This window comes from Dasypus novemcinctus, chromosome 6 (assembly GCF_030445035.2).
Source record: "Dasypus novemcinctus isolate mDasNov1 chromosome 6, mDasNov1.1.hap2, whole genome shotgun sequence".
NCBI classification, from domain to species: domain Eukaryota; kingdom Metazoa; phylum Chordata; class Mammalia; order Cingulata; family Dasypodidae; genus Dasypus; species Dasypus novemcinctus.
In genome coordinates this window covers 108842476-108913436 of record NC_080678.1, presented here as the reverse complement: position 1 = coordinate 108913436, position 70961 = coordinate 108842476, and the positions used below count along the sequence as shown (strand labels likewise).

General features: G+C 52.4%; 2 protein-coding genes across 2 annotated transcripts; both read left to right on the top strand.

The window, feature by feature from the left end:
* The first annotated feature begins 26443 nt into the window (after nt 1-26443).
* Nucleotides 26444-39272, top strand: LOC101440884 (growth/differentiation factor 10). The gene is given in 6 exon segments (XM_004462731.4): nt 26444-26763; nt 26765-26936; nt 35659-36145; nt 36147-36240; nt 36242-36562; nt 38295-39272. Coding segments are annotated over 6 exon segments (1389 nt in total). The 5' UTR covers nt 26444-26640; the 3' UTR covers nt 38487-39272.
* A 3831-nt stretch (nt 39273-43103) lies between these two features.
* LOC131278925 (growth/differentiation factor 2-like) lies at nt 43104-46968 on the top strand. The gene is made up of 2 exons (XM_058299562.1): nt 43104-43128; nt 46043-46968. The coding sequence occupies exons 1-2, from the start codon at nt 43104-43106 to the stop codon at nt 46966-46968; spliced, it is 951 nt and encodes a 316-aa protein (XP_058155545.1).
* Nucleotides 46969-70961: the final 23993 nt, after the last annotated feature.

Below are 70961 nucleotides of genomic sequence, written 5' to 3'. Positions count from 1 at the left end.
TTCCGTTCTTTGTTAGGATAACTCCTGGGTCCCTCATTATGAATGGTATCTTATTTGCTACTACATTTTCTAGTTAGATACTGGTTCAGTAGAGACTACTGGTTTTTGTGACATGATTGCTTATCCAACCACATTTACAGAACCCTCATGAATTTTAATAGTTTTTGTTTTGTTTTGGGGTTTTCAGTGACCAGTTCTTCAATTTGAATGAATGGCCAAGGATCAGCAGGCATTTGAGGAAATCCTCCTGCATAAAAGGCAGACACCAAATAGAGGTAATGTAGGGGGAAGCTGTTTGACCTAATGTAAGGGGGAAATGGAAAGGAGAAATGAGATTATAAGGCTGTGAGTCTCTAAAAAAGAGTCTGGAGGTTGTCAGAAGGAATACCCCTATGTGCAACTGAACAGAGTCTAAGAGACAGATAAGGTAGATACAACCCCAGGTATTGGTTCTTTTGAGGGATAAAGAGACCCACGGGTTCTATGGTCATGGCAGAAGGGGTTCACTGCCATGACAGATAGCCCTTCTTTGGACCTGGTGTTTCTGTGTGATGGAATTGGACTCAGAGGGGATCTCTTTTCACAAGACTTGCATGCTACTTTATTGGAATTGTAGTCGGTGCTGGGTTTAAGATATATGTAGGGGATTTGAATCTCTGGACTGATAATATGACACCCAGGCCCAGAGCCTCAACAGACTTCAGCTCCTACACTTTGATTTATTGGACTTACTCCACTCAGCTAACATGGAGTTGAAGAAGGTCAACCACCACAACATGGAGCCTAGAGTGTCTACAACTGGAAGCGGGAGGAGTGCATCCAGTACCCATATGGAATCTAAGCCATCACTTGACATAGATGTGCAATGGACACAACCAATCCAATGTCCACAGAGAAAATGTGGAATGGGTGTGGGAACGGTAGCCATGGTGGCTGCTGGGTGTGGGGAACGGGAGGAAGAGATGAGATGTGGAGGCGTTTTCAGGACATGGAGTTGTCCTGGATAGTGCTTCACGGACAATTACGGGACATTATAGATCCTCCCAGGGCCCACTGGATGGAACGTGAGAGAGTCTGGGCTATGATGTGGACCATTGACTATGGGGTGCAGTGATGCTCAGAGATGAACTTACCAGGTGCAATGGATGTGTCATGATGATGGGAGAGAGTGTTGCTGTGGGGGGAGTGGGGGGCGGGGGCGGTGGGGTTGAATGGGACCTCATATTTTTCATAATGTAATTTAAAAAAATAAATAAATAATTAAAAAAAAAAAAAAAAGAAAACTTCCAAAAGGCAATCAATCATTAAGATTCTCAGAGAGGTTGAAGAAAACAACATGTACAAAAAAATAAAATAATAAAATACAACAGGGTGGTATAAGAATGAAACAGAGAACAACAACAAAAAAACTATTAAAAACAAAATATATAACAACTAAAATTTAAAAAACAATTGCACAAGATGTTGGAAGTTAAAGATGAAGAAATTTCTTTGAAAGTAGGACAAACAAACCAAAAAAAAAAAAAAAAGGAAAATAGGAGAGAAATTTATTTAAAAAAATACAAAACCATGAGGGAAAAATCCAGAAGGTTTAAAATTCAACTTGCAGATGTTCCATAAAGATTGAAAAGAGAAAATAGAGAGTAGGAACTTTTGAACATAGAGAACAGGAATGTTCCCTGGATCTGAAAGATACGGCCCATGCAATGTCCTTCTCAATGAATAGAGAAAAGGCTCACACCAGAGCACAAAAGTCTGAAGATTCAGAACACAAGGACTCAAAAGAAGATCCTACAATTGCCAGAGCGAGCAAATGAAACTACAAAGCCAGGTTACGTAGAAAGGAAGGGAAATCCAAATGGCATTGAACTTCTCAGCAGGCATTCTGGAAACTAGGCAAGTTTCAGAGTGTGAAATTTTTGGAATCAGAACTCTGAGGGAAGGCAGAGAAGAGACAAGACACAAAGTGTAGCCTGGCAGGACAACAGTGGTTTGAGCCCAGGCTGGGTAGATTTTGCTGTGATGGAAGATGATGGGAGGGTAACATTTAGGTGGAATAATTCCACTAGGAGAACAGGGCTGGATGAGACACACCACACCATTTGCATCCCAGAAGAACAGAGTTTACTGAATTCACATCTGTCTTTAAATAGAATTTCTGTGGACAAAAATCAACAGCATCACATTAGCAAAAAAGAAAAAAGAATAGGAAAGACATTTCCTAGTCCCGATAAACTGTTGACAGCCAACATGGGGGGAGAAAAATAAAGTTAAGAAGCAAGTTATATTCTTTTTTTCTCTCTCTCTATTTTTTTTGAATGTTATATTCAAAACACATAAGAGGTCCCCACATACCCCCACCCCCCTAACCCTACTCTTCCCAAATCAACAACCTTTTTCATCATCATTGGACATTCATTGCTTTTGGTGAATACATTTTGGAACACTGCTGCACCACATGGATAATGGTTTACATTGTAGTTTATACTCTCCCCCAGTCCACCCAGTGGGCCATGGCAGGACATATGATGTCCAGCATCTGTCCCTGCAGTACCACCCAGGACAACTCCAAGTCCTTGAAAATGCCCCCACATCATATCTCTTCTTCCCTCTCCCTACCCTCAGCAGCTACCATGGCCACTCTCTCCACATCAATGTTACAGTTCCTTCCATTACTAATCACAAGAGTTCCATAGTAGAACATCAGTAAGTCCACTCTAACCCATACTCTATTCCTCCATCCTGTGGACCCTGGGAAGGTGATGTCCATTCCACCTCTATATTGAGAGGAGGCTTAGATTCCATATTGATGATTGATGCAATTTCCCTACTTGCAGTTGTAGGCACTCTTGGCTCCCTGGTGTGGTAGTTGACCTTCTTCACCTCCCTGTTCACTGGCCAGGGTAAGTCCAATAAACCAGAGGGTAGGAGTTGCAAGTCTGCTGAGGCTCAGGGCCTGGTTGTCACATGGGCAGTCCAGAGATTAAGGTCTCCTGAGTACACACCAACCTCAGCGCCAATCACAGGTCCAGTAAAAGTGACAGAAGAGGCATGTGTAGAAAGGTCACATCTGAGTCCAACTCCATCTCACTCAGGAACACAAACTCCAAAGATGGCCAACTGACATGGCACTGAACTCCAGAGCCATCTGCCATGACCATAGAACCTGTGGGTTTCTGTAGCCCTCAGGAGAACCAGTACCCGAAGTTGTATCTACTTTGGCTGTCTCTGGGACCCCACTGAGGCATGCATAAGCATGACCCCTCTTATGCCCTCCCGACTCTTTTTTGGTGACTCATAGCCATATAAACTCTTTTTTGTCCTTTCCATTTCCCCCTTTTATTCAAGGTCAAAAAACAGTTTTTAACACCAGAATTACATGAAGGCTGAGATATTCTGCTGGTCTGAGTTGACATTTTTATTCAAGGTCTTTTTCTAGTTACAACATCAGCTGGTGCTTGGTAGTAATCCCTTGGCACTAGGGAGACTCTTCCCCAGGAGTCATGTCCCACACTGAGGGGAAGGTAATGCATTTACATGCTGAGTTTTACTTAGCGAGTGGCCACATTTGAGCAACATGGAGGCTCTCAGGAGGTAACTCTTAGGCACACTGCAGGTCTAGGCCTAGTTCATATTTTAGGTGCACAGGCTCATAAGCAAAGTCATCAGTTTCAAGATTCACCTGAGCCTGCCTGTAAAATGTAGGGGAGCCACAGATGAAATTACAACCTTAGAGATACAACTCACTGATGCAGAAAACCTGTGGTTGGAGAAAAAAATATTTCATTCTCTCTAAAGCTGCAGAGGTTTCCCAAGGCACAGAACATTCAAAAGCAAAGGAAAAACACAAGTTCTAGAAAAGAGCACATGAAGAGAAATTGCCCCAAACCAGTCGTGAAAAATATAAATAGTGACTTCAGAAATCTGCTGAAAGAGATACTCCAGTGAAAACTAATGTGGGATCTGGGGTGAAATGCCCCAGAGGAGTTGACAATTCCAGATCAAGAGGCATTTGGTGAACCCAGCTCCCTTTGGACATTGCTCAGCTGTAGAAAATCAGAGATGAGAGTGGAAAGTGGGGCTGAGGCAAATGCAAGCTTCAAATGGATCCTGGTAATGAGCCTTCTAAAAAATAGGGGTATGCTGCTGTCACCAGGATGACCCCAAAAGAAATTTGCCTTAAATTCAGCCCTGGAGGCCCAAAACATTGGACCCAGAGAAGAAATGAAAATAGGGATATTTAAAGAAAACACTGGTGACTGGGGCGTCTCCACAGTTATGAAGCCCTGGAGATGGTAGGAGTGCTTCAAATGCCTGCTTGAGTTATGGGCACTGAACAGAGGTGAGTGTTTCCCCCAGGGAAATGCAGCCCTAAAGTTAATCTCTAACAGCAGGTTAGAGTTCAAGTTTGTAGCTGATATACCTCAGACAACTGGCACAAAACAACTACCGATCAGGTCAAGCTGTAAACAACACATTCTCGGTCTACACTCAATCCCTCCAATATGACTGAGTTCCTGCTTTTGATTTGAAAACTTTGACAGAAATGGGAGTTTCATGATACACAGAGGCCCAGGAATACTGTTTTCCCTAGCAGAACTGCTCTCACTGCTGAGGATTTGCTTCTGTTTTCTAAATTTTTAAAATGGAATGGGTGGGGGGCTGGTGCTGTGATGAAAAGTCTAGGGTTTAGTTGAGCTTTGGTGTTAAGCTGGAGTTAACTTCCATTCTGACCCATTCTGGCGTCTTTTGGGACAAAACCTAAACTGCCCATTGTGATCCCAGAAGGATGCATCAAGGGACAGTGGTGGTCACTGGAGCTGGACCCCCCATGATCAGTGGTTCCTCTCCCAGGCCTCTTGCCCCAGATGGTCCACTGACCTCTTGGCTAAGCCAGATGGATTAAGAGATCAGATGAACAAACAAGACCTCCTGCTGTCTTAGCTTGTTGGACTTGTTATGATGAACACGAAAAAGTGGGTTGGCTTAAACAGCAGGAATGTATCATCTCTTGGTTTTAGAGGCTAGAAGTCCAACATCAAGGCCATGGCAAGGCTTGTTTTCTCCTGGAGTAGGCAGCATTCTGGAAATCCTCTATCACATAGCAATCTCTCTCCCTCTCTTTTGGTCCTTGTCTCTGTCTTCTGGTTTCTTCTGTGTTCAATTTCCTTTTGTGTGTAAGGACCTCTGCCATGCTGGATTAAGGCCTGCCCTCATTCGGTTTGGCCTCACCTTAACTAATTACATCTTCAAAAGTCCTATGTACAAACAGTCCTATTCACACTCGCTGGGGCTTAGGACTGGAACATGCCTTTTGTGGGGGATGTGATTCGATCCCCAACTCCCTCCCTTCCAGAAGTGCTGGAAAGAGCAGCTTTGGCCCTTGGTCTCCTCACACGCCTTCCCCAGGATGAAGACTACGCCATCTACTGAGGATACCTGCTCAGCCTCCTCCCTCTCTGTGGATTAGCCTGCACTCAAGACCGATCCTCTTCCACCCCGCTGTCCTCTGTGAGAGCAAGCAGCCTGCAGGACCCGCAGCAGCTCTTATGTTAGTCAGGATGGGAAAGATGCTGCCTCAGTAACAAGTAAACTGCCCATGAGTCAGGGCTTCACTCACCAAGGTCCATTCCTCACTCTCATTACAGGCCCATGTAGGTCAGGCAGCTCTCCCTGGCCACTCTCCTCACATGGGGACTCAGGATGGAGCTGCTTCTGTCTAATTCTTCAGGCCCCTTGGAGTCTCTGGAGGTGGGAAATGGGGGCAACCTCCCCAGCCATTAGCACTTTGGACTGGAAATGACATTGCTTCCCTCTGCTTTTATCCCCATCGGCTCAGCTCCACTTGTGGAAAACTGGGAAACACAGGAGGTGGCAGACATGAGCAGAGCATCCAGTACTTGCACCACCCTCTTCTTCTCCATGGGATATGCTCTGCTGGCCTCACCTGGCTTTCCCCAGAGCCTGTGGTTTCCACCCTGGGCCACCTCCCAGGCACCCCTACCTCACCTGCACCTCCTCCCAGAGCCTTCCTCCTTATCCCTTTGTTCATCCTCCAGATGCCCGGGATCCTGCTGTATTTGGACCATCTCTTGCCTGGGACACCACAGTGACCCCCTCCTCCCCTCTTCTTCCCTCCTTTTCTTCTCTGGCCACTGCATGTGAACTCCAGCCAGCTCTCTAAATGGGAGCCTGACCGTGACACCCCCACACCTCATATCCTCTGGTGAGTCAATGCTGGGGGCTATGAGTTTGGATCCGAACTCCCGAGTGGCCCCTGGGGGCCTGCTGCACCTCCAGCTCCTGCTTCTCCTGACTTCCAGCCTGCACCCCACCCCGACAGAGTACCTCACAAGCCCCAGAGCAGGACAGGAATTGCATATCCCCAAGCTTCAGAATGCTCTTGTTGCTGCCTGCTGGGCGAGCATCCAGTGCCTCCAGGAGCCAGAACGCAGCCTTCTTTCTTGAGGGGTCTGTACCTAAGGAGACCATATCACTGGTGGTCCACCCAGGGGTCAGCAGGCCCCGGCAACGACAGGCTGGACACCCCCAGTTCGCGCCGCCCCTGTGCTCCCCTGTGCGCGCCTCCACCACGGTGCTTCTCGCTCCTTTTGGCCCCCTCCTGTTCAGCACTGGCTGCTGCCCATGGGGCATGAGTGGCACGGCCTCCAGGACCCCCACTGCCAAAGCAACTGCAGGATGCGGAGTCCTCCAAGGCTCCAAGGACAATCTTGGGATCTGACCATTTGCCTCCCTGTCCCATCTGGCCTGCAGCCCGCCCAGTGCTTCCTCAGCCCCCATGCCCCCCTCTTCACCCACTGCCCCCTTGCTCTGAACACAGCTAGTGTCTACGCTTCTGCAGGATGCACCCAGCTTCCCTCTGCAGAGAACCCGCTGTGGTGCCTGCCCCTGGCTACCTCACCCTGGGTCACTCCTACCAGGCTGGTCTTTGCTAGCCTGTGATTTATGGTCTGCCTTGCCCACGGCCTCCAAGCCCCATGGGGCAGGACCCACTGCTAGTCCAGCTCCCAGGGCCTAGGATGGTGGCTAACCAGAGCGAGGCCAGGAGGCTGGCTGAATGGACCGAGGAGATGTAGGGACCCAGGGGGCTGCACTCTGGGTGCCCAAAGAGAGGATGGGAGCACAGCAGCCAGGGTCTGCCCACTCCACTTCTGCCAGCCCTCAGCCTGGTTCAACAGACAAATGGAAACAGAATCTCCCTCAATGGACAAATGGAAACAGAATCTCCCTCAAGGAAATGCTTAGCTGGGCCCAAGAGGTGCTCCCACCCAGGCCGAGTCCCACTTCTGATCACAGGCAGCACAGAAACCCTGCAGCTGCCCCCAGGCTTGTCAGAAACAGATCAGACAGCCTGCACCATAAAATGCTACCCAGGCACAGGAAAGCCACCTGCCAGCTAGCAGGTGCCTCTGCAGGCTCTGGAGAGGCAGAGAGCCCCCCAAGGCAGTGCAATTCCTGCAAGGCACAGGTCCCTGTAGGTCAGGCTCCCTGGGTGCACAGCGGGCCTGCCAGAGGCAGGGCCAACTGGGTCTCCCTATGTCCCTGTTCACAGAACCGGGCAGAAGGAACCGTGCACTGGGGTGCCCTCTGCCACTGAGAGAGGAGGGCCTGGCACCACCGAGAGCGATTTAGGAATGACCTTTGACCCTCAGGTGAAGCAGCCACATCCAAGTCATAGCCTGTGCCATGCGTGCAGGTGCTGCACTCGTGGAGGTGAAGGTCAAGGCCACGTGCTGGAGACCACGGCCGGGGCTCGTCCTCTGCCCCTCACTGTCCGATGGGGCTGTCCACTGTCACACCAGCTCCCCTCCCTGCACCAGCCCTCAGGCACCCTCCACCAGGTCCTCGGGGGCCAGATCCCTCCCTGCCACAGAGCTCTGCCAGGATCCCAACCAGACCCAGCAGGCAGGGGTAGCTACATCTACTTAGGAAAACAAAACCAAAGCAAATGAATGCAGGAGGAAACCATAACTAAACATTTAACCTCTAGAGATGATGGAAGTATCAGTGAAACCGGAGGAAAAGGCACAAATGAAATTTCATAAAAAATATTAAACTTGACACAACAACAAAAATAAGATTAGGAATATCACTCTTTTTCTGGATAGCAGTTTGAAAATGTATCAAAAGTTCTGCAAAGAGTCACACTCACTGACCAAATAATTGCACTTCTGAAAAATGTATCATCAGGTATTCTTTAGTAAAGTACTTGCCAAAGCCTAAATGACTCTAAATATGGAAAGAAAAATGTTTCTTGCACAAAGACGTTCCTCTTGGTATGTTCTATAATAGGAAAAAACTTAAATGATTTTTGGGGATTGAGTCACATCCCTCACCAAAAGTCTGCTCAGCTCCCAATCCTGGTTTTTGTGGGTGTGAACCCAAGTGTACCTCACACCTCTGAGGACGGTATCAGGTAAGGTGCCCTAACTGAAGGACGGTGGACCTCAAACCAATACGGCTGAAGTCCTTGGAAGCAAAGGAAATTGAACATGGAACAGATAAGGCACTGGGCAGCCAGAAGCTGGAAATCAATGGAACGCATAAGAGAAAGGAGAAGATGACACCGTGTGCATTGCCATGTGACAGAAAAGCCAAGGAACCCCAAAGACTGCTGGTCAGCCAGAATATACCAACCCTGGGAGGAAGCCAGCCTCCAGCCTCTGAACCCCTGAGCCAATAAACTCCTGGTGTGAAGCCAGCCCATGCTATGGCATCTGTTTGAGCAGCGAGGAAACTTGAAAAATCGACCAATAAGCGAAGATGGATTAACTGAATCACAGCAAAGCTTACCAACAAATTTTATACAGCCAATTACAATATATTTTGAAAAATTTTTGTGACATGAGGAATTGCTTATGTTCTAATGTTTAGTGACAAAAGGAAAATCCAAATATGTGAATACGGAACAGTTTCTACTGTGAAAAAACAATTAAAAGACATTCACAGGGAAAAACTGGGAGGGAGTTGAATAACTTGTTAAGGTATTAAGCTACCCAAAGACTGTTTGGGTGGTACAAAACTGGGGAACCCACTTTTTTTTCCCTCTGCTTTTGACATTTTCCATGTGGTCTTCAATGTGCTTTAAGCACATTCATAACCAATAATCAAGCATATGTTTTAAGGGAAGCCCCATGATGCCACCAGTATTTCAGGGGCCCTGGCTCTGCCGCCGTGTGGACTCGGGCACACAGGAGCTGATACCACATCCAGGCTTCTGGTCGCTCAGGGTCCTGCCCACAGATGGTACCCCAAAAGCAGGGATGGGAGCTAAAATTGGCATCACCTGCACCACATGCAAAAGTAGGTGAAAGGAATCATCCCAGGGCACAGAGGAACGAGAAGCCTGGCGTCTGGTGAACTTTCCCCAGGGTAGACAAATCTAGAAATGCTAGAATTCCAGACTGGGTAAAAACAAATGCTCAAAAAGAAGAAAGGGAGAGAGACCCCCCAGCAGAATGCAAACTGCCCCCTAGGAGGTGGAGACATGACCATCCCATGCAAAACTTGAATTTGATTCCTTTGAATTTGGAGGCCACGGGTGCTGGGGCAAACTGAACTAGAAGAGTGGATGGTGAGGCTGATCTGCTCTGGGGGGAGCGGCTTTAGCTCTGCCAGTCAACTGTGCCTGGTGATGCAGAAGTTGGCAGAGGCCTGGGCTGCAGGGCTCATGTGTGTTCAGTGTCATGGGTGCAGTGGTGCCTGAAGCAGGTGCAGGGATGGAGGAGAACGGAAGCTCTGAGATGGAGAGGGAGCAGGAGGGGGCAGCAGGCCTTGCCTTCCTCCCATCTGGACAGCCCCTCCTGGGCTCCCCAGGCAATCCACCAACCTGCATCTTCCAAGCCCCTCCTATCTTCCCTCCCTCCTGGCCCCGGCTCCCTGTCCCTAGATGACACCAGCCCCACAGCCTGGCAGGCTTGTTTCCTCCTCAGTCCACCCCTCCTGCCCTGTTCCACCCAGTGCTCCCCAGGTCCCGGCCAGCTGGCCCCCTGAAAAGAGCCCCATGGTGGGGAAGAGGCCAGGTGGATGTGTGATGGATTTTACTGTCACCCCCAAAAGCTATGCTGAAGTCCTGACCCCCAGGACCTGATTTGGAAATAGGGTCATTTACAACCAACAGGTTAGGATGAAGTTGTGTTGGAGAAGGGTGAGCTCTGAATTTGCTGTGACTGGTGTCCTTGCAAGAAGGGGATGGAGCCACAGAGAGGAGACCACGTGAAGACAGAGAAGCTGGAGCCTTCAGAGGGAGAGCGGCCCTGCTGGCACCTTCATTTTGGGGGACTACCAGCCTCCTGGACAGTGAGAGAATACAGTTCTGCTGTTTTGAGGCTCCCTATTTGTGACCAATTTTTATGGCAGCCCTAGGAGTCTAAGATGGGTGATATCACAAACACAGGGTGGCTCCAAGGGCAGCACCTGGCTCTCCAGGGAGAGGTGGGAGGGTGGCTGGGGCTTGGTCTGCAGGCTGGACCACCACGCACCGAGCATGGTCCCTGGCCATGAAGGGGAAAGCCAGGGCTGGGTCGGGCACACCCAGGATTCACAGAGCAAGGGGACTGGCCTTGGGGGCCTGAGCCCAACAAGCCAAGGAGCCATTCACCGTGATGGCCCTGGGGAGTCTCACAGCTGGAGGTGGAGGTGTGCAGGGAACATTAGTCCCTGTGAAAGGGCCACGGCAGGAGAGGAGGGACCAGTGGTCATGGCACCATAGCGTCCTGGTTGGCCCTGGACTGAGGGGCATCCTGGAACAGGACTTTCAGTGCTAACACCTGGAAAATTCTGGGCAAATCAAGGTGGCTGGCCCCCTAGACCTGTAACTACAGGAGCAGTACCTGGTGCCTCGATGGTGTTTATTCTTTATGACTCCTGAGAGATCAGCTCACTATAATCTGTATTTTACAGGACACATGATGGAGCTCACCAAGGTCTCAGAGCTGCTCCGTGACAAAGCCAGGACCAACCCCCGGTCCGGCTGACTCCAATGCTGAGCTCTTCCCACAGTGCTTCCCAGGGCCAGGGAGCTAAGTAACACTTGCTGAGCTCTGAGCAGAAGCAGGACATGAACAGAGGCACAGAACAGGCAAGCAGCCCCTTGGGACTCCATCACAGGCAGGCAGAGCAGAAAGGAAACTGCTAGCAGACTGGCCTACAATAGAGGTGAGCAGGCCTGGGCAACCAGCAGCCAGGGAGGGAGGCAGCGGGCAGGACCCAGGGCAGGGTGCTCAACCCCCACCCTGAATCCACGGCACTCCTGGGATCGATTAACCACGTCCCCCAATGTAGATATGTTCTTCCTTTTAATCTGCCAGGTGCCAGCAGGACCCCTTGAAGATGCTGGTTTTAGTTAAGGTGCGGCCCACCTGAAGGAGGGTGGATGTTAAGCCCTACCACCCAAGGCCTTGTAAAGAGAAAAACCGGAAGCCAGAGGTTGGAGAAGAACACCCAGGAAGAAGCCAGAAGTCAGTGGAAACCGAAGACCCAAACCAAAAAGAGTGAAAGCACCCTGTGGCAGAGGCCAAGGGAGCCCATGGACTGTAGCCTGCTGGAAGAGAACAGTACAGATTTCAGGCATGTAGCAAGCCCCACCAAAACCTCAGTTCTGGAACTCTAGCCTTCCAAACCGCAAGCCAATAATTTCCTGTCATTAAGCTACCCCAGACTGGGGTATTTGTCATAGCAGCTCTAGCAAACTAAGACAGCTCCTTACCTGAACCAGGAGAGACCCCCTAGTCTGGGCCAAGCAGGAGCCCCAGGTGGGGCTCAAGTGGGCTCCCCCATCAGACTCAGAGCCTGCAGGGTCACGCTGCAACTTTGGCTGCAACAGAACCGGAGCAGACATGAGCCTACGAATACCACTCTGAGTCCTGCCTGGGATGTGGCCATTTCCATTAGAGGAGAGAAGGGGAATCTGGGGGAGACCTGCAGGGGAGGGGAAACATCAGCAAGACACTGCATAGGGCCCAGGCCCAGGCCCACGGGAGGAGCCAGTAGCTCGGACCCATTCAGTGGCAAATTCCGCTTTTGTTTGTAATCATGCCAAGTCAAAATCGAGACTGATTTCACAAAAGCTGGCCCACAGATCAAGAGATATGGAGTGTACAGATTAAATTATAACCCCCAGCATGGACATGCTCTGCACCTAAGCCACATCCTGCGGGTGTTGACCCACTGGAAATAGGACCTCTGGAAGGCGTGGCCCAAATGAATGACGGTGAGTGGAGATGCATCCTACTGGAGGCTTGATAAAGAGAAGAAACTCAGAGGATCACAGAGAGGACCCAGAAGTCAAAAGAAACCAGAAGAGCCCAAGAGAGGAGAGGACAGGGCCCTGTGATGGGGCTGCAGCTTCCCCCACAAGGCTGCAGATGCCAGGAGAAAGCAGGGCTTGCCAATACCAGGATTTGGGACTTCTAGCCTCAAAACCGCCTGCCAAGAACTCCCAGCCCTGCTTGTGTCAGCTGTGCAGACAGATGAAGATAGCACTAGATGGGCGGTTCTGTGCACCACAGACAGCTCTGCCTCTGCCTGAGAAACAGCACTGCCCTCGGCCACCAGGAGCAGGCGGATAGCACCCTCAGGGCACAGCCACCTAGCCAGGAGTGGGCGTTGGCTCAAGCCAGGCCCGTCGGCCCCCAGGGGGTTTCACACTGTGCCTCTGCTCTCTGGTCTAACTGTGGACCCCTGGCCCCTCCACAGGAGAGAATGAAGCTGATCCTGGAGGCTGAAATAAAACCTCTCTACCAAGAGCCGGCAAGCTGCAGCCCATGGGCCATATCTGGCCCGCCACTGGTTTTGTGAACAAAGTTTTCTCAGGCACAGCCACGTCCACTAGTTGGCATGTTGTCTCTGGTTGCTTTCAAGGGCAGGGTTGAGACTCTATGGCCCACAAAGCCTAAAATTTTAACTATCTGGACCCTACAGAGAAACTTTACACCGCCCCCCACCCCAGTCCCATGTGGTACAAAAATGTTAACAGGGTCATGTTAGACGTTACTCAAACATTTTACAATAACCCAGTAACTATCATGAAATCAGCATTAAGGCTGTTTCCATTTTGAAAAGAAGGAGGGGGAGGGAGGGAAGATTCTGATGACATTCAGATCCTTAGGTTGAGTCCCCAAGGGCAGAACTGTGATTATCTGAGCCAAGCAAATCCCTCTTTCTCAACTGCACGGCATCACTTGGGTTTCTATCACCCAGAGACGCCTGTAAAATCATGGACGTTTAGCAAGTCCTTCTAGAACCAAAGGAAATTATGACTGTGCTCTGAGCTGGTCTTTCCCTGCCTCAGGATGAAGGGCTCAGGGAGGGGCAGATGAAGGAAAGGGGCAGGGGAGCCGCACACCAGCGGAGGCACATCACCTTTGGGCATCAGGGCCCTCTCCTGCCTTCCCCCGTCCCGGGGCTGGTCGCCAGTCACTGCTCAGAGCCCCGTCCAAGGGACAGCCTCTCATAGCCCTGTGTCCCCAGGGGCTCTCGGCCTACCATGCAGGGGTGCCCAGGACATGCCATGCCCACGGTGGAAAGAAAGGGCTTTGGAGGTGTGGGACACTCTGGGAGGGAGGAGGGCCATGCCCCTGCGACGTGAAGGGGAGGGGGTGGAGGGGGGTCCGGGGTGGGAGGCCCTCTCAGGCCCAGTGAATGGCTGAGGAAGCCTGTGGGCAGGAGGATGGAGGACGCAGGCTGGAAATGAGAAGCAAGACCAGGGTGCCCCGGAGACAGGCAGTGGAAGCGAGGTGGGCAGGGGCAGCAGGGCTAATCCGTGAGGTCTTGCACAGATGTCACGTCACGGGCGAGGGCAATAGGGGTGCCTTCCATGCAGGCATGCACCAGGGCGGGCTCCATCACTGGGAAGGTCACTCTGTTGTCTATGAGGAGAAGAAACTGGAGGACGGCGTTGGGGCTAAGTATCAAGTTGACAAAGGGGCAGATAGGCACACACCTGGGCCGCTGCAGGGAGGGGAATTAGTTAGGAAACGGGCATCACAGGTCAGGCGACTGGTCAGGCCCGTGGCTAAGAGGGCCTGGAGCAGGCAAGTTCATGGGCAAACTCCCTTCACCTTCACCCCAGAGCATGGGCCAATCACGGGGAGGCAGCCCGTCATATTCAAGGGTCCTGCCCATGTGGAAAAGGGGATTGCACAGGGCGTGCATTTTGGGGAGTGGGAGCCCCGGGGAATCTCTTAAAATTCTGCCCTCCACGCCTTGCCCCAGGCCGGGTGCAGGGGTGACAATGGTGAGGTAAGCAGACACCCTCGGGACCCTGTTGGCCAGCTGCAGCATCAGATACGGAACAGGTCGTTCCCGCACTGACACATGCCTCATGGGAAGGGGTGACTCTGCTCGAGGCAGGACCAGCAACCTCCACAAAGAAAGAAGTCCTGGGGCCAGTTCTTACAGGGCACATGAGAACCCCCCAAAACTGGGGGCAGGGCATTGCATGCAGGGGAAGCAGCGTGGGCAGGTGCACCCCAAATTATCCTTCTGCACTGACCGCCTTCACAGCTATCGTTTACGTAGTCTTTTCACCTTCAACCAATCACTCTTTCTTAAATGCACTCATTTTAACAGGCATATGATCGCTCAGGGCCAGGTGGGAAACCAGCATTCCTCGGTGTACATGGAAGAGAACCGCAAACTTAAATAAAAGAAAAGCAGGCTTACGAGACTCCAGACCCGAACCCGCAGCCAGGTCTTCTTTGTGAAAAGGGGGGATTAGTAAATCCAAGAGAAGGGTTAGAGAAATACCAGAAGAAAAACGATGTTTTATTCAGAATGGCTGAGCAAGAAGTGAAAACGTGAGCAATGGTTGCTTGGGGACACGAGGTGCTGGCCAGGGAAGCCAGGGATCCCTGACTAAGGTCCCACCAGTGAGGAAACAGGCTCTGACATGCAGACTCCGTGCAGCAGGTTTATGGGCAGAAAGCACACCTGTGAGGGGTGGGGCAGGCAGGACCCAGAGACGGTGCTGGTGAGTCATGATGCAGTTACCGCTTCAGCTGCCCTCGCATGGAGCTCTGGAGCTGGGGTGGCCCCTTAGAGGTGCCCCACATTGAAGCAAGGGGCCTTGGTCCTTGTTCTCATGGACTGGTCCTAGGATGCAGGTGGCCCTGGAGAAGACAAGGCATCGCTGTGGGCAGGGCAGCTCCTTTGGGCAGGCAGCCAAGGGCACTTCTTAGGGAGGGCCTCATCTGTGAAGCAGCAGTCAGCAACATCCCTGGTTCTCGCAGAGCCCTCAGTGCAGAAGGAAGGATCTGGCAGAGCACCCCAGCCCCCTACAGTATCATCTAAGCTTGGGTCCTTTGGCTTCATCAATGATTCTACCCAGTCTGGGAACAGCTTGGGTTCTTTTCCTGGAAACTTTTGCAAAAGGGCAGGTAGAGGGAGGAACCTGATATGCATCTCCCTCCTCTACATTCTAGATGCTTCTCCATCCCGCTATCACCTCTGCTGGCCTTATGTCCTCACCCGGTGGCATGTGACAGTTTGAGGTCTTTTGTGAATCCCCAAAAGAAAAAGATTGTGTTTTTGAACTAATCCATTCTTGTGGGTGTGAGGCCCTTTTGAGTCTCTGCCCCTCTTGCTGGGTCTGATATAAATGGAGACATACGGAGAAAGGCAGCTGCTATGTGGGATGTGAGAATATCACCTCCCATGAGAGAGAAAGGGCTCAGTAGAGCCCCGAGAGGCCCAAGGAGCTGAGGCCCAGGGAGAGACAACTGATAGGCGACAGCTGAGTTCCAGGAGAGAGACCGGCAGACCCACCATATGCCTGATGGTCACATGGCAGGACACTGGCTCGCCACTAGCCGGCCTTGGTGAGAAAGCAGCTGTGATGGTGCCTTGATGTGGACATTTCCTGGCCTCAGAAATGGAAGCTCTTGCCCTAATAAATTGCCCATGAGAGAAGCCAGCCCACTTCTGGTACTTTGCATCAGCAGCCCTGTGGCAGACTAAGACGTGGGGGTAATCCAGACTCTCATCCCAGGGGGTCATCTTGCTCTTCTCAAGCTGCAGCTCTTGCTTTGGTCTATTTGCCTTCAGGATTGAGGAGGGAGGTACCACAATATGCCCCAGTGGCTTACCCGGGTGCTATCTATATCTTCCCAGGCTCAGTATGTGACAGCAGCCCTACCTCCTCCTGAAGATGAGGTTCAATTACCCACACAGGGTGGTCACTCCTTTCCTTGGTTGCTGGGAGTGACTGGGTAGCACCCAGCTTATATTATAATGGGAATCCTGCTATGCCTGTGGTGGAAGCATTCCTCCTCTGGCTACCAGCACCTTAAGACCCAGGGTGGCTTGAATCACAGGTTCAGGGAGCAGAGAGTGCGGTCACCCCTCGGGCTGAAGTGTGGTTTGCTGGCCTGGCAGGGGAGCAGCCGCGGTAGGCCTAATTCCGCTGCCCCCATAATAGGGTGGCTGGTCGGACTCACTGCCACCCCTGAAGGGAGCTCGGCATGGGAGCAGAGTGCCCTCGGGTCTCCCCTTCTCGGCAGCCAAGCTTCTGCGGCTGCCCCTCCTCCCAGATAGCGCCACACAATGCCTTTTTTCTCCCTGCGCAGGCACAGGGCAGAAAAATCCAGTCTGCCATTTTCCCTCCCCCCGACAGCAGCAACAGCCAGGTGTGGGCGGGAAACTCAAGTCTGCCCTCCACCCCAGCAACAGCAGCCACTAATCCCTAAACCCTGCCACTTCCCCCAGCAACAGCAACAGCCAATCCCTAATCACCACCCCTCCCCCGTCCAGTACCGCCCACTGACCTTTAGCCGGCAACCAATCAGAACAGAGCGTGGCTTCGACCAATCAGCCTTCCCCAGCCCCTATAAAACTGTTGCCTCTCCCTCAATAAAGTGGACTTGCGTGTTTACCTTGTCTCCGCGGTAGTTCTTCTGCCGTGTGCCCTCCAGTCCTGAGAGCCCCGACAAGGGCCTGGCCTTCCTTGTCCCCAGTTCATCGCCTGCTTCTCCGGGCGACCCCTTTGTTGCCGGCTTCGCCGGGCGACCCCGTCAGCCGAACCGCGCAACCCCTGTGAGACCGACCCCTCATCTGCTGCCGGACCGACCGCTCGTCCCAAGTGGGACCGACCCCTCGTCCCAAGTGGGACCGACCCCTCGTCCTAAGCTGGACCGACCCCTCATCCGCAGCCAGACCCCACCTCTACCAGCCGAGCAAGCCGCCACAAGAGAGTCCCCTAAGGGACCACTCAGAGTGCTGGTGAGTTGTGCCTTGGTTCCAGGACCATGTATTCTAGCAACTATGGGCACGACATCATATATTGGTCATCACTGATTTAGAGGATACACCATCTTCTGGAGGGTCATCTCCAAGATGGTGCTTCTGCTGCACTTTCTGATGGTCTATCAGCTGGCAGCTTATGGGTGGCATGATGTGTGTGGGACCAGTGGCTCGGGTCCACTGCTATTCCTCCTTTGATGTAAAATTGTTTCCTCGGTCCAATGCTATGTTATGTAGGATCCTGTGTCAGTGTACCAAGCACACTGGTAGTCTGATGGTGGCAGCTGAGGTTCTAGAAGGCAAGAAGTGGAAACCATACTCAGAATATGTATAGTTTCCAGTCAAGAAGAATCACTGCCCCTATATCAGGGAGTCAGGATTGGTCTCACTTGCAGCTGGCTGGACATTGAGATGTGGCAGGAGAAGATCAGCCTTGATTCATTCGAGCTCATGCTGTTGTGCCCATGCTTAGCTCCAATTCATGCACCCAACATGCCAAACATAGGATGGCTGAAGCCAAATGACCAGGACATTCTCCCTACTTGGCTATTTAGTGCCTCTTCCAAGGAGGATGCTCTCTGGTGGATGTTGATGTGAAATACAAAGGTATTACCACTTCCTGCTTACTCCTTTGCATTCTTCCACATGACTCTTCCCCAGGCCTCTTTATTCCTCATATATTTCAGTCATTTTGCTTCTAGCCCTCACCTAAACAAACACACCATCTTCCACGGCTCATGGATCAGTTTGTATTCTTACCGTACATCACTTTTCTTTCTAACTTTTCTTTCCACAGAAAGTGGAATACAGGTGAACCACCCCAAGTTTTGCCCATAAGGAGAATTTACCCTCTTTGTTGTCTTCCAGAGACATACCTGAGACAGGCTGCAGCGCTGCAGAAGTTCGTTTTCAGTATGCACCCAAACACCAGGCTTACCCATCCATGAACCAAGCTCATGTATAATTTGAACATAAGGGACCCCAATGTGGGCATAGATGTGAATGAAAAGAGCCACAGGCACAACAGTGGTGATTGACATAAACATCTAAGCCACCTTTCACACAGCTTTGTTGCACATCCTGGCACTGTTCATGACCAATCCCAGATGTACCACTTCCATCCTTGATGAACTACTTCTGGACCCACCTAAACATATAAATAGCCAGATCTAAGAGAACATAGATTGTGACAGGCAGCTCTGATTGCAAGATCACCTGGAGTTCCATGACTGGGGTGTCTCTAACAGAGCCCAGGAGCAAGGCAAGAGCTGCTTTTCAAATGGTGTGTAATTCTCTGCTGCACATGGTTTGGCCTTGCTTCAAAAACTTACCCCTCTTGGGGCTTGCCATAAATTTCACAAGGTCTTCTTCTTCCATAGATGCTTCTAATACCATAGGGTTGACAGGTCACATGGTCCAAGTAGCAGGGCTGCTTGTTCTGTCTCCTGGATAGGCTATAGAGCCCTTTTTTTCTGTATGCCCCACTCAGAGATGGCAGCCTTTAATGCTCCTCTGGGTCAGAACAGTGTTCTCAGGTACAGAATTTGTCATCTTCAGAACCCAAAGAAGCCTACTAGGAGTTGTGTTGCTTCTTAGAGATGGAAAGTGCAAGATGCAATAATGTGTCCTCTACTTTGCAGTCATGGCCACAGGTCATTGGTCATCTAATAGTCTCACACATGTGGCAGGCCCCTGAATCTTCCATGAGGTTTGTTGGAGATTGAATCACACCTCCACAAAAGGCATGCTCAGCTCCTAACCTCAGTCTTGTGGGTGTGAGTCCATTGTAAATAGGATCTTTAGATATTTACATATAGATTTAGGTAAGGTGTGGCCTAACTGAATGAGGGTGGGTCTCAATTCTGTTACTAAAGGCTTTATGAAGAGGAAGCCATGTGGAGGAACAGAAGTTGGGAGTCAGCGGAACCTGCAAGAGAAAGGATAGGATATCACACATAACAGTAAGGCCAAGGAACCCAAGGATCACTGGCAGCCAGTACTAGAACATAAGTCTTCTGGGAGAAAGAATCACCTTGCTGATACCTTGATTTTGGACTTCTCCTAGCCTCAAAACCACAAGTCAATAAATTACCATCATTTACACCAACTCATTGTGTAGTATTTGTCTTAGCAGCATGGGAGACCAAGACTGTTTTTGGTACCAGAAAGTAGGGTGCTGCTATTGCAAATACTTAAAAATATAGAAGGAACTTTGGAACTGGATGATGTGTAGAGGCTGGAAGACTTGTGGGGCACTTGGTAGAAAAAGCCTCCAATGCTTTGATAAGACAATCTGCAGAAATATGATGTCATAGTTACCTCCAAAGAGGCTTTAGAAGGAAATGATGAAGATATTATTGGAGGCTGGCAGAAAGGTGATCTTTGTTATAAAGTGGCAGAGACCTTGGTGAAATTGTGTTCTGACATAGAATGGAGGAGATTTCCAAGAAGAGTAGAAGATGAAGCTGGTTTCTCCTTGCAGTTTACAGTTTCAGAGGAAAGGGATGGCTGATAATTAAACTCTTAAGTACAAAACAACTAGAATTGGAGGACTTTGAAAATTCTCAGCCAAACAAGTTAGTGTGCTCTGAGACTAAGCCCAAAGCAGCTCCATGAGGGACTTCTGTGAGCTTCTGGGAAGTGAGCCGCTGAAGAACAGGGCTCCATCTGAGGGTTTAATGGAGTGACCCTTTGCTAAAGAGGGTTAAATGAGGATCCAGTCAGATGTCTCAGAGGAAGTTAGGATTGGAGAGACAAGATTTATCCTCATCCTCTGCCGTACATCTTACCAAGGTCTCCAAAGCACCTGCCGCTTCTTGCTGATTCAATCTGATTAGCATGATGTCATCAACATAGTGGACCGATGGGATGCTCAGTGGAAAGTCCAGATGGTCCAGTTCCATTCAAACTGTAACAGAAAGAGATGGAAGGGTTAACATGGCCTGAGGGCAAGACTACATGTATGCTGGTGCCTGCACCATGTGAATAAAACCTGCCTCTAAAGTCTTCTTGAAAGGCATGGACAAGGGCTTTTCCCAGTAGCTTGGTTGCACCTGCAATCATCCACCACCATTCTCCAGCCTCTGGTTTCTGAAGAGGCCACACTGGTGAATTCAATGGAGATATCACAGGGACCACCGCACCTGCACCTTTTAGGTTTTTCAGGGTGGAAATCATCGCTGAACTTTGCATGATGCAAAGCCGCTCTCATCAGTGAATTCCTTATCACATGGGTAGTCGGTGGATCCTCCAGACCCTTCCATGGAACTTATCGACTGGCGGTTTTCTGGTCGTCTGAACTATGCCCATGCAAGCATACCCACCTCTCTGAGCCTCTAATCCATTCTTCTATCATTGATCATTTGTCATTTCTCCTTCACTTAGGGCAAGCCATTGCTTTGTCCAAGGCTCCAAGAGCCAACCCAGAAGCATCCAACTCCCGGGGTCCTTGCCATGGTGTTGAAGCTGGCATCACAGGTAAGCATGCAACCCAGATAAGCACTCCCTAGCCCAACTTTATGCCCCTGCCCCTGGAGCCCATCCTAATCCTATTCTTCTCTCTCCTGCTGGTACATGTTGACTTTGCATTAAAGAACTTCAATCGCTGTCCCTCTCCTTCCTGGGTGGGCCCCGTGCTCTCCTGGCTGGACTTTGTGGTGACAGGACCCCAGATACCATCTGGCATCCAGGAGGGGAGATGTGGGCATAAGAGGGTCACACAGCTTCCCTGTGGCACTTCCCCAGGCCCCATCTGTTGAAGTGGATATGGGGTTTAAAGTTCTTGGGCCCTGACTTTGGCCTAACAGACAAGCCAGGGCTGAGAGAACAACCATCTCTGGAACCCTGTGACCAGAGTCCTTTCCTGGGCCTGATCATTAGCTGTACCAGCTCCAAGAGACCAGGGTTTCTTTCCGTGCTGTCCCTTCAGTTTTCACACTTTACCGTAAATGAATGATCCATCACCCTTGGCCATTTTTTCTCCAACTATGAGGCACTCAGCATGAGTCAACCCACTCCATTGTCCTCTCAATGGTCTCTAATATCTGAGAGAGGGAGGGGTCTCTCTGACTCACTACCAGCAACAAGCCAAGAGCTACCCATCCTCCACTCAGACCAGCCAGAGTCCTCAGCCCCCAAATCCCATCTTGGAGCTGACCTCCTCAGGTCCCTCCCAGCACCAATTATCTTAGCTTTTGTGTGCAAGATGGCAGGCAACACACCTGCAAGCAGGTAAGGGAGCAGGATGGGCCAGAGCTAGAAGTTGAACGGAATAAGCTGCCGAGCCCAGGGGCAGCCCTGGGGCTGGCACAGCCCTTCAGAGCTGCCCTGCCCTGGGGTAAGGGGGCCAGACCTCTGTGCCCTGCACAGACTATCATGGACTGGCACTGTCCCCAGGGATGGGGGACAGCTTTGGGGGAGAGGCAGCCGCTTTGGCCAGCTGAAGTCAGTAGGGGCCACCTGCTAGCAGACCCAGCAGCTATGGGAATGGGTGCCTGCGTCCAGGACTGGGGGTCTGCGCAGAGCGTACCAAATTCACTACACTGGCCTGGAAGCAGGGGGTGAGGTTGTGTCCTGAATGTGGGCTGCTCAAGACTGGTAGGAAGAGAGGCTGGCCAGAGAAGACCGAGGCAGATGGGCCCCAAACTGCTCACATGCCACGACGAGGATGGAAGGCTTCGTGATAACTGTCTAAATTTTAAAGAAGATTCTTCAGGGGTGGAAGGAAACAGTGTGCTCCCACAGCCACTGCTGGCTGGCCCCAGCCAGCTCCCAGCACCACGGCCCCTCCTCCCTACCTCACTCCCCACAGGGCCGCATTCATGCGGGGCTTCTAAACAGTCCCACTGTTTGGCCGGAATGAGCAGTAAGACCAATTCCCCCGTGCGCTCCGAGAGCACCGTATTTCATCAAACCAGAACCCGGGCCAGCTCAGATTCCCGGCCGAGACAATGTCCTGCAGTCCTGCTTTATTCACAGGTCACGGGTGTCTCAGTAGGACAGAAATGAAGGACTCCCATCACCCTTGGAAGGCACGGGAGCGCTGGTTCCGGCCCAGGGCAGTCACACTCTATCTCACACAGCTCTCGCAGGAGCAGGCTTTTATTCCCTGAGCTTTCCCAACTTGCAGGAAGAGGAGGCTGGCTGAGAAGTCACAGCGCAGGTCGTTATTTCCCTATAAAATGTTAACTCTGCAGATGGATTTTTCCTGAGTAGAAATAAAATCTGCCATTGATTATAAAGTCCTTTGTGCTTGTTATTGCACAGATTTATTACTCTCTGGCCCAGCGGCCTGTGGAGGCCCTGGGATTCTTGTCTCTACCATTCCCACTAGTTCTCCAGCTGCTTCTTTCAACCTCTTGCCCAGTTGGGAACAGGGACTTGCTCTATCTGCTTCCTTTGGGGCAAAGAAAGAGCTTTGCAAATCCCAATGAAGTGCTCTTAACCTTCTTTGGGCAGAGACCCAGGATGGTAAGATACGTGGCTCCTTAACCCAAGCAACTTCCTCCTTCTGCTTCTCTTCTGCTCTTGGCACTGTGCACTAAGATATGCAATTCCTCTGAAGAGCAAGGAACAGCCAGGTGTGACCCTCCCGCCCACTCTCCCAGATTCAGAGCTCACTTTAAATGGACAGCAACCTCTTCTGAACACTCACCCAATAAATCAGAACAGAACTGAGGAGGGTCGAGGCAATGTGTACCGTCTTAGTTTAAAACTTTGCCACTTAGTGGTCTTCCTGGCCCCATTTTAGAGTTGAAACTGAGGCTCAGAGAAGTCAAATAACTCGTTTAAGGCTGCACAGTCAAGTAGTGGTGAAAACAGGGACACAAACCTAGTCTAGACTGACTCCAAAGAGTTAGATGGGCCCACTCACTTCTAAGGAAGGTTTTACATGTGGCCACAAACCCAGACATGCAGGGTGAGAACTGAAACACTCCCAGAGAGTCAGCCTTCCCAGTTAAACCAGAGATGACTTGGGGTTCAAGAGAGGTGAGGGGGCTGGTCCAGAATAACAGCGCTGGTTACAGCCGCAACCTGGCTCTGCCACAAATTCCCTGGACGATATTGTCCAACGATTGCTTTGAAAGGTTGGATTTAGTGTTTATTTGGGGAGAGGTTCTGGAGTAAATCAAAGGAGCTTGCATCTCAGAACTGCCCCAAGTCTGCTTTCTCCTTTTCTTGGGCACAGAACTGTGTGACTATTGAGCCTCAAACCTCCTCTCCCCAGAGTGTTCCGGACCTAAGGATACCCTGCCACCCCAAAGTGTGTGGCAAAGCGGCCTGGGAGAGTGAGGGCCCAGACAGCCTCTCCCTTCCCGGAGGGGGCATTCCCCATCCCACTTGGCGAGCGCAAGCCCTCAGCTTGCCTGGCAGGGACAGTGAACGGAATTCCCAGAACCGGGAACGTTTTAGCAGGAAGCTGTCTGAAATCACAGCTCTGTGGGCCTCGTTCCACACCGTGCCTTCTCAAGCCCTACTCTGAGCTGAGGCTGGAACTGTTAAAACATTCTAGCTGGCGAGCACCACAGTCAGCCTCATTTCCACCCTAGGAGCCCTGTTGTGCATGAGCTGAAATCCCGCAGCGATTGCTCCTTGTCGGCCTTAGCCATGCCATTGGCGGGCGGTGCTGGGAGCCTGCAAGGAGGTGACCCGGTGGTGATCCCAATTGCTTCACCCAACACATTTTTATCCCATCATCTCAGCTACATGAAAGGGCTCCACAGTGCCCCGGTGTTCAAGACTTTACAGTCCCGCTGTTCAGCAATAAAACGAGGCAAGACATATTAGCCATCCCCGGCTGACGCCTGCATTCTTTTCCCAACAATGTCAGAGAAGCTGAACCCTCCAGGTTTTAGTGCCTGCTAAAGCTCGATCCTCAGTGCCGCCCTGAATGGAGCGGGAATGAGTTAAGGGGCGCAAGAAGCCTTTAATGGCCACCGATCCCAAAGAGCTCCGCTTGTCCGGCCTCCTGCAGACTCCCCCTTCTTTTCACAGGCCTCGATTGTGTAGGGCCCCAGGCAGAGACAAAACTACCCATGAGCAGAGGTTACCCCCCGCCGGCACAGGTCAGAGGCATTCTGGGGGAGAGTGAGGGGCACATGGAGCGGGAGGGAAAGCAGGGCGGAGGGAGGGGTGAGGGGAAGGGGACACCATTTATAGGGAGAGACTAACCAAGTCCAAGGCGGCGACTTTATCACCTCGCCCTTGCGTAGTGTCTGAAAACTGCTTGGTGGAACCAACAGCTGGTATATGAACGGGAAGCTGTACGCGACGTGAGCTCATTTTCCAAAATAAGCAAAATGCTCCTCTAGTTTTCCAAAAACAACCGACCTAAGGCTCCGAGGCTCTCAACAAGATGGCCTCTACATCGACACCGCAAGATGAAAAAGGGGGAAAAATTACAATGGGTTGTGTTTTACATACCAACAGAGCTTTCCCCAGCAATCTTCAATTATTGCATTGTGAGTCCTCCAAGAAAAGTAACTATTTTGGCTCAGGTCCCCTAAAATTGCCAAGTAAAGAGAGCAGTGTGTTCACAAGTTTGCAAACAGTCCTCGGAAATGCAGCATGGACTCTGCTCTGGAAGATCATGGTTGGAGGAGTCCTTCCTTTCCCTCTGGTAGGGTTGGTAAACTTTGAGTGTGCCCCGGACCCCGTGCACACTCTGATGAAGGCTGAGGACCCTTTGCTAAACAGTGCATTTTGTTTGTTTGCTTGTTGTGGTGGTGGGTTTTTTTCCTTCTCATTATTGTGGTAACATATATACAACATAAAATTCCCCTTTTTCACCACTTACAAGCGCACAGTTCAGTAGCATTAACTACATTTGCAATGTTGTGCCACCATCACCACCATCCACTACCAAAACTTTTCCATCACCCCAAACAAAAACTCTGGACCCATTAACACCCATTTCTTCTCTGCCCCCCGACCCTGCCATAAAATATGCAGGGACATGAAAGAAGCTAATTACGTTAAAATATAGTTATCCCAAAATATTTTTTAAAACAACCTTGCAACATGGAAATAAATATCCCTCTTTATTAACTCACTACATAACTAGCAGTGGACCTAACAACCATAATTGCAAAGCAAGGATGAACGAAAATGTATTTTAAGAGATCTGCAACAACTGTTGTGATACAAAAAGGCCTGTGGTTTCCATTGGTGACAAAGTACAGCTAATTCCACCGTGGTTAGTGCCAATATTTATAATACTAGGAAATACTAGATTTCAGCCAAAGGCTAGTGAAAATGAAGATGTCATTTTTCCCACATCCAAGTTCAGGGACCTCCCGGGTTCTATCCATGGACAAGAGCCCTTGCCAGAGGCAAGATGAAGGTCAGGACCTTCTGTCCCCAGGACCGAGCAGAAGGGGTGGGCCAGGGCTTCAGCACCTTCTCACTTGAGTGGGAACCTTTCCTGGGAAAGCCATTGTTTCTTTGCTCCCACTCTGATGCTTTGAAAACGTGTAAAAGCAACTTGAAAGCATGACCCTTTTCATGCCATACTGATGGCTTCCAGTCCGAAGATGAATAAGGACCTTTGATGTGTTTCTTCAACAACTGCGATCATTGTCACCAAATAAAGGGTCTGTTAATTAGTTAATGCTGGCGTTTAAACAGGACCTTGTTTCAGCTGCCTGGGGTCCGCTGGGCCCTGGGATGTGTTTTCCTTTCCAGAGCCTGCCCAGGGAGGGCTCGCCTTCCCAGCACGCTTGCATTTTGGACGCCTGGGCTCTGAGGCCATTGGTCGCGCACGCACCCCCTCTCGGCTCCTCGCGGGAGAGCTGTCCTGTTGCCACCACACAGCCCTCCATGCCATTGCTGGGGCCACCCGCAGTTGGGTCCCCCCTCCAGGGCCGCGCAGCCCTGGCGAATGGCCTCTCGGTAGGGGCGCGGGCAGCGTGAGAGCCCAGGCCCGCGCCCCCCACGCTGGGGGGCACCCCCGGGCGCACACCTCGGCGCGCGCACGCCGCCGGCCCGGGCGCGCGCACGTGGCAGCCGACCCCGCCGGCCTGGTGGTGGCGACTCCGAGCGGGGCGGGGGAGCCGCGGAGTCCCTGAGGGCGCCGCCCCGGCCCGCCCCGGCCCGCCCCGCCCCCGAAGCCGCCAGCCCGGCTCGCCCCGGCCGCCAAGTTCCGCGGCGCGCGTCGGCGGAGGCAGCGCGCCGGGTCGGGCTCTGCTGGGCTGCGCGCGCTCCGGACGGCCCGGACCCGGCGCGGGCTCGGGAGGCGCGCCCCGACCGCACGCCCGGCTCCCCGGCTCCCCCGCGCCACCAGCCTCCCGCCCCGACGGCACGCCGGTCCCCCGGCTCGCCCTGTCCGCGCCCCGACCGCGCGCCTTCCTCCGGCGAGCTCCGGCCCCTCGCCAGCGCCCCGCCATGGCCTGTGGCCCCGCTCGGACCGGCCCGGGCCCGGGGCCCCAGCTGCTGCCGCTGCTGCCGCTGCTGCTGCTGCTGCTCCGGGACGCGGGAGGCAGCCCCGCGGCCGCCGACGGCCGGGGAGTGGGGGGGACACCAGGACGCGCAGCGGGCCCCCGGGGACGCGGCCGCCGCGCTGGGCTCGGGCGCCCGGGACATGGTCGCTGTCCACATGCTCCGGCTCTATGAGAAGTACAGCCGGAGGGGCGCCCGGCCGGGTGCGGGCAACACGGTGCGCAGCTTCCGGGCTCGGCTGGGTAAGTAGAGGGTGCCCCGAGGGATCCCCTTGTCTGCATTTGGCTCTTTCATCATTGGCCTCCCCCTTCCGTCCCCCAACTCCCGCTTTTCCTCTTCCTTTGATTCAGTGACACGTTCATTCATTCTTTCGTTATTTATTCACTGAGCCTCCGTGGGGACGCAAAGAGGCCCCCGGTGAGTCCCCGCCCCCGGGGTGCTCCCAAGCCATCGAGGGCGTCACACTTGCAGGAAGGAGATGGCTTGGGGACGGTAGAAGACTAGCATCAGGGGGGTCTGCTGGTGGCTCTTGAGGAGGAGGGCACAGTCCGGTGGGCTGGGTGGAAGCCGCCCATAGAGGAGTACCTAGCGTGCACCCGGCCCCCCTCCAGCTGGGACGAGCAGCCCAGGTTCCCGCGTCGGGGAGGCAGAGCCTCGGGTGTGTGCCAGCGGGCTGAGGTCTGCCGTCTGGCGGGTGGTGTGAGGGCGGCAGCCCAAGGTGTTGCATGAGGGGCCCAGAAGCGCCCCCTCCCTGCCCTTCCCTCACCTGGCGCTGGCAGCCCCTCTCCCCTTCCCTGCGCCTTGGGTGGAGCAGGCCCTGCCCTCTCCCTGCCCCCCTGCAGCCTTACTCCCTGGGGCCAGGCGGACAGAGGGGAGGCGCCAAGCCACCCAGGGGGAGAGGGGAAGACCCTGGTTGCCATGGTGACGGCTCACTTTGGGATCAGGTGGGTGGGGGGCACCTGCAGCCCCTGACAGGGAGGAACAGGGTTCTCAGAAGAAAGACCCTGCATCTGCGGGTCCTCTCCTGGGCAGAGGGGAGCAAGCCCAGCCCTGGAGCCAGACAGTCTGGGGTCCACTGTCACCTGCTGCTCACTGGCCACAGGACTCGGGTACCTTCCAGGGCCTCAGAGCCAGATGTGGCAAGTTTGGCCTCGCCAAGTGGCTACCCGGGAGCACCGTCGCCCACTCAGCAGGCCCCTCCTGCCCTTGGCCCCAGGGACCCAGACTCAGGGGTCTCCGTCCACCCTCCCTGCTACCTTCAGGCCTTGAGGCCCCATTCTGGGGCATCATCATTAAATTCAGCCGCCTGAGAACCATCAGGCAGGAACGTGTCCTGGGTCGGACCCTAGCCTCAACAGACGTGAGTGCCCTCCTCTCTAAAATGGGCAGGGGTGCAGGGAGGAGGAGAGGAACCCGTTGAGTCGGCCCCAGGCCAGCGCCAGCCTCGAGGCGGACTCTCATCCTGGGAGCACAAAGCTCTGCGCTGAACACCCTGCATTCATGGGGCTCTGAACTCAACCTGGCTTTAGAAGGAGCGCGGTCTGTTCCCTGCATGCTCCGGGGCCGGCCAGCTCTCTGCCTTGGCAAGGGGTGCACCCGGCCCTGGAGCCCACCCACTTGCTGCAGCTCAGGGCCCGGAGGTGCACACCTCTGCCTTTCTGTCTCACAAAGCCGGGTGTATCAAAGCACGTGGAACCCTGAAAGGACCTGGGCACAAGACTTCAAATCCAGCCCACCCACTTTACAGACCAGGAAACCGAGGCCCAGCAGGGCCGGGGGTGGAGTCAGCCTCTTCATGGTGGCAGCTGGCACGTCCCAGCTATGAGGCTGATCCTGTCTCCACTGCCCACCCCCACCCCACGTGGCAACCTCCAACTAAACCAAGCCTGGGATCTGTTAGGGGAGGGTGGAACAGACAATGCTGAGAGATGAGACATTTCCATGCAGCGTGGGGCTGCCTGACTGCTCACTCTTCTTTGGAACCGCTGGGCAGACACGGGTGTGAATCCCAGCTCCACCAGTTCCTGGCTGTGCACCATCACCAAGCCACGTTGCCTCTCTGAGCTTCAGTTTCTTTGTCGGGACAGTGGGGTCATGAGGATTCAGTGGGATAAAGCGGGCTTTGTGCCTGGCATCGGGTAGGAGCCCAGGCACCCTGAGGTCTCCCTTAAGTTATTTCCTCCCCAGCCCCTGGCCAGCCCCCAGGTGTGCGGGCTCTGGGCCCAGTGGCCTGAGGGCCTTCTTGGCTCCTCCAGGACGTGCACACCTGGGAAGGGATAGCGCCACCTCCCCCGCCAGGCCCACAATTTATGGATGAGGCTGGGAATGCGGGAGGTTCAGCTTTGGCTCTGGAATGTACACTCCAGCCTGCTCCTCGGTGGGATTCTCTTCCTAAACAACAAATACTTCCCTCCCTGCAGCCCTTGGTGCAGTCACGGAGCAGGGCTCTGTTCCTGATGCAGGCTGAGACGCTGCTTGCCTGAGTCCCCCCCGGTCCTGCAGCCTGCTGTGGAGGGTAGACAAGGGCTTAAACTTGACCTTGACTCCCTTCTCTCACTTCCGCTATGGAGTGAGTGGTGTGCCTAATTTAGAGGGTCATTTGAATAACCTGAGATGTGCCAAGCACTTAAAACACTGCCTGGCACATAGGGGTGTTGATAATTGGTTAGCTATTAATATTATTATACCAGCTACCCTTCCCCTCCGTTGCCCTTGAAGTGCATTTTGTTCCTTATTAAATATTCATGAGCAGAGTATGATTTTTAGTCTGATCCTAAGGGTTTAAGGTCAGACCTTCGCCCTTTACCACCCCCCAAGAATGACCTGTGTGCAAATCCAAGCTTTGCCACCAACCACTGTGTTATGCAAACGTTCCTTAACCTCAGTGATCTTCATTTTCTTCATCTCTAAAAAGAGGGTAAGACTACATGCCCTCCTGTCAAAAATGCCAAAAGCCAAGTTCATTTCAGCCCATCGAGTATTTCCTGAGCACCTTGTGGGTTGCAGGGACTGTGGGCTATGGGGTTGGCATTGCCCAGCAGGGCTCACAGACGGGGGGGGGGGGACGCATGAAGTAATGTGTGGGGATGGGGCAGCACGACAGGGGATGCAGTGAGCCATTAAGGTTGGGGCGAGTCCTGTGGGAGCCCAGGGACAGCACCCACCCAGCAGGGGCTGCCTTGGATGGTCAAGTGGAGCTTAGCTGGGTCTAGGAGTAAAGCAGCCTGCTGTGTGCTGGGAGCTGCAAGGGGTTTGGATGAGACAGGAAAAAAAATGTCAGGAGAGAAGGGCAGGAGATGAAGCTGGGCAAGCTGGCCCCAGTCAGGTCACACAGAGCCTTGAGCGTGTGCTAGGAAGTTTGTAGGCGGTGCAACAGGAAGCAGTTTGCAGGCGTGTGTGTATGAGAGAGAGATTGAGATTGAGATTATTAAAGAAATGCTTGCTTGTTGGGGGCAAATCTGGAAATCATAGAAAATCACAGCAAAGAAAACGTCATCCCTAACTGCATCCCGAGACATAACCACAACTAATATTTCAGTGGAATCCTTCCAATCTTTTCATTTTGGACTGATACATAGTTGCATTGGATATATGTTATATATCCATATACCTGTATTTATACCAATATAGCTGTATCTCTTTGTATTTATCTATAGCTATCCTTACATGTATATTATATAGCTCATCTCCATTATTTTTACCAAATGGAATCTAATTTTCAACGTGCAGGTAAAACTTATTTCCTTTTTTTTTTTTAGAAATGACAGTTTTTCATTACTGCCTCTGCTGAGCCTTTCTTCATGCATGGTGGCAGTCTGCATTTTTTTCCTATGGTTCTTGCCTTTCTCTTACTGATCTGCAGAGGTGCTTTGTAGAGCAACGACATCAGCGTCTGTTGTAATCGAAGGCACTGGTACCCTTTCTCTCGAGGTCAGAGGGCTCATAGAGCCCCCGTAGCTGAGACAAGGGCCTGGGGAGGGCAGAAGGGCAGGATGCAGCATGCAGGATGGCTGTGTAGAAAAGGGGCGCAGCACCGGCTGGGACTGGGGCTTGGGTAGGTGCGGGTAGGGGTGGGGCAGAGGGAGAGGGACGCGCCCCCACCAGAGCTCAGGCTGGAGGATCGGAAGGGTGGGGTTGGTGGCGTCGCCTCCAGTAAAGGGGCCCCGGGAATGGGCAGGGCCTGCTGGTGCCCTGCCCTGAGTGTCACAGCAGCTCCTAGATCCCGTGGGCTCTGCAGAGATGCTCACACTCAATGCTGACGGTGCTTTGGGAGGTGCATGCAAGTACTCTGCCCAGCTTACAGGTGGGGAAACTGAGGGATGGGGCACTCCCATGACGTGCTCAAGGCCCCAGTGCTCAGAAGTGATGCCAGCGGGCCTTCACCCCAGGAGCCTGGTGCTGGAGACTGCATGGGAATGGGCCGTCAGTCCATCCTAACAGCCCCTCTTCTCATCAGCCTGGCTCGCAGCACCCTTCCTCCAGCTTCCGCTGGTGCCTCCATCGTCAGCCCCGTATCCCACCCTCGGTTCACCCATAGCAAACACTGGGGGCTGTTTCAAGGGCAGTGGTTGAAGAGGCCAACTCTGGTGGCTTGGATTCTGTTTGTATGGGGACAGAGCTCTCCAAGGGTGGCCCTTCGCCAGTGGGTTGGCCACCGGCAGCCTGCAGGGACTTCGGGGCTAGAAGGCCCCTTCCCACGTCCCTCCCTTCCTGTCCCTTCCCACCACCCTCAAGAGGAGGCTGAGTGTCCAGCAGGGTACTCCTGCTAAGTGTGTGGTGAGTTCCCCAGATCTCTAGAGAGAGCACCGTGTCCAAATAAGGTCAGCCCTTGCTTTCTTGTAGTCAACTAAAAAAAAATTCAAGTAATGACTTGAGTTTGCAAAACACATTGCTGGACAGGCGCGCTCTTTACCTGTGCTGTGGGGCACATCACGATTCTGTCCAGAGCATGCAGAGTGGCAGGAGGCATAGGCCTGGGGTCAGACAGACCTGGGGGAGCATCCGGCCTCTGCCCCTTACCTGCTGTGTGACCTCGGGCAGGTGGCATGCGCTCTGAGTCTCCAGCTCTTCATCCATCAAGTGAAGGGCCCATCCCTGCTCCCCTCGTTGCAAAAATTAGGAGTCCGATGTGCAGAGCACTCAGCGCTGGGACCAGCACAGTGTTGGCACTGATAAAAAATATCATCCTGTTTTAAAACTAGGGAAACTGAGGCTCCAGGGAGAGTAATTGGTCAAAGATCCGATTGTCATGGTTCCAGTTGAATTTGCGTCATCAGCTGTGACTTTCCCAAGGAAAGAGGCTGTCTGGCCCTCTTTAAGGATGCACTTACTGAGCAGCAGGCCAGGAGCCCCCCTCTGTTAATCAGGTCGACAGACCTGGCAAACTCCCCCTCGCCCCCCATCCTTCCCTGCTGACCTGCATTGCAGGGGCTGCTTGGGCAGGATTTGTACCCGTCCCCAGTTATTCCTGAGCACCAGCTCTCAGCCCGGCCTCCAGCTCGGCTCGCGGGACATGGCGGTGAACAAACCTGGCAAAGCCCTAGCCCACCTGGAGTGTATGTTCTCAGGGGAACACCCGCAGTAAACGAACAAGTATCTGGCTGTAACGAAGACAAATGGCACAGGGGACAGAGTGGTGGGGCTGCCCATCCAGCCACAGGCACCAGGGGCACCCTGCAGTGGGGAGGCAGCTCAGGCAGAGGTGGGGGGAAGAGATCCCAGGGGAAGAGAGGGTGAACCCCAAGGAGGAGGGAGTGACCCCCAGAGGGGGTTGGTGACCCCTGGAGGGGGAGCAGCAGCTAAGGCACAGCCTGAACATGCCTGCTGCAAGGAGGACGAGAAGGCCAGTGCAGCTAAGGCTGAGAGATGAGGGTGAGGGGTAGCAGGGGAAGGGGAGAGGCAGGCAGGACAGATCAGGGAGGGCCTCGGACAGGGCTTGGTGGGCTCTTGACAGGGGCCTGCACTGAGGTGCTTCTCTGTAAGGCTCTGCTGGGCCCTGGGCCCCCAGACTGAGCTCCTCCAGGCCACCTGCATCCTCAGTGCTTGGCTCAGAGCAGGAGTGTCACAGGTGAGTGTTGGGAGGTGGGGGAGGAGAGAGGAAAGAAAGGGAGGGAGCAAGAGGGAAGGAGTGGAGCCAAGAGGAGGGACCGAAGGGAGGGAGGATGGGAAGGAGCACAGTGGGGGAATGAACAGAAGGGGGAGGCAGGAAAGGAAGGACAGACAACCTCCAGCACAGTTCCCAGGAGGCAGGGAGACCCCAGGAAGGTGCCTCCCCTCAGCCACAGCCTGGAGCCCAGGAGGGCCTGGGCGCAGGTCTCAGGAGCAGCAGCCAGCGCCTGGGGGGCCTTGGGTGAGGATGGGGCTGCCTCTTCCCCTGCTCAGTCTGGGAGCCCTGGTCAGCCTGCATTTACTGCCCACTCCTCACATCCTATGCAGGAACAGCCACCTCACGGGTCAGCGCCCTGATGTGGCAAATTCACGGTCATGGCCGCTTGAGTTCTCAACTGCCGGTGCCCTCCAAAGAGCCCTGCATAGTCTGTCTGCTCTCATCTGCAGCCCCAGATGTGGCAGGACTTCTAGCACCTTCCACGTCCACCCCAGCCAAAGCTGTGGTCCCCACGCTCGTGGTCACAGTGGTCTTCTCTGTGTCTGCTTTTGTCCTTTGCCTCTCCCCTGGAAGGAGGACCGTGGGGCTCTCCTCCAGGGATCCCTCTCTGTCCCCCACCTGGGGGATGTCTTGCCCCTCCCTGAGGCCTGTGGGTTTGAAGAGAGGCTGCTTGAATCCCCGGTGTGATGGGCCGGCTCTTTAGAAAGGGGCAGCAATGTCCATCCTGGAGCCTGTCATGTTCTCCAGCACAGAATCTGATAGAGCAGTTTCAGAGGGTAGGCTCTTCCGGTTGAAAGGCCTTGTGCACTGGGTGCAGCTTGCGCATTGGTTGAGCGGAAGCACCCGATATGCAGGAGCTGGGCCTGCCAGCCCTGGCCCTCTAGAATAAAGTGGCAAGGGCTCAAGCTCTGGGGCACTGCCTTCGTGCCAGCGCGTTATAGGCTCTTGATTCAATCTCAAAACAGTCAAATGAGCCTGAGGTTCTGTTTCCACTCTTAGGCTGGTGGGGAGAGCCAGGCTCGCATGGTGAGGCCCACGGCGGCCCGGGAGCCAGGGTCCCAGGGTATGGGCCAGCTGGAGGTAGAAGTGGGGTGCCACCAGGCTGGTGAGCCTTCACTGCCCCCGCAGGCCAGCCCCCGATGCCATGAGCTCACAGTCCTGGCCGTGTGTGTGCACTCCCACCTGCCAGGGCTTCCCAGAGTTCCCTGCCTCTTGGAGTCCCCCAGCAGGCTGGTCAAAGTAAGAACCCCACAGCCCCGTCCATCTGAGTCAGCATCCCCAGGGGAAGGGCCTTGGGGCACCGTGTTTGGGAAAGGCTGGGCTGGAGGAGTGTGCCATGCCAGGCCGTGGGTTGGAGGAGGCCAAGTCTGAATGCACATCAAGGCCCGTGCCGCTCCTGACCCACGGAGGCCTCAAAGGGGCCGCCAGCGCCTGCCACCACGTGTCAGACCCACCATAGATGTGCCTTCCCGTCCTTCCTTTGTCCATCTCCTAGTCCCTTAAGAGGGCCTGAAAATTCCCCAGGGGATTAGGACTCCTTCCCAGTAGAAACAAAAAACCTTAAGCTGATGATTTTGGTTTAAAAAGATATCTGATCCTGTGGGTACAGGTGTCATCGAGGCTGTGACCCCAACCCATACCCTTTAGGGAGCCGGGTGTCACACACACACTCCAGGGCTGGGAGCTCTGTTCCTCTAAGGCAGGGTCCTTGAATTGATTCAAAACAACATTATTCTTGTGGGGACATGTTCATGTGTGTGTGATTTAGTTATTAAATAATACACAGTATAGTGTGGGCTTAGCAAGGGGTCCACGGTTTTCAAAGGGGTCCATGGAACAAAAAAAGTTAAGAACCCCCACTCTGCACCTTTATCCTGCTGATGGGAGGCTCCGTTGTATGCTAACTTCCGGGGAAGAGAAAAAGCAGTGGAGGAAGCAGGCTGAGCCCAGCACTCCTGTTCTGATCTCCTGCACCCCCAGGTGGGTTCCGGAAAGCTCCCCTCCCTCTCCTCCAGGTCTGGAGTCAGCTTGGCTATTTCAGAGAATGCAAGTTTCCAAGGGCCTGGCCAGGTTTCTGGCATGACAGACGAGGGTGCCCTGGGTCCCCAGGATATACCTGGTAGAACCAGGTGAGCAGGAGGGACTGGGAAGCGGGGCTGGAGCTTTCCAAGCTGCAGGTATGATGGCTGAGGTGCGCCATCCTGCTGCCATCCTGGCCTTCGGAGGCTTTGTCACGTGGCCTCGTGCAAGCCGGAGAATGCTTGGTCTTTGTAAAACAATCTCAAAAGCTGGTGGGCAGAAGGCACTCCAGATGCCCCAAGGGCAGCTGTATTCACCCCTCCTTCCCCTGGAAGACACCCAGAACACAGCAGAGGCCTGAGCGTCTCCACTTACTTCCCCTTTTTTGGAAAAATGACTAATTGCATGGGCATGAAAATGATAGGGTTTAGGCAAACACAGGAAGGTGGCAGGTCAGCAGCCAGGCTTGACACAAGCCCTCCTGGACCCCTTATCCCACCATATGTCAGGGAAGGGGCCAGTGTGTTTGGCCATGGTGGCGTTTGTTCATGAGAGGCAGTGGCGTGAAGGTGGAGGAAATGGGAGGTTTAGGGGCTGGTGCTGGCCACTCTTTTGTACCCCACGGACCTCTGTTCCCCTCTGTTCCTTGAAGACAGCCCATGGCACTCTCATCAGTTTTGTGTGGGGATTACAGGAGATCAGGGATGTGTGGGCTGTGCCTTCAGGACAGGGTCGATGGTAAACGGGCCATCCGTGTCCACCCCAACCCCTTGGCAGGAGACCCCAGGACCTCTCCAGGAGAGAACCTAACAGATGTGTGGTGTGTCCTTTCTTGGCAGAAGTGGTCGACCAGAAGGCTGTGTACTTCTTCAACTTGACCTCCATGCAGGATTTGAAGATGATCCTCGCAGCCACCTTCCATTTCTACTTGGAGCCGCCACGCTGGCCCCGGGCCTGCAAGGTGCTGTGCCAGTGGCCCAAGAGCACTCCCTGCCACCTGCTGCCCCCGGGCCTGCTCCTGCGCCAGCACCTGCTCCTCCACAGCCTCTTGCAGAACACTGCCACCCAGGGGCTGCTCGGGGGGGTCCTGGCCCTCATCCCCACCCTGCGGGGCCTTTGGCAGGCCAGGGACATCTCGGCCGGCATCAAGGTGGACCACCAGGATGGCGAGCTGCTGCTCTCCGCCCAGCTGGACTCAGGGGAGGAGGAGCTGGGGACACCCCTGCACCAGGCACCCTACATCCTCGTCTACGCCGATGACCTGGCCATCTTGGAGCCCAACAGCATGGCCGTGACCCTGCAGAGGTAGGATCCCTTCCTGACTGGCACCCAACAGCTCGGCAGACCCCCGCGTGCACCGCGCCACCCACGCCACCGTCCCCCTGCAGGACAATGAGCTGCCCGGGCTGGACGAGTGGCTGGCGCGCACCCCGCACGCCCGGCCCCCCCCCCCACCAGCACGAGCTCTGGCCCGGCCCGTTCTGGGCGCTGAAGCCACGGCCGGGGCGCCAGGACCACCAGAGAAAGGGCCCAGACCTGCTGGCCGCCACCTCACAGGTGCTCAACTTCGACGAGAAGACCATGCAGAAAGCACGCAGGAAGCAGTGGGAAGAGCCTCGGATCTGCGCCCACAGGTACCTGAAGGAGGACTCCGCAGACATCGGCTGGAATGAGTGGATCATCTCACCCAAATCCTTCAATGCCTATTACTGCGCCGGGGCCTGTGAGTTTCCGATGCCCAAGGTGGGTGCGCTGGGGCTGCACTGCCAGCTCCCTCTGGCAAGTCCCCAGTGCCTGGGTCCCTTGTCCCTCCTGACTCTACCTCTTTTGCTGAGGCCCTCCACCCCCTTGAACTTCTATTTTCTCATCTGTTAAATCGGGATAAGAATATTTCCATTTCCTGCCAGCAGGGGTCTCTAGACCATAGATGGGGTTGGTTTGACCCACAGAGGGCTTTCAAAATGTTGACTTGCTGAACTTGAGTTTTAACATCCAAACATTCTTTTGGAAAGCGGTAAGAATCCTCCTTTGGTGTAAACTCCCACATAGCAGTCATCCACAGAGATTGAGAAGCCATTGCCCCTGTCAACAGGGCCCCTGCCTCGCCAAGGCTCTCTTCCTAGCCTGGACCTCATAGTTTTGGCACTGGCGACCAGCACAGCACTAGCTCTAATGGACCCCCAGGGTGGGCTTGCTCCTCACAGCCTGTGGCAGGTTCCCACAGAACAAGTATGTCTCACCATGCCTGGCAAGTCACCACCACTGGATCCTTTGGTGCTAGCAGAATCTCACCTTCCTGTGGGCCGGTGGGAGCTCTGTCCACCCATCTACCCACAGCCGGTGCTACAGGGGGCTGCCTACCAGCTGATGCTGGTGGGCTGCATGTGCTTTCCCTCCCCCTGCTCATTTGCTCTGCTGCGTTCCAGGTCATGCCTCTCCCTCCACAAGAGGAAGTCTGTGCACAAATCCATTCTGAACATAAATAAATGAGCCAGCTGGGAAACCCCAGGCCCAGACACGGGGAGGTGTTCCCCTCTTTGAGAGTTGAGTGGTTCCTCTGGAGAGTGGAAGGAAGGGGTGCCCCGCAGAGAGCCAAGCCTTGGCCTGGGGCAGATGTCAGGCCATGCTGCTACCTGATCAGCCTGGCTCGTGCCCGCTCCCTGCCTGCACCCCACAAATCCAGGGACCCTGCCCTGCTCTCCTCCCACCTCCCCAGCCAAAGGCCTTTCTCGCCAGCTGCACTCTCTATAAAATCTCTCTTTGGCCAGCAGTGGGTCAAAGTGAACCACCTTGTTGGAGAGCCTGAGGAGAGGCATTCTCCATTTGGGCTGCTGAGACTGAAGACTGTTCTGGATACGAGAGGCCACCAGCATTGGGAGGGGGAGCCAGGGTGGCATCAGCGAGAGGGTCGCATCCCAGACACTTTTGAACCAAGGGTCAAATCACTGCATCATTTCCAGCCCTGGGTTCTTCCCCAGTAAAGTAAGGTAATATGCATCCCACAAGGTTGATCAGATGGCAAAATGGGGTGACACAGTGAAGCAGCACCTGACTCTCCCAATGTCCATTTCCTCCCCCTGCTCAACCACCCCACCTCCTACTGACATACACCCAAGCCTTCCTTTTTGGTAACAAGAAACAATCACCCTGGCATCATGCCTCTACTTCTTAGACCGATATACCTCCTGGGCAGCCCAGCTGCCTTCGCCCTCTGGACAGCTCCTGCCAGGGCCCAGGACAGGAATGTGTGGCACACGAGTGCCCCCAAGTGGCCATTGCCATGCGTGGAGGTTCCAGCAGTGGAGAGTCCGGGGGCTCCAGCTGTGGCCGCATTCACGGGGAATGCACATCCAGCCCTGGGAGTTCGCCTTGTCTTCTGGGTTGCCGCCTTTAGTGGCCTCAGCCACTGCCCTGCAGCTGCGGGGAACTGGTGGGTGCAGTGTGGGGAGTAAGCCTGCCTGTCCCTGCCTTGCAGGTCATCTGCCCGTCCAACCATGCCACCATCCAGAGCATCGTGAGAGCCATGGGCATCGTCCCAGGCATCCCAGAGCCTTGCTGCGTTCCCGACAAGATGAACTCCCTCGGGGTCCTTTTCCTGGATGAGAACTGGAATGTGGTTCTGAAGGTGTACCCCAACATGTCCGTGGAGACCTGTGCTTGCCAGTAAGACCAGCTGCTCCAGGCTGGAAGGGCAGACACTGTTGTGCCAGCCCACGCCTGGTGGACCACCCTCCTTGGTACCTTCTGCAGAGAGGACTTGACGAGGGGCGAGGCTGCACACACAGGACAGGGGCTTCGAGGCCACCTGCTGGGCGCTGGAAGGTTCTGTCTATGGTGAACCCTTCTGGGGTGTTTTCATTCCTGGTGACGGGGCCCCAAGTGCCAGTCTGAGTCCCCCTGAAGGAATCTGGGCATTAACCCTTGGCCTGAAGGTGGCCCCTGACCTGAACCCACTGCTCCGAAGGCCAGAAATCCTGGATCTGTCACGGGGTGGTTTTGTGATCCTCAGCTCCTCACCTGAGAAGACGACTATGCAAATCCTGGGGCATCACTCCCTTCCGCAGTGAGAGCCTCTGATCACCTGCTCCATTCTGATGTGGAAAAACAAGCCTAAATAATGGTCTACACCTGTATTCTCTTTCACCTTCCACTGCATAAGCTTTCATATGTACAGTATGCACATACTACCAATGTTGGTTTCCTTTTCCTAATATATATTTTATTTTACAACATAAAGGTGGGAATTGACACCATTTCCCACCGAAGTAATCCTGCTGGTTACTAAATGGCAGTTGCTTAGACGTGCAGGTTGAAATAACACAGACAGTAATGTGTGGGAATACTAAAAAGTAACCCAGATTTTATATTTTTGTAAATTATACTTTCTATACTGTAGATTATGTATGTTATGTGCTTTTATGGAAAGCTAATAAATTAAAGGTATGGTGCGGTATCTTGAAAGAGTCCAAACATGGATGGAGCCTCCTCTATAGTCTGACCCCAGGGTGGCTGCCAAGGCTTAGGACCACCTGCGCCCTCTCTTGTCTCTGCCCCAAGCTCCGGAAACACAGCTGCCTCTGCTTCACTGCCCGCTCCCGCTGCGCCTCCAGTCTTAGTCCAGGTGGGCCTCAAGGAGGAAGCAGCACCAGGGAGGGAGAGGTCTACCTCACCACGAGCCGGGAGGACATCAGCTGGGAGGGCCTGAGCCATTTAAAAGAGCACCTACAGGCTCCTAGGCAGAGGTGTCTCACCTGGGCCACTCAAGTGGGAGAAGACTGCACCTGAGCAGCCGGCTGTCTTCTGAGGTCGAGAGGGCTCCTGCGGGCCTGGAGGGTCCTGCGGTCACCGGCGGCTGCCTTGCTCACAGGACGGCTCATCCTGCTTCCACATCAGCACCCACTGCCCCACCAGTGGCCCGGGATCAGAGCCCCATCAGCTGGGGCCTGAGGGTGTCATGTGATCTCAAGCCCTGGAGGAGACAGAGAAGCTGGGAGAGGAGCAGGAGGTGCTGGCCTCAGGCTGTGAAGTCAGGGTTCCCGCATAAGGGGAATGCACTCGGCAGGAACAGGAGGGAAGAGGGAAAGCAGGACAGAGGGATGGGGCCAGGGGAGAGGCCTTTAACATGTACACACATGCATGCACACGCAGCACACGCATGCACCGCCTTATCCCCGTGGGAGGCTTCCGTGGGGCTCGAAGGTTCATTTCCGGGTGCTGGGGATTGCCAGGTGCCTCCAACTGTTCCGCAGACTTGGTGTCTGGTTTGCCACAGCCAATTCTTTTTGGAACCTGATGGTACACGTTATAGTTAGGTAAGTGAAAATATTGCGACTTGTAAAGACTCCCAATCCCTTTCCTCCCCAAATTAAAATCATTTTTCCTCCCCTCCCTCCATTTCTTTCTCACCAAACAGCTCCCTCTCCATTCCCAATAAAGCTGGGGTCTCCTAAAGTCGTTCTCCATTATTCTTTCTGCATTTGCCATTTCTGGGAGAAAACGGATGCCCCAGCTCCTCTAGGCCTTGGTTTCTGGATAGCAGGTAGCAGGGAAGCAGGCTGTGGGCTCTCCGCTAGGCCCAGCATGGGCAGGCTCGGGGCCAGATGGAAGGTGCCCGGTGGGTCCACCTTGCCAGGGTGTGTCCTGAAGACTTAGGGATGCGGGACGGGTCCCGTGGGAGACCCATGCCCCTCCAGTGGTGGCTGCCCTCATCTGTCTCATCTGTCAAGCACCACCCGGTTGAGACATGGCATCGTGGGTAGTGTTAGCCAAATCTTACAGCTTCCTAAGGCTCGCTCATGGATAAACAGGCTCGGGAGGAGAGAGTAACATGCCCACTGTCTCACCAAGGCCACGGCCACGTCCAAGGCTGCTTGATTCAGTGGCTGTGTGGCCATCTTCCCACCCCCCAGCTTCCTGGGTGGTGCCCCCCCACCAGTCCATTCATTTTGTCCCAGTGGCAGTGAGGGAGCTCACAGTCAAGTAAGCTTCAGAAAGAAAGGTAAGTGTTTACTGACAAGGTAGGAAATCATTTTTCCTTAATTCCAAAATATCAACATGCCTTTGTCAGGAGAGCAAAAGGTTCCTGAGGTCACTCAAGTACATCAGGCAGCTGGAGGGGACAGTGTGGGGGCATGCAATTGCCCCCAATTCCTAAGTTTCTCCATCCCTTAAAGGGCCAGGCCTCTTAGAGGGGAATCCATGTGCTAAACAGAAACGTTACAATTGGAGAGCCAAAAGCCTCAGGCGTGGGAGACACTTTTCAAGAGCTTCTGATGCCACCCTTGCACTTCAGGAAGGTGGAAACTGAGTCCTGGTAGCCTGGGATGTCCTGCCTAAGGCACTCATAAAATGCCTTAAGACCGATGCTGCTCCTGTGGGCAGGCTGAAAAGCGTGGTGGAGGAGCCCACGGAGGGCTGGGGATGGCTGAGAAGAGAAGCTCGATGGCTCCACAGAGGGATGGGATGGGGCTACGTCCCAAAGGAGGAGTCAGGCTTGGCCAGTGGCACAAGGACAGTGCAGCCACCCACTCATGCGATGGCTCTCTGGGGAAGGGTGCTGACGTCATCAGGTGCCAAGGAGCTCCAGCAGTGGTTTTGGTGGGAAGACGAGCTTGTGCCACTGGCTGAGCTATGCACCCAGCATGAATTTAGAGAATTTACTTCCTTTCACCGAAAGTGGGGAATGTAGACCATGCACCGGTCCCCACTGCCTTCCGCTTCCTGCTCTGGGGCTGTGATGCTCAAGGAAGCTTCCATCTACCTGCTTCTCTCCAGCATTCTCACTCATGCCTCCTCCTCCAAATCCTCCCAGCAGTTTCCTTTTATGAGGGGTGGGGGGAGCAGGTGAATGGAAATATTTATGCATTCAATTACTTAGCACTCACTAAAAACCGTGCTAGGCTAACACACACACTTCATTTTACGAAAGCCTCACCCTCGTTTCCTCTTTTGTCAGAAACAATGCGCAGATTTGAGTGTGCATCGGGAATCACCGGGAGGGCTTGTGAAAACAGATTGTTGGGCCCCTGCCATCGAGGATCTGATGGCATTTCTAACCAGTCCCCAGGTGCTGCTGCAGCCTTGGGTCCAGGGGCCACTTTGAGTGCCACGTCTCTAAGGGACGCACTGGGCGCAACCATGACACAGCGAGCGAGCTCAGTACTTACCACGTGTGAACATGAACCATCTTAGTTTGCCATGCCACTACAACAAATGCCACACAACAGCTGGCTTAAACTACAAGCATTTACTAGCTCATGGTTTCAGAGGCTGGAAAGCCAAAGTCAAGTGGCAGCAAGGCCATACTGTCTTCCCAAAGTCTATAGGTTCTGGTGCTGGCTTGCAGCAGGCCTTGGGGTTCCCTGACTTGTATCTCTGCCTTGTCACATGTTGATACCTTTGACCCCCCCTGTGGCTTTCTCTGACTTGCCGAAACTTTTTCTGGTTCTAAAGGCCTCCAGGGACACAGCTCCATCAATCAGAAGGCCCACACTGAAATAGCATCTTAGAAGATCAAATTCACAAATGAGTCCTGGCTTCATGGACAGTGCATCTTTGAAGGTTCCTATTTATAAATGGCTTTGCACCCATAGGAACGTGGATTCAGTTGAAGACCATGTCTTGTTGGGGTGCCCGGTTCACTCTACCACCAGCCAAGAGCCCCGGAGCCTGGGCTGCCAGCTGGAAAGGGCTTCACTCCAGCTCTGCCTGGCCCAGGCTCTAGACACAGCCTCAAGGTGCCTCTGGGTTCCGTTCCACTGAGCGCCGGAAGCTCACACAGGGACAGGTGTCCTTCTAGAGATGCCTCCTGGGGCTGAGAGGGGCTCCTGACCCCCTGGGGTGGCCGTATCACAGAAACTTAGGCCCATCCATCCCCCCCTCCACAATGGAAGGCTGAGGCCAGGGCCACAGCTTCAGGAGGGAGGAAGCTTCAACAGTCCCTGACAAATGTGGGGAGTCAGAGCTGGCCCTCTTGTTAAGTGAATTGTCCTTCTGCCCTGGTGCTTCTAGGCCATGGCCTGCTGTGTCAGGGGTCCTGGAGGATGAGGCGATGGAGGCTTTGTTAACATTCACCCCAAAACCCAGGCCAGAGCATCAAGAGCAGGCAGGGGGCCTTGGTGATTGCCTGGCAGGACCCGGCCTGCCCAGCATGGCCCTCCCGCAGGGAGCACCCTGAGGTGTCCAAGGACAAACAGAGAGCTGAGCATGGGAAGCTGGCCCTGGAGGGGCCCCAGCCCTCCGTGCCTTCAGGGCAGCCTCGCCGAGCACCTCCACTAGCCTAAGGATGCAACAGCTCAAGCCAACAGCTGGTGAGCGGCCCGGGTCACCGTGCAGCTGTCGAGGGAAGCCAGCCGAGTGCTGCGGCTCAGGACACAGGTCAGCAGTGGCAGAATGTCCTGAGTGGGCATGACGGGCAGTCAGGACTGACCCAGGCAGGGGACAGGTAAGCAGGAAGGCAGGGCCTCCCTGACCGAGAGCACAGCCATGGCAGAGGCTCCGCAGAAGGGGAGGGGTGGGACAGAGCCTGGTGGCTGTCCAGGTCGTGGAGAGAGCAATCACTGCCTGGCACGCCCTCGCTGTGTGCCGAGCTCCACGGGGTCGCTGTAGCACCCTCGCAGTACCAGGCCTGGGCGGAGCCCTCAGCCCTCTCCCCAGATGCTCCCACAAGGACAAACACCATGCCTGAGCATGGTGGCCACTCCCTGGACCAGCAGGGGAGTCAGCCACTGCTGTGCTCCCCAGAGGCTCAAGTCCAGATGGAGGTGCAGTCGCCAAATGTGGGGAGAATATAGCCCTGCCTCCCTAGTGATCAGAGACGTGCAGGTTCTTAGGGCCCAATTTCGGTTGCTCATCCCTCCCCTCCACTCCTTTCCCCCCTCTTCTCCTCCCTCCCTCTCCTTCTCCTCTCCTCTTTCCCCACCATTCCTATGGAGAAACACAGCTTATTGAGTCCCCAACTAACCCGCCTATTTCCAAACTTTGAAAGTGTCTAGTTCTCCTTCAGGAAAATGTTTCTGAAGTTTAGGTAACATCCTTTAAATGAGAAACCTTGGCAAAAAACTAATGTAGGTTCAAAATAAGTTCCTAGGAAGACTAGAAGATAGCGGATGTTTGCCTCTGGTCAATGCAGTTAACTCACTGCACTGGCCGCCCAGTGGGGTGAAATGGTTTGCTGGAGGAGGGGCCAAGGCTCGCATGTGCTGAGGGGCCTTGCCCAAGGTCAGGTCAGGGGCTGCATGCCCACTCAGGCCCACTGTCCACACAGGGCAGCTTTCCCTCCACTGCCATGGTCTCCCAGAACCCCCAGGCACTGACCGCCCCTGCCCCTGGGCTTGAGCCAAGGTTCTGCAAGCAGGCAAGGGCTTGGCAAGGTGCCACGGGCTGGCAAGATCCACCTCAGCCTGCCGGACTTGTGCCCATCTGGCAGCGTGGTTATACGCCTGCCCGGTGGAGCCCGATAGCCCAGTTGTCCAAAGGAAGAAATCTCTGGACTTAGGTGAACTCTCCTGGTTTTAAACAAATGTGGTCAGCAGATCCCCCAGACGCTGCCAGCGTCGCGCCAGACCCCGGGGCTCAGTTGTGAGCCCCACTCTGTGGCGAGGCCAGGCTTCTCTCTCTTCCTTCCACCAAGTCCCCTGAAGCTGCATCTGGCAGCCTGGGGCCACCTGAGTGACCCACCAGAGCAGAGCACCAGCCACTGAGTCACCTGTGGCCGGATCCCAGCCCAGAAGTGGCCAGCACAGCGTGGGTGGGGATTTAGCTTCTCCCCAGGTGGGTGCAGGGCTTGGGGAGGGTGGGGAACTGTTTCCCTCATGTCTGCCCGCCACCCCAAAGCTGCTTCTGAGGACTGTCGAAGCACCCGCACAGTTCAGCTCGCACTACGCAAACAGGCAGCAGCTGGGCACAGCCCACGGGAGCCCATGCGGGGCTTCTGGCTGGGAGAGAGGACCCCGAGCGCATGGGTAGGAGGCTGGGGGGAGGGGGAGGGACGGACAAGCTGACCGAGTGGGCAGCCAGGTGGAGTGGGAGTAAGCTTCATGTGGCCCCTCACTAATCTGGGAGGGAGGGAAAATGAGCCTCATTCCACACAGGAGGAAACTGAGGCACAAAAACATTCAGGATGTCTCCAAGGTCATAGGCCCAGTAAGGGGCAGAATCACAGTTTCAAGATTTCAGTCTGCCAGATGCCAGGCCTCCCAGGTTTTCACAGCAGCGCAGGGTCCCCACACTTGTGGTCACCGAGCTGGTGCTCAGAAAATGAAAGTGCTCTTCCCTCTTTATGCTCGAGCCAGGGTGCAACAGAATGTGCCCGTGGCCGTGCATCACCCCGGGAGATGTGGGAAATTGAGACAGTTTTGCTGCTAAAGGGAAAGCCCCATTTTTGCCTGAAATAGCAACAGAGTTGAAGCCAAGTTTTTATGCCCCCTTAAAACACTACGAAAATCATGCCTTTCACTTGGCTTGGAAGATGGCATTCCAAGTGATCTCTAGAACCATTTTAGGTGTTCAGATTCCCAAGGTCCTAAGGCTGGGATTCCCGCGTCCTCATCCCAGAGTCCCTGCTTTAAAATCACACTCAGGTCTTCACTCTAAAGCTGACAGTGTTTTGTTTTGGTTTTCTTTTTTTGCTTATTTGCTTATTTTATAATTTTTAAAAAAATAAGGACATAAGTTTATGTGATACAGTTAAGGACATTTAAATCCCTAGGCTTTAAGGTGATTTAAAGTGAGATGTGCACACTTAGGCAGTTAAATGTTCTGAACCAGCATTTCCACATCTGTAAAACTGGAATAATTAGATCCCCTCGGAGTCAGAGTGAAAATGAAACAGACATATATTTGGCAAAACTCCTCATTCAGTGCTGCCTAATGGATGCTCGTAAACAGTAGGAACTCTCCTCCCGATTTGAGGCATCTTCTGCCTCCTTCTTGGGAAGGCCCCGTGTGTTCCTTTAAAAAGAAACACAGATCCCCGGTGCCACTGATAAGGATAGAAGCGGTCACAGAAGAACACACAGCGAATGGACACAGAGAGCAGACAACTGGGGGGCAGGGGAGAAATTAAAAAAAAAATCTTTAAAATAAATGAAAAAATACTCTTAGAGGCTTACGTGACACCAAATCAGGATTTAATAGGGACAAAAATGTCACCAAGAGCCCCACTCACTGGCGCTCTGAGTCACGGCCCAGCAGGAGGCCCATCACAGTGTATTTGCATTTCAGGTGCCATCTCCACTACTGCCAGGGAAGACAAGCCCTTCCAGAACCACGTCTTGCTCTTCAACATCTCCATGCCCAGTCACGAGCAGATCACCTGGGCCGAGCTCTGGCTCCACGTGTCCTGCCACGGCCCCACAGACGCCTCTTGTGAGCTGAAAGGAAATGTTGCGATTTACAACATCCTGGACGGGGCTGACTCCGGGGATGGCTCAGTGGAAACCAAGACCTTTCTGGTGTCCCAGGACATCCAGGGTGAGGGCTGGGAGAGCTTCGAGGTCTCCAGCGTGGTGAAGCAGTGGCTCAGGGAAGACACCTCAAAGAGCAAAAACAAACTGGAAGTGAGGGTGGACAGCCCCCAGAAGGGCTGTGATGGGCTGGACATCGCCGTGCCCCTGGGCTCTAAAAACCTGCCCTTCTTTGTCGTCTTCTCCAACGACCGCAGCAACAGGTCCAAGGAGACCAGGCTGGAGCTCAGGGAGATGATTGGCCATGAGCAGGAGGACGTGCTCAAGCACTTGTCCAAGGGCAGCCCGGCTGGTGAGGGCGAGACTGGGGGCCATGTGGCCGCACCGTCGTCCTCGGCCAGGCACAAGAGGAGCACCGGGGCAGGCAGCCACAGCCAGAGGTCCTCGCTGCGCGTGAACTTTGAGGACATCGGCTGGGACAGCTGGATCATTGCGCCCAAGGAGTACGACACCTACGAGTGCAAGGGCGGCTGCTGCTTCCCGCTCGCCGACGACGTTACCCTGACCAAGCATGCCATTGTGCAGACGCTGGTGCACCTCAAGTACCCCATGAAGGTGGGCAAGGCCTGCTGCGTGCCCACGAAGCTCAGCCCCATCTCTGTCCTCTACAAGGATGACGTGGGGGTCCCTACCCTGAAGTACCACTACGAAGGCATGAGCATGCCCGAGTGTGGGTGCAGGTAGTACCCGTCTGTGCCACTAAACTTCTGCCAGTAGACTGGGGAGGGAAATGGGCAGGGGAGCCCCCACACTGCCTGGGCACTGAGAGGCAAGGACTCCCTGGAAAAGGAGAGGGGCCACCTCATCTTCCAGGCCAAGGCTCGGCCTCCCTCCCACCCCCCACGCCCAGAAGTACACACTGCCGAGCTCAGTCACAGGGGAAGAAGAGGGTGAGAGGACATGGAGGGACATGGCAAGAAGGGGAAGGCCTGGAAGGGCCTCTGGGGTGCAAGGGGGGATGATGGAAAGGGGGCAGGAGAAAAATAATACCGAGTGGGCTGAAAATTGAACTGCAACGAGCCAGCGGAGGTGAAACATGAGAGGGGATGTGTGTGGAAATTACAGGCTTTGATGAGGAAGGGGCATCTTCTTATAACCTCAGGGAATGAAGGAGAGAGGCAGGGGCCATGTGCTCCACCTGCAGAATCTCATCTATTCTCCACAGCCCAATGAGCCCGGCCTCGCCAACACCAACCTATAGATGCAGAAACCGAGTGCAGGTGACAAAGCCTCTGTCTGTGGCACGAATCCCACCCAGGCCATCTCCAGGGCACCGCTGTCACCAGCAAGTCACCCTATAGTGAAAGAATGAGGGGACACGTGCCAGCCGAGCATGCCAGGCAAGGCAAGCTGCCACCCGGGTGGAGCATGCCACCCTGGCTGGTTCGCTCATTATGTCTAGGGTATAATCTGACTGCTTCATGCTGAGCTGATTCAATGGCTGAATGTTTCTTGCTTGTTTGTTTCACTATCAATGAAAACCAATCCCCAAAACCAACATAGAGAGAGGACAGGCCAGCAGGTCCCAGGCTGTAGCAGGCACTGGGGTCTGAACTGTCTGACCCACCAGCACACAGCTTCTATGGCCAGCCATCCATGCAGGCTGCCCTGTGACCCAGGGGACACTTGCCCCAGACTCCAACCACCTGCATGGGTGTGGCTGGGGAGGGGCAGGGCATGGTTTATCCCACTTACCCTGATGGAAGTGGCAGTTCCTTTTAGCATAACCACAGCAAGGATTGCATGGGGAGACGGCTGGACTGGAATCTGCTGGAAGGCATCTACTCTTGCTTTGGCACCTAGGACATCCCTATTTTTACTGCTAGGTGCCATGTCCTCAAGTGGTAGGATGCCCAGCCCTCCTGGGTGAGGGCCTCATTCTTATCAGTCACAGTATCTCCTGCACTTGTAGGATATCTTGACAAAGTCAGGCCAAATGTCCTTCTCAGCCCCTGTCCTGGGCTTGGACCACAGGACCAGACTCAGCCCCCAACACCCCAATTGAACACAGTGGGGTGAGGAAGGATCTAGAAGTGGAGGAGATTCTGCTGGCCCAGGCAGAGCTCTAGGAGGCTTAACGAAAGCTGAGAAACTTCCCTGGGTGAACTCCCAAGTATATTTAAAAAAAAAAAATTGGTTTGTGTTCAATGATTACACTGAACTGATGAGCAGCATTAACACGAAAATACAATAAAATGTTATGATTGAATTACTGGGGCCATAGAAAATATTAATTCATGGGGTGTTCTAGGCAGTGTGGGACAACAGTGGTGTTCAGGCTTGAACTTGGGTGACAGGTATCTTCCTCCAGCCCTGGCAGGGCATTTCTGTGACTGCACAGAAGGTGTGATTTGGTAAGAAAGTAAAAAACTGGCATCAGGCCCTTGCCTCAAGGTGAGACCCAGGCCTGATGGCCCTCCGGCTCTCCCCTGTGTCCACCCTTCCCCACAGGGCCCCTGGAGATGTGACCTCCCTTTCCCTAGGGAAGGGATATGGAGACACAGGTGTGCATGAGTGTGCATGGACAGGGCCTTGGGCACCTGCAGGGGTAGACGTTGGCAAGTGGTGGCCCCTGTGAGCTGCCCGTGCCCTCCTTCACCAGCCCACAAGTCAAGGTGGGGACATTTTCCTCTCCCCATTTAATAGCCAGCTCAGGCCAATACCAAGGCCCAGGCTCTCTCTAAGAAACACAGATTGGCCTTGGGTCATTGCTCCTTGGTCTCCAGGGTCTCCACAAATGGCTCCCTGCAATCTGCCAGCACATAGTTTCCATATATGCTTCTACTCCATCTCTGCTCAATGTCAAGCTCAACCCAAAACATGGCCCTCAAGCCCAAACCCCATTCTCAGTCCTGGGGTGACCACCGTGGTCATCCCCACCCAGCTCCAAGATCCCAGTCTGACCTTTTGTGAGAGCCCAGTCCTAATGCCACCTCTCTCTGGCCCCCCTCCTGGTCTCTCTGGGTTTTGATCTCCCTGCCTTCATGGTACTCTGAAGCATTTCTGCGGCATAGTCGTCTGCCTGCCACTAGGAGCTAGCTGGACCTTGTCTTATGCTGCCCCAGTCACTCCCCAGGGCCAGAATAGCCTGTGGCTCAGGACAAATGGATTTGGACACACGTGCTGGGACAGGCATGCAAGGAGAGACCAGGGCAGCTGTATCTGGCTTATGTTTCCCTGGGTTGTTCTTTCTGTCAGCTTCACCGAAGCGTGTTCATCCACAGCCCGAGAGCAGGAATGCAACATGGTCATGCTCTGGAATCTTTGACGTGTGTGGTCAATTAACCTCCTGCCCAATGACCTCCACTTTCAGTGCTGCATTTGTGACTTTTCAAAGTATTTTCATCCTAATTATAATGGGATGGGGAGGTTATTGCTCTCCCATTTAGGAAGAAGCTGAAGCCTGGCAAAGCCGAGGACCTGTTTCCAGTCACAGGATGGGGACAGCAGGGCTGGGTGTGCCAGGAGCAAAGGGGGACTTGGAGCCAGAGCAGAGAGTGACATGCAGACCCAGAGACAGGCAGAGGCAGAGACAGAAAGAGACAGAGCACAGGGAGAGACAACGAGGTGGGGAGATGGAGAGACAGAGCAGGGAGGGTGCCAGGGAGGAATGAACACAGACGTTTTTATTCCAACATTTACAAAGATGAGGCAGAGGCTCTGAGAGGCCTTGTACTTTGCTCAGCACCACCAGCTGGGGACTGAGGGGCCCAGCACCCCCATCCCACTGTGGAGCTCCCAAGCCTGCATTCTCCCGCCTGCTCTCAGGGCAAACTGTTTGGAAGCTCCAGAGCTGTGCTTTTGCCCTTTGATGCCCTCTTTACCCCCACGCACCCAGGAGAGTGCCCCCACCCACTGAGGAATGACCCAGGCTGTAGTCACATAAGCCCCCCACCCTCCTTTCCTCGGGAGAAGCAGATACACAGCACTATCCCCTTCACACAATGCCCCAGATTCAGGACCACCAGCCCTCACATGCCAAGGTCTGGGTGAGGGGCTGGACACTTACAGCCAGGGATCCCCAGAATGCCTCACCCCCAACTAGGGATACATGGGTGTTACCTGCAGGCACAGAAGGCAGTGGACTGCCTATGCACCTGCCATGTGCTCCCCCTCCTGCTCCTGGTACCCCAAGACCCCCCACACTGCTCTATCCTGGGCCCTACCCTCCCCTAAGCCCTCCTTCCCTGCTCCCTAACCCCAGGCATCCCACCTTCCCCTGGGCCCTCCCTCTCCCTGGCCCAGCTCCCATGGGCCCTGATCTCATGAGCCCTCTTCCAGGCACTCTTTCCAGGCCCCACACCCCAACCCTCCTTCTCCCCCTGCTGCAGCCAGGCACTGGCAGGGCTCTACTTGCCTTTGTCCTTTTGGAATAGGGTCTGTTAAGGGGTTCCCTATCCTTGTGGCTGGGTTCTCCTCCAGAATTCATTCAGAATCAGGGAGCCTGGGCCAAGGATCTCTGGGTGCACATGGCAGCAGCCTGGCTGGCCCAGGTGGGGGAGGCAACCTGCCTTCCTCCACTGGAAACGCCCTTCCTCCAGGGCACCGAGGCCTGCTCCTATGAAACCTGCCCCCACTCCCGGCACACTGCTGCCTTCCTCAGCCTTCTGCTCAGCATGCACCCAGGTTCCCTGGTCCTGGAACCCAGAGAGGAGCCCCTCTTAGACTTGGGATGCTCCCTTCCCCCTGGCTCGTGAATACTGGGAGAGGTGGTGCCCATCTTCAGAGGAAGAGCAGAGGCTCAACTGGGAGGAGGCTCAGAGTCCAGTTTGAAGCCAGAGTGCCAAGGATGCCCACCTCTGTCTTCAGCTCTGGTGGCCCTAAGCACCTGAGGCTTGCTGGCCTCTTACCCACAGGGACCCCACCCAGTGCCACGCTGGCCTCTTACCCATAGGGACCCCACCCAGTGCCACGCTGGCCTTGCCCATCTCGAAAATTCTTCATCTGGTCACAAGGACCCCGCATTTTCATTTTGCACTGACTTCCCACACCCCAGAGACACTTGGGATGCACCCAAGCCTCAGGACTGATTTGTTGTGGGAAAACAGCAAGGAACATGGTTTGAAGTTGAAACATTTCCATAATGCAGACAAAAAGTGCAGGCTTAGGAACACCGGGCCTTGACTAGATGAAACACCATCTGGTCAGCATGAAAAAATGTTTGTGTGAGAAGGCATTTGAACTTTTATGACCTGTACCTTATTATCATAAATGTTGCACCTGCCCTTATTATAGTAAATAATAAACAGCTGCCTGTTAGTTCCTAAATAAATACAATCTGGAAACTAGGGTTAACAAGTGAGTCCGCTGGTCCCATCTATTTTTTTTAAATATTTATTTTTTTAATGTATTTCTCTCCCCTTCCCTCCCCCATTGTCTGCTCTCTGTGTCTATTCACTGTGTGTTCTTCTGCATCTGCTTGCATTATCCAGCAGCACTGGGAAACTGCATCTCTTTTTTGTTGCATCATCTTGCTGTGTCAGTTCTCCATGTGTGTGGCACCACTCATGGGTGGGCTGTGCTTTTTTCACACAGGGCACTCACCTTGCAGGGCACACCCATTGCACATGGGGCTTCTGTATGTGGGAAGCCACTGTGTGGTGCAGCACTCCTTGTGTGTGGCAGCACTGCATGTGGGCCAGCTCACCACATGGGTCAGGAGGCCCTGGTAGATGGGTGCTCTGTCAGTTGAGCCACATCCACTTCCCAGTCCCATCTTTATTTCCACTCTTGTGTCTTTCTGTCCTTCTATTTCTTTGGTTCTGCATCACCTTCTCTTCGTGCAAACCTATTGCTGAGCTGGTCTCAGCAAGTGGTGCCCAACATTGGTCTTGAAGGAAAAATAATCACTTCAAGTGAAATTAAAGGTGTTGTCCTGGTGCAGAACCCTGAGTGGTTTAGCAGGCCTTCCAAGTCCTCAGTGAGTAAGGACACTCTCGGGGATTCTAGCAGGGTTACACTGGGAAATGGAGCAGTTCAACAAATCTCACGTGTGTGTCTGTCTCCTCAAACAACTCCTCAAGGCAGGAGGAGCCGAGGCCAGTAGGTCTCATATTTTAGAACTTTTACAGATTATAGAAAAATAATGCTCATGGTTCCCAGCAGTAGGAAGTTTAGAATGAGAAGACTGGGAAAGAGTAGGAAAAGAGTTTAAAAAAAAAAATTACATGTACAAGGTGTTCTGCTTCCAGTTACTATTTGGTCCACTTGGACTATTATTAAATCTATTTTGGAACCCTTGAAAACAGAAGATGAGGAAGCGAAAAATGAAAATAGAGAAAGTGAGGAAGTTCCTCCCACTGAATTTTTTGATGATGCTAAATCTAAAGTTATTTTGCCTTCAGCTCCTCCATTAACTGACTTTAGAAAGTCACTGCCTACCCCCCCATGACACCTCCTCCCCCTCCTATGCCCGGAGATGCTCAGCCAAAATTGTCAGCTTTACAAGAGAGTGTTTTACAGGCTAGGAGGGAGGGTGACTTGGAGTCACTTCAAATGGCCTTTCAGGTCACCATACAAGAAAGAGTAGCTTCTGGAGTGGGTCCTCAAAATTGGTATGGAATTTACAAGTTCACTCATGAGTCCTTCCCATTTAAAATTTTGAAAGAGTTAAAAGTAGCAGTGCAACAATATGGTCCAAATTCTCCTTTTACCTATGGTACAGTGCAGGGGCTTACTGAAGGTGCTAGGCTGATCCCAGCTGACTGGTCTGCATTAGCACATATCACCCTAGGGTCTGGAGAGATTTTACAATTCAAAATCTGGTGGACAGATCATGCAGAGATTCAAGCTGCTCATAATAGAGTCCATAATATTCCCATTTCCTTGGATCAGTTAGTGGGGATCAGTTAGTGGGGGCAAGAATAGATCAGCAATTAACAATGGATGATCAAGCCATCACACAGGTCCGTTGCTGTTGCTTAAGGGCCTGGGAAAAAATTGAGGCTAGAGGCCAGCCTCTGGTGTCATTTCAAAAAATGTTACAAGGACCTAAAGAATCTTACCCTGATTTTATCGCTCGGTTACGAGAGGCTATCAAAAAACAGGTCAATAATTTAGAAGCTACTGATACTGTTTTGAAGCTAATGGCTTATAAAAATGCTAATCAGGATTGTCAGAAAGCTATTGGGATTATGAAAGGTAAAGTGGATTTGACTGGATATATTAAATTGTGCCAGGATGTAGGGACAGAGGGCCACCATGCCACCATGATGGCTCAAGCTATGGCAGGAATAAAAATCAATAAGTTCTCTGGAAAATGTTTCAGTTGTGGGAAAATTGGTCACATGAGAAAAGATTGTCAGAAAAAGTCTGAGGGAAAAACTGTCACCCAGACAGAATATTTCTGCTAGGAAACTATTTGAGCCATGCCCCCAATGTGGTAAAGGAAATCATTGGGTTAACCAATGCCAATCTAATTACCATAAGAATGGCACTCCCTTGCCAGGAAACTTCCAGTGGGGCCTGCTCCTAGCCCCATTCTGAAAGGGAGCTTTCCCAGTTCAGCAGTGCAATCCTGGCATTCCCAGATACTCCTCAGTGCACTTGACTTATCCCCCACCATGGCAGGAAGCACAGATATCCCTGCAGCAGAACCTGTTATGTTGCTTCCAGAGGATACCCCCGTCTGTGTGAAAATGGGAATAAGGGGACCTTTACCAACTGGCATGGTCAGACTTCTCCTCGGGAGGGGCAGTCACACCTCCCAGGGAGTTAGAGTGAATACAGAAGTAATTGACTGTGACTATGAAGGACATATTCAAGTTATCATGTCCACCTCAGTTCCCTGGAAAGCTGATGTTGGAGATCACATAGCACAATTGTTGTTGCTCCCTTATGTTCCTGTAGGAGCTAGTAAGAAAGTACGAGGGAAAAATGATTTTGGAAGTACAGGAATAAAACGAGTATTCTTAAGTGAAAATAATTTTAGAATCTCATCCCACTTATGAAGTAACCATCAGCACAAATGATTTAAAGGACTTATTTATTTATGTTTTCTGTTTAGGCTCCTTTACCTTTCCCACATTTATTTTTATTTTTTCTCTCTTTATTTTTTTAAAATGTTACATTAAAAATATATAAGAGGTCCCCATATACCCCCCATCCCCCTCACCCCACTCCTTCCACATCAACAACCTCTTTCATCATCATGGGACATTCATTGCATTTGGTGAATACATTTTGGAGCACAGATGCACCACATGAATAATGGTTTACATTGTAGTTTAGATTCTCCCCCAGTCCACCCAGTGAGCCATAGCAGGACATACAAGGTCCACTGTCTGTCCCTGCAGTACCATCCAGGACAATTCCAAGTCCTGAAAATGCCCCCACATCATAGCTCTTCTCCCTACTCTCAGCAGCTACCATGGCCACTTTCTCCACATCAGTGCTACAATTTCTTTCATTACTAATCACAATAGTTCCATAGTCCAATATGGGTAAGCCCACTCTAGTCCATATTCTATTCCTCCATCCTGTGGACCCTGGGATGGTTATGTCTACTCCACCTCTATATGGAGAGGGCGCTTAGATTCCACATGAATGATGGGCGAAATTCTCCTGCTTGCAGTTGTAGGCACTCTTGGCTCCCTGGTGTGGTGGTTGACCTTATTCACTTCCCTGTTAGCTGGTCAGGGTAAGTCCAATAAACCAGAGGGTAAGAGTTACAAGTCTGCTGAGGCTCAGGGCCTGGCTGTCACATGGACAGTCCAGAGATTCAGGTCTTTTGAGTATGCACCAACCCCAGTGCCAACCACATGTCCAGTAAAGGTGACAGAAGAGGCATGTGTAGAAAGGTCATATCTGAGTCCAACTCCATCACACTCAGGAACACAAACTCCAAAGTAAAGGACTTATTGATACTGGAGCTGACATTTCTATCATTAGTTCTAACCATTGGCCCTCTGCTTGGCCATTACAAGATGTATCTATTTCTATTGTGGGACTTGGCACTCCCACAGGTTTAAAACAGAATGTGCAAATGTTTCATTGTCTGGGACCTGATGGACAACATGCCACCCTGCAGCCGTATGTTGCAGACTTACCTATTAACTTCTGGGGACATGATCTATTAGAACGATGGCAAGCTGAAATTTACACTCCCCAGGTTAGCCAGTATAGCAAACAAAGTCAACAATTAATGAGGAAACAAGGGATTTTCCAGGGGTAGGATTAAGTAAGCACCACCAGGGAATTGTTAAACCAATAGATTCCACAGCTCATGGTAATCATAAAGGATTAGGATATTCACTTTTTCCATAATGGCCACTGCTCAGTCTACCTCCTTGAACCGCCCAAACCCATTCCTCTTAAATGGACTACAACCTCTCCAGTTTGAATTGAACAGTGGCCATTAACCCAAGAAAAATTGGAGGCGCTCCAAAAATTAGTTAAGGAACACTTAGATAAGAGGCATATTGAAAATCTTTAGTCCTTGGAACTCTCTGGTGTTTCCTATTAAGAAAAAGCAGGCAAGTGGAGGCTTTTAAAAGACCTCTGAGCAGTTAACACAGTCATTCAACCTATGGGTGCACTGCAGTCAGGTTTGCCCACACCAGCTATGATCCCTCGTAGCTGGCCACTGTTGTTATTGATTTAAATGATTGTTTCTTTACAATGCCTTTGGGTCCCCAAGGCTATGAGAAATTTGCATTCTCAGTGCCTTCTTTCAATAACAAAAAACCTATGAAAGGGTTTCAGTGGAAATGTCTTCCTCAAGGATGCTTAATAGCCACATCATATGTCAAAATTTTGTAGCTAAAGCCTTAAATCCAGTCAGACTGGCTTTTCCTTCTTGTTATATTATACATTATATGGATGATACATTGTGTACTGCCCCCTCTTCCCAGACTCTAGTTGTAGCATATCAGGCCTTAGAAAAGAGTTTAACTGCAGCAGGCTTAAAACTTGCCCCTGGGAAAATTCAAAAGATTACTCCTGTTTCTTATTTTGGGACTACTGTTGATAAAATTACAATTAAGCCTCAGAAGCTTCAGATTCACAGGGACTCTATTAAAACTTTGAATAATCTGCATAAATTATTAGGAGATATAAATTGGCTGAGGAACAAAGTGGGCATTTCCACATATGAACTGTCTAATATTTTTTCCCTATTACAAGGAGATCCTCAGTTAAACAGCCCCCGGGTTCTAATGAGAGAAGCAGAACAGAAACTAAAACTAATAGAAAAAAATTTTCAAAATGCCTAAGTTGAGTGCATTAATCCAGAACAGCAACTGCAATTGATTGTCATGCCTTCCTTACACTCCCCTAGGGGAATCCTTATGCAACAAGATCATACTGTAGAATGAATATTTTTACCTAACAGTATTGTTAAAACTTTATCTCCTTATGTGGATTTTATGTCCCAAATTATACTTAAAGGCTGTGAATGCACTTGTGCCCTTCATGGACAGGACCCTTCTCATGTCATTCTTCCACTTTTGTGCAAGGAAGTTGAGGCTTGCCCCCAAAATCACTTACAGTAGCAAATAGTATTTGCTGATTATATTGGACAGATAATTATTACCCTAACAATCATGTACTACAATTCATTAAAAGCACTCAATGGATTTTACCTAGCATAACTAAGTTTTGACCAATATTTGACACCCCCTACAATCTTTACTGATGGGTCTGGAAATGGCACGGCTGGGTATACTGGGTATAAAACTATGAAAATTCCTACTCCTGGATTTTCAGCTCAGAAAGCTGAATTAATAGCAGGACTTACTGTTTTGAAAGACATACTAGAGTCCATAAACATCATTTCAGACTTAGCATATGTTGTCCAGGTTACTCAATTGATTGAAACAATTCTTATCAAACCTGACATAAATCAGTTTCTTTATAAGCTTTTTCACAAACTTCAACAGATAATTAGAAATAGAAAAAGTCCATTTTTTATCACTCACATTCAATCTCATTCAAATTTACCTGGACCATTAGTTCAAGGCAATAATGCCACTGATAAATTAGTCACTCCTATTTTACAAGAAGCTATTCATTTTCATAATCTAACCCATATAAATGCAGCTGGCCTCAAAACTCATTTTCCTTTAGCATGGACACAACTAGGGACATTGTTCAGACTGTCCATCCTCTCAAATTCTTAATAACCCAAAACAACTGGAACCTGGAGTAAATCCCTGTGGTTCAACTACTAACTCACTGTGGCAAATGGATGTAACTCATATCTCCTCCTTTGGAAAATTATGTTATGTTCGTGTCTCTGTAGATACTTGTTCAGGATTCACTTGGGCTACAGCTCAGATGGGAGAAACTGCTCAACATGTAAGATAGCATTTGTTTGCTTACTTTGCTGTAACGGGACTTCCCCAATCTCTAACACAGATAATGCTCCTGCTTATACCAGTGTTTCCTTTAAAAGATTTCTAGATACTTGCAGTAGTTGACATATTACAGGACTTCCATATAACCCCCAATGCAAGCTATTGTGGAGCAAACAAATCAAACCCTTAAACTCAAGGAAACACTGCAGGTGCAGTTACATAAAGCACTATTCACTCTTAATTTTCTTAACTGTGGAACTACACTGGAAGGGACAGCAGCTGAAAGGCATTTCCAAAATAATTTGAAAACTCAAACCCAAACTCTGTTTGAAAAACCTTTATTTGGTGGAATGATCCACTGACTAATGAATGGTCAACAGGGAAGCTGTTAACTTGGGGATGAGGGTATGCTTGTGTTTCCCCAGGAGATGGAGAGCACCCTGTGTGGGTATCACTCATTGAATAAAACCATGAATGCCAAAAGACAATGAAAGTTCCTGTGGAACCCAGAACCTCCAGTCATGCAGATGGAGATACTGATGCTAGAACTATATGGCTGGGTCCCACTCGAAGACCAGAGCAGCTTCACCACCAACATGGGGGAAAATTAAACATCTGAGTCAAGAAGCTGAACAACAGTTGGGAAAGGAGAAATTGCCAGTTACTGCTCCTAATTTGCTGGTAGCTATGCTCACCATAGTACCAGCAGCCTCCTCAGATGCACTCAACAAACCCTCCAGGTTATGAAGCAGCAAGAAATCACCAAATGTGACATCACTGCTTTGCAAAAACAAAAAGGGGGAATTGTTGTGGGAAAAGAGTAAGGAACATGGTGTGAAGTTGAAACATTTCCACAATGCAGACAAAATTGTGGGCTTAGGTACACTGGGCCTTGATTAGATGGAACATGATCTGGACAGCATGAAAAAATGTTTGCATGAGGAGGCATTTGAACTTTGTATGACCTGTACCTTATTATCATAAATGTTGCACCTGTCCCTTATAGTGAATAACAAACAGATATTTGTTAGCTCCTAAATAAATATAATGTGGAAACTAGGGTTGGTGCTCTCAGTTTCAGAAGCCGTGAGTCCCCTGGTCCCATCTTTATTTCCTCTCTTGTGTCTTTCTTTCTGTCCTTTTATTTCTTCAGTTCTGCATCACCTTCCCTTCATGCAAACCTATTGCTGAGCTGGTCTCAGCACTGATTGGTGAGCCTGGAAGTCAGAGCTGGCTGCAGAGAGCTCATCCCAGGTTCAAGAGAACAGGGTAGCCCTGCCCACATCCTCATGGAGGCCAGATCAAGAGAGCTCAGGCTCCCAGGGGCTGTCTCCCATCTGTCCTAATTGATATTACAGGGACAGATGCTGGACATTATATATCCTACCATAACCTACTGAATATACTGGGGGAGAGTGTAAACTACAATGTAAACTATAATCCATACGGTGCAGCAGTGCTCCAAAATGTACTCACCAAATGGAATGAATGTGCCACAATGATGAAAGAGGTTGTTGATGTGAGAGGAGGGATTGGGGTGGAGGGTGGGGTATATAGGAACCTCTTATATTTTTTAATGTAACATTCTTTTCTGATCTGTGTATCTTTTTTAAAAAAGGCAATTAAATTTTAAAAATTCAGAAAGGGGGGGGCAGGAAAGTATGTTCATCAAAGCCAAATTCTCTTTTTCAGATCTCTTCCTCACCCTTTTCTTTTTTTTTTTAAGGATGGAGATCAAAGATAACAGGTATTTTGAATAATTGCCATGTTTGGCAAAATAAAATGCTGACAACTCTGAGTTGACCCTCAGAACTTTTTGGGTCTCTGATGGGTTTATGAGTTTATGAAATCCCAAGCTCAGCCCCTCCTGGACCCGCCCCCCCACCCCCATCCCGCTCTGCTCTGGGAGCTGTCGGTGGGAGCCCGGGGTCCCGCACATCTGTCACTTCCAGATCTATGAGGCCTCACCACACCTGGCCTGGTCAGCCTCTGGGTCCTGGTGCAGCCCCTGCCTCCAGGGTCTGGCCAGACCACCCCTGCCCCGCATGGCCTTCCTGCCCTGACCCCTCTCCTCCCTGCTTTGCACAGCAGCTCCCCACACTTGCCCACTGCAGCCCCGCCCATGCTGCCTGTTCCCATTCCTCTCTGACTTTGACCTTGGTGCCCACTCTCAAGTACACTTGGGATGTATCCCCTGTCTCCTCGCATGGCTATGCCATCTGCCCACCCCGTGGGACCTGCCCCACTGTGGAAACACGGGTCTTGCTGCCTCCTGAAGCTCCAGGGCAAGCCCCCCATGTCACCAAGATGCCAAAACAAGGACCATCTCAGTGAAAGGATGAGCATATGGGCCCACTTGGGCAGAAACACAGGCCCACAATGGAGGGCTGAGGCACAACCTCTGGAAGGGGGCTGGGAAATGGATCCACCTGGGGTTCCCAAACTGGGAGCTCCAAGGACGGGGCTCTGACCTGTTATAGTCAAAATGAACCAAAAAAAACCATGCACTGATTTGCCACCTTCCTCCCTTGCCCATAGTTTAGGGAGGAAGAGACATTGAGGCCTGCCTGCCTTGTTGGGCTGGTCTGGCAATGAGGGAAGCTGAAAAAACAAAATTGGAAGGGACTGAGGAAGGCTGGCTGATCTCCACCGGAAGGACATGCAGCTGGGCCCGGAAGAAAGCAGAGCCCCGGAAGCGAGGAGGGGAGGAGATGGCCTGGGGGAGCCACGGAGAAGAGTCCAGGGAACAGAGCAGGAAAGGAGGTGTGGGCCAGAGCAGGAAGGGCGCTGGGCCACCCACGGAGACACAGCCTGCAGTGGAACTAGGAGGTGCCCTGGCCCCCCAGGCTTCCTGGGGTCCCTGGCTTCTCCCACGGCGAGCAGGAAATCCCGCCCAGGAGCCCAGAGGGCAGAGACTCAAGCTGGTCAAGCACAGGCACTGCGCCTTCCCCTTCGGCTCAGGGGTGGGCGGCCAGATGGAAGTGTCTGCCCCAGGTGCCTCGAGGCTGGGGTCTTGGTAGACCCGTGCTGACTCCGAGTGTCTAGCTTCAAAATATTCAATGGTGGGAAGTCTTGGTGTTCACTGGACATGGCTTTTCACAATGAAAACCTGGAAACTCTCAAATGAGCAAGCCAGGAAGTTTCTGAAGCACCGGCATCGCTTTCCAGGCTCTGCCTGGCCTGTCTGGCTGCTGGGGAGAGGAGAGAGGCTGACTTTTCTCTAGCAGGCCCTCGAGCTCCCACTGAGAGGCAGCAAGACACAGCTGCCTGTCCGGAGCGGGCCAGAAAGGCCCAGAGCGTCACATGTCCGTGTGTGCCTGTCAGTCAAGTAAACAGGCCTGAATCAAGCAGGGCCAGCCCAGGCTGGACACTTCACACCCATGTCCTCACAGCACCCCATGCAGTGCACACACATGTGTGAACAAACACATGCATATTGATACTCATCATACACTGCACAAGCACATGCACAGATTCACACATAAACATACGCACATGCACACACAGGCTCCACACACACACACTCACAGGTACACACACATCCACTCACCAACAAGCAAACACCCACATGCACACCCTCCTGCATATGTGCACACAGAAGCCCGCATCTGTGCCCTTCAAACACACCTACACACCCATGCACATGCAGCATAAACTACAAACCAGCACCACACACACACACTTGCATCTGTACTCACACATGCACACACATACCCTTCACACAACCACTCACATGTACATGCTTCACACGTACACAAATACACATGCACAGGTGCACGTGTGTCTGCACACACAAAACCACATCATACCGTGCATATGCACATGTACTCACACACACACATCATGCCACACGCATATACCGCACATCTGCATTCACACATAATCACACACACACTTGCACACATATCCACACTTTCGGCCTGAAGGAAAGCAAAACCACCGAGGCTCTCTGGGCTTGTGTGTAGGCCATAGGAACTTCTGAAGCTACAAAACAGCTCAAAGGAGACACTCCCTTGGGAGGTGAGTGAGAGAGGAAGGAAGAGGAAAAGAGGAGTGAGGCAGGGCTTGGCTCCTCTTCTTCCAAAACAGGACTGAAGAGATAAGTAACTACCAAGAAAGTTTTCTGTGCAAGCCCCTTTGGCCATTGTGAAAATGGGAAATGATAATGAGATTCTGTTCCCCACTCATGAGGTCTGCAAAAATGAAACTGCGGGGAAGCGGCTGTGGCCCAATCAACTGGGCTCCCGTCTACCATAAGGAAGACTCTGGGTTCGCTTCCCAGGGCCTCCTTGTGAAGGCAGCTGGCCCATGCCCATGGAGAGCTGGTGCAGCAAGATGACACAACAAAGGAAGACAAGCAGACACAGAAGAACGTGCAGTGAATGGACACAGAGAGCGGGAAAGGAGGGGATAAATAAATAAAATAAATCTTTTTAAAAAAATGAAACAAGTAGGCAATGTAGAACATGGGTGAGGGTGGGGAGTGTTGGACCACAGATGATCTTGACTACCCTGGAGGACAAGCTGGAAGCATCGGTTAGAGATGAAAGCCCCAGAAACAGTTCCCAAGCCCCACCCAGAGACCGGCTTGCACATGCGCTGATGGAGGCGCCTTCAAAGACAAAGCATTTGCAGCGTCACGGTGAGAAAATGGACGTGCGCTGGGAGTGGCTGCTGGGGTGGCTGCGCAGACCCCCACTCGACCAGCTGCTGGGCGCACGGCCTGCTACCTCTGGAGTTGGCCAAGGCTGCCCCCGTGGAGTAGCTGGCCCAGGCTGGGCCCCTCCCCGGAGTGGCCCTCATCCAGGCCCTGGCTGACTTTGGGTTTGAAGGCTGGCCCCACACCACAACGCGGGGCGACTCCAAAAGTACGTCCAGCCCAGAGCTGCCCTTGGAAATGGCTGAGGCCCCACTGTGGCTGCATCACATTCAGCTCTTCCCTCTGCTCGTCCAACGTCCTTCCTCCCCTACAGGAGGGAGCCCAGGAGCCCACTCTTCTCCATCCCAGCCTGTCCCCCGGAGAAGCTGGCCCGTGACAGGCCTAAAGAATTACCTGGAAAGGGAATGACTAACTGCGGTGTGAGGCATGCATAGGTAGAACGATGGAGTGTGATTAGAAAGAGCACATGAGCCTATGTGTACCCACACTGCTTGATTTCAAAACACAAACAGCCACAGAACGAAGTTTACAGCGTGACACCATGGTAGCTGTTGCTCAGTGTATGTATAGTTTTTAATTTATTGTAAATGTGTGGAAATGAATAGAGTTGATGGTAATGCATTATAGTGAGTATAATAAACACTGCTGATCACATTGATAAAATGTGATTGTGACTGCTTCTCTATGGTTATAATACTTCATTTGAAAGGAAGATAGAGAATAATGGACTGTATAATACCATGATTTTGATGGTTCAAAACAAAACAAAACAAAATCCCTCTGAGGATCGGCATGTCTTCCTGGTGTGCACTTATACCAGGACCAGAAGGAGGCGGTGCATCTGGAGGGTGGATGGAGAAGACTGTTGAAATGGTGTTTTGTTTTATCTAGAAGGGTCTTTTTTCCTTACTTTTGTGAATTAAAAGAAAAATACATGTACAGGAACAAGAATTGAAGAGAATAAACTGGTGTTGAGAGTGGTTGGTTAGGAGAGGTTAAATGGAGGGGGTGTTGAGGGTTTTCTATTTTATTCTTTTATATTTTTCTTATTTTTTAAAATTAAAAAAGAAAAGCCACACAACAAAACAAGAAAAACTGTGCCTGCAGCCATCACCTTCTCTTTTTGGAAGGAACTTCATCTCACGGGCCCCTGAATAGACCAAGAAGTTAGTGTCCTCAGGTGTGGCCCAGTCTGGGTGGGACTCAGTTTCCCTTCTTTGAGGGTCTCTAAATCCTAGGGCCTCTATCTTTCTCAGTGAAAGCTGGGGGTTTCCCCAAATTCTAAAGACTGGGTCTTGGAAAGGCCTTCATTTTCATCATAAACATGAGTTATGAATGCTTTTAGCTGCAAGCTTTAACAAATGGGACTTGGTTGCTAGCTGAGTAGGAAGCTTGTTTTTCTCACGCAGCTTAGTCCTGAAGGTGGACAGCTGCTGGCATTAGTCTAGAGCCAGACAGTGTGAAGCCCGGCATGTTAGCAAGTCTCTGGTCTTTCCCACCTGCTTCAGTCTTCATGGTCACAAGACAGCTGCCCTGGCACCAGGCCTCACTTCCATCTTCCAAGCAGGCAGAAGGGGAAAGGCTAAGAACCAACTGTGTGTGCTCCTCCAGAGATGCTGAGCAGTCTTCTGCTTATATCTTATTGAGCAAACCTGGGTCTGCTGGCTAACCCTCCCTGCAACAGAAGCACAAATGGGAGACTTCCACTTGCCCAGCCTCTGAGCTAGAGGGACCCAGGGAGGGAGGGGGCAGGAGTGGGCACCAGGAGCTCCAGGCGGGAGCAGCTGCCACACAGGCCTTGTCCAAGGCCTGGCTCCCGGGAAGGCACCATCCCCGGCTGTCCTCTTCCATGGTAGGAGACACCTGCCAGCCCGCAGTGCTCGGCTGTGGCTTCTGGGATCCTGCAGGCCAGCCTCTCTTGATGTGCTCGCCCTTCCTCTAGGGGGCTCGGTTGTCTCTGGGTCCCCAGCCCTGAGCTCAGTATGGCCTTGTAAAGGCCCGCCCCCCTCATTCCCCATGACGGACATGGGCTGGCCATCTCCCCCTGCCAGCGCTCACCTGTCCATTCTTGCATGAAGGTGGGGAAGGAAGGTGTTCTAGATTGCCGAAAGCAGCCAGGAGCAATGTACCGGAAATGGGTTGGCTGTTGCACTGGGAATGTATTAGGTTAAAAGCTTACAGTTTTGAGGCTGTGAAGTGTCTCCTGAGCTGCGGCCGTGTGTGACCAGGCTCTGGGCTAGGCTCTCCCTGTGCCTCCGGCCCTCGTCTCTCCCAGCTTCTGGGGACAGTAGCGTCCTGGGCTCCCTAGTCCTGACCCTCAGGTCCCAGGGTCCTGCCATGTTCCTCCAGTATCTTCCACCTTCCAGCACACCAGCATGCACCCTTTCCATGCACACACACTCATGCTCACACCCACTCACACACCAGGTGCCTCCTGTACCAGGAAGGAAAAGCCTCCTGAAATTTTATAAAACTCTTGGGGACATTTAAAGGGGACTCGGGCCACTTCTTGATTTGCCTGGAGCCCAGGATCCTCATCCTGACCCCAGGTGATTCCTGGGATTCAGACAGACACAGGCAGGACTGACAGACTGGCAAGAATCAGGAGAAAGCAACACAAGAACAGCTAAGTCCTGGGGGAAGCACCCTAGGTGAGGATGGGATCTGCAGGCATCAGTCATCCTGCACAGTCCAAGGCCATTTCAGGACCAAGACCCCCTGGGAAGGACAGGGCCATGGGGTACACCCTGCAGAAAGGTGCACCTGAGAGGTAGAACTGGGGAATTACAGCCGAGAGCGACTGTTCAGCCCATCTTGCAGAAAACCGCTGGCACTGGAAAGGAGACCTTTTCTCCATGGTTGGAGAGAGAGCCAAGGGTGAGGAAACAGGAGGCAGCCCTCTTGAAAGCAGGGAGTCCCAAGGGCGGGGGGTCCGAGGTGGTTGAGCAGAGCCTCGCCGCTGCCTGTAAACCCCGGGGAGGAGGGGCGGCAGAGCTGAGCCGGGCTCGACTCCCTGGGGCTATCCAAGCTAATCAGGAGGCAGAAGAACTCACTGGTCTACAAGAACCAATGTGGACCCCAAAGCAGTGCATGTTAGACACAACCAGACCACTCCAAACTGAGCAAGACCCCAAACAGTGTGGCTGATAAAACGTCAGTGGAAGCCCAGAAAGAAACCCTTTGGTCAGGACAGCACAATTCGGGGGCATTCCCCATTGCCCGTCCCGAGGACAGAGCCAGCGGCCACGCCGCCATCTTTCTACACAGCGGCCCGTGAGCCCGCAGTGAACATGCTCGGAGCCAAAGCCGAGTGGTCGTAGGTGTCTGCAGATGTTCCAGCAACGTTCTCAGCAGGAGATGAGACCCAACCATCGAAATTGGAGGATAAATTTGGGACCCAAGTAGCCCAGCCCTGATGGGCAGATCCACCAGTGGGGGCATTTGCTGGAGCCCATGGGTGCAGCAGCTTGGGGGGTGCAGGCAGTGCCATTTGCCCATGAGCACCCTGTGGCCTCCGGGACCATGGGCTGCTCCCCACCCCAATCCCACCCTGTGCAGGGAACCCATGGAGCACAGACATGTGATGGCAGAATCATCCGCTTGTGCAGCTCTTCCACTTGCAAGGTGTCAGCAAAATAGGGCAGGACTTCAGTGGCTTCTTTAATGCAGACCTTCTCCCTTGGAAATCACTGACTCTCATCGCTGAGGATCGTTCCATGTGGAAACGGGCCGTGGAAGCAGCTGAAAGTGGCAGAGGCCGAGAATAAATTGAAACAAGTGTGTAGCCCAATTTTTCAGCCCAATCCCAAACAAGCATCCAGGAGGACCACACACCAACCCAGGAATGGAGCAAGCTACCCCAGCCCCAGGAAAGAGGGCCCCCAGGCTAGGTGCCCCCATCCTGCCAGACCCCCCAGCAAATGCTTGACCATGACAATGGTAGCTCAAAGCAGCCAGGAAGGCCCACCAAGCACGCTGCCTTCGGATGACACAGTTCACAAAATCTGCTCATCCGATCTGCAAAAATAGTCGGCAGCTGCAGATGCCAGGTGGGCATTTGGGGCAGAATGTGGGCTACGTTTAAATTCATAACTTTTCATCTTCTGCTCCTGACCATTCTCTCTTTCTCTCTACAATGAACATAATTGTCTGCTGCAGACTTAAATTGAAAATAAAAGTGAAAGGCGATTAGGAGGAGGCAGATGGCTTCAGGGAGGAGGGCAGCAGGGGCCGAGGCACCAGGAGAGACAGGGCCTCCCCGCAAGGGAAATGTGGGGAGTGCCCCAGAGGCTTTCAGAGGGGCCGTGCCTGGGGCCCAGAGCAGCTGGCCAGAGGGCGGCTGGGATGCTCCATCCAATTCTGGGGGGGCCGGCTCAGGCTGCTGCCCCACCCTGCCCCTGGTCGGTGGCTGGCTTGAGTGAACCTGGGTCCCCTGCTCCCAACACTCGGGTCTGTCCCTGCTCCTCCCAGCTGTGAACTACTCCTCCCCACCGCGGCCCCCTGGCCCGCCCTTCCGCCTGGCCCAGGGCCAGCGCTCACAGCAGCCCTGCTGCCTGGGCCCAAAGGAACCCTAGAGCGCTTCCCTCCTCCCAGGGCCCCGGGTGCCCCCGCTGCCCCTCGCCCCATTTGCCCTGCCCTCAGACTCCCAGGACCAGGCTCGGGAACCTCCCAGGCCCCCGGCTCCCGCCGTTGTCAGCACTCCTGCATTCCAGGGGCGCGGTGCTGCTGCGGGGGCAGGCTTTCCTCCAGCGTCCGCGGGCGCTGGCCCGGCTCCCCGCCCCTCCAGGCACCTGCCGCCGAGATCCCAGTCACCACGGCCCGGGAAGTCGGCGCTGGAAGGTGACGCTGGGGCAGGAGCAGGCCAGGCCCTGCCTTCGAAGGCACCACCCGGCCTGAGGGGAAGGCCCAGCCTGCCGGACACACGAAACGCCCCTGCAGCGTTCCCGTGGCGCGGGGAAGCCACGGCCTCCCCGCCCCACACCTGACCACACCTGCAGGTGTGCGGCCCCAGAGAGTCCCTAAGCCCTCGGAGCCCCAGCCTCCTGATCCACACCCAGGGAGCAGGAAACCCTTCCTCCCAGGTCTAGGAAAATCAGCTTGCCCTGGGGGGTGGGCCCGTGGGTTCATGGAGGCCCAGCTCAGGCGCTGCGCTCCGGGCTTCTCTGCCTTCCTAGCGAACATGCCGAGTTGGCCCTGACTTCTCTCCAGAGTCAAATGTCCTTTCTCATTTATTTGTGGAAATCGTGCATTCCAGAACCTTCTCCAGGGCCCACACTCCTGTGCACAATCTCTAGGGTGCTCTGGCCGGGCCCCACTGTGAACCTGAATTTCACCCTGACTGGAGACAGCCAGGGCTTCAGAGAGGCCCCCCACGGGCCCGCTGCCCCCCCTCACAGGCCCACTGCCCCCCCCCACGGGCCCACAGCCCCCCCACAGGCCCACCGCTCTGAGGACCTCGGCGCCCGCACCTCTCACCCGCTGAGGATGGGGATTCAGTTCCAAGGCCCAGCGCCAACCCAGGCTCATTGCCTGGCCCACAGCGCCCCCTGCAGGCCGCAGCCGGTGCTGCACCCACCGTCACTGCCAGTCCCTTCTACTCCCACATCAGGCAAATGTCCCCTTGGGGGCTCTGAGCAACTCCTTACGTGAGCGACTAGCTGCTGGGATGATCTGGGCTCTGGAGCTTCAGTTGTTCTCCTCCCATGGTGCAAAACTGGAAACATGCAACCGAGAAGTGGGCTTCCTGAGTGCACCAAGAATCACACACCTTCCTTGCCTGGAAGGTATTTCTCAGCTTCTGAAGTCATTGAAGCAGTAGAAACTCCATGAAAATTCTTTCAGAAAATAGAGGAAGGAACAGGAAGAGGAAAAAGCCTTTCCAGCTCATTTTATGGAGGCTGGCACGACCTAAATACACAAACCCAAAGACACCACAGGAAAAGAAAACTACAGACCAGTATCCCTCAGGAAAATAGCAGTTAACTGAGTCCAGCAACACGCAAAAAGGATCAGACATCCTGAACTAGTGGCGTGCATCCACAAATGCAAGTCTGGTTCGGAAGTCAAAACCAAATCAATGTGACTCACCATCATTAACAAACTAACAAAGAAACCATCAAGTCATCTCAACAGATGCACTTGGCAATACGCACCATCCATTCATGGCAAGAACTTTCAAAACACTGGGAATAGAAGAGACTTCCCTTGGGAAGCAGACTTGGCCCAGTGGTTAGGGCGTCCGTCTACCACATGGGAGGTCTGCGGTTCAAACCCCGGGCCTCCTTGACCCGTGTGGAGCTGGCCCATGCACAGTGTTGATGCACGCAAGGAGTGCCGTACCACGCAGGGTGTCCCCGCATAGGGGAGCCCCATGTGCAAGGAGTGCACCCCATAAGGAGAGCTGCCCAGCGCGAAAGAAAGTGCAGCCTGCCCAGGAATGTGCCACACACATGGAGAGCTGACACAAGAAGATGACGCAACAAGAAGAGACACAGATACCCGTGCCACTGACAACAACAGAAGCGGACAAAGAAAAACACACAGCAAATAGACACAGAGAACAGACAACTGGGGCGGGGGGGAGGGGAGAGAAATAAATAAATAAATCTTAAAAAAAAGAAAAAAGAAGAAATTTGCCTCAAACCAAAAGAGAACATCTGCAGAACCCCATAGCTAGCATCATCCTTCCTGGTGGCAGGCTGAGTACTCTCCCTTAAGGTCAGGAGGAAAGCACCAGAGGTCTTACCAGTGCAACAAATCATAAAATTAAATCTAAAGTTTGAAAAGAAATACCTTCTCTCCACTAACAGGCAACATGAATATCACCTCAGAAAATCTCAAGGAATCAATAAAACACATACTAGAATAAATAAGTGTTTTCAGCAAGGTTGCAAGATACAAGATCACTATACAATGAATAACTGAAGATTGAAATACAAAGGAAAAAATGTAGCATTTACTATAAGGGAAAAAAAAAACCCAAGAAATTCTTAGGTATAAATCTAATAAAATATTTGCATAATCTGCACAGGTGGGGCAGTCCTAGCATAGCGGCTGCCTTTCCCTGACCCACGAATGTATCCTGGGCTTGGGACCAGGTGTGTTGACCTGACTGGATAAAACACACTCCGCTGGTAGATAAGGAGAGGCCAGTGTGGTGCCTTCCTTCCTTATTGTCGGAGTATATGAAAATGTTCACGGGCACAGCCTGACTCGGTGGCGTGGTGAATGACCTCCAGCTCCCAGCCCTGTGGGGAGTCTGGCGGGGTGCGAGCAGGGTCCCTCTGCTGTGACAGTACAGGGACAGGCAAGAGGGGCGCTGTGCATAGAGCAGCTCCCTGCCGCTCACCAGAGAAGCCCCCCTTGCCCATCCCTTCTCTGGGTGAGCAAATGTGTTTCCATCAGAGACTGCGTAAGCCATGGTTTTGCTAGTGGCCCTGATACCTGGACTGCAGTGGGCCGACATCTCTTTAGAGTCTCTCCTTCTGACCGACAATCTGTGTGCTGAAACCACTGAATACCAGTAAAAGAAATCAAGGAGGACTTAAATAAATGGAGAAATATGGCATGGTCATGGGTTGGAAGACTCAGTATTGTTAAAGCATCTGTTCTTCCACAAAACTGACCTGCAACTTCAACTTATTCCCAATCAAAATGGCAGCAAGAGTTGTGTGTGTGTGTAGAAATCAACTATCTGATTCTAAGATTTATATGGACCATCAAAAGAATTTTGATAAATAATAAAGTTGGACATACTCCAAATCATAGTAATCAAGACAGTGTGATATTGATGGCAAGATAGATAAATAGATCAACGTAGCTGAACAGAGTTTCCAGAAATAGACCCACACATATTTGCTCAATAGGTTTTTGACTAATAGGCCAAGGCAATTCTCAACATGCCAAGGGAAGACTTTTCAACAACCACTGCTGGATCAGCTGAATATCAACATGGAAAAGAATAAGCTTTGAACCATACCTCACACCATATACATAAAAATAGCTCAAAGTGGGTCAGACACCTAACTGTACAACTGAAAACTGTAGAAATTCTAGAAGAAAACATCAAATGCCTTGTGACAGGCAAAGATTTCTTAGCTATGACACCAAAAACATTAATCTTAGAAGAAAAAAATTGATCAATTGGAATGCATCAAAATTAAAAGCTTTCCTTTTTTTTAGAGACTTCAAAGTGCACAAACAGATAAGTCACAGACTGAAAGAAAATATTCTCAGCACATACATCAGACAAAGAACAACTATCCAGAACATAAAATTAACTCCTGTGACTTCAATGATAGGCAAACACCTGACCCCACAAAGGGGCAAAAGATTTGAAGAAAAAATTTTTCACTGAAGAAGATACACAAATGGCCAATAAACATATAAAAAGATGTCCAACACCATTAGTCATCACGGAAATGCAAATTAGAAGCATGAGATAGCAGTGCTTAAGAAGACAGGTCATAGCATTTGTTGGCATCTAAAAGATGAAACTGGAATTCTTATGAGCTGCTGGTGGGAATTTAAAATGTATAAGCTGTGAAAATCAGATGGCTCCACATTATGCTAAGCATGCCTAGCCATTTCTCTCCCAGGTATTACTCAAGCAAAAATAAAAACATATGCCTACACAAAGTCTTATAGCCAAGTATTCCCAGCAGCTTTATTTGTAATAGCCATACACTAGAAGCAAGCTGAAAATCCATCCACAGGTGCACGGA

Coding starts and splice junctions, on each gene's coding strand:
- LOC131278925 (XM_058299562.1), top strand. CDS start 43,104: ATGCAACAGCTCAAGCCAACAGCTG. Junction 43,129..46,042: donor ACAGCTCAAGCCAACAGCTG/GTGAGCGGCCCG, acceptor TTTGCATTTCAG/GTGCCATCTCCACTACTGCC.